Here is a 72,089-nt window from a genome sequence, read left to right as displayed (position 1 = left end):
ACAAACTTGTTGGGCTGTTTGGGAAATGGCCTAGCCGGTGTGGCCCTCCTCAAGTGACACCAGCCAGGCCATTTCCCGGCCAGTGGCTAGCCGTTCAATATGAAAAAAAAGGAAAATGGTTGGCTGCCCATTTTCGGCCATCCACTATCTGGGAAATGGCTTGCCATGGCTGTTTGTCAGAAAAGCTTAAAAAAAAAAAGGGGGGGGGGGGTCACTGGCTGGCCATTTCCTGGTCGGATGGTAGCTGGAAAATGGCTGGCAATCATGATTCTTTTCTTTTAAGACCAAAATCTGAGCATTTCTAGCCTGTAACCGGCCAGATGGTCGGAACAATGTCAATCGGTGAGGACGGTGCCAGTCCAACCATCTTCTGGCCAAACATAAGCAGGAAATGGCTGGATTCCAAAGGGTAAGGGAAAGTGCACGAAGAGAAGCGGGTGGTGGTTAGAGATGGCAGTTTGGACCGGGGATGGAGAACATAAAAACGGGGAATGGATCCGGGATGGAGGACATAAAACGGAGAATGTACTGGGGATGAAGGTGAAAATCAAAACTCTTACGGGAAAGAAGGTGGGGATGGACTTACTCTTGCTCCTGCCGTCCCAACGATTCACTTGAGTATCGGTATGATCAGGCCCGATACAGCTGAATCGGTGGCCCAACGATTCAAGGCCGATACCGATACTGGCAACATTGGATGTGGCGGTGGCAGTAGAGACCTGAGAGCTCTATAAATATAGCATCACAAGATTCATTCAAGTCACCCATATATATATATATATATATATATATATATATATATATATATATATATATATATAGATAGCTTAAACAAAGCTCATATTGTCTCATACAACGCTCTGAGAAAGAGATCTCTAATGAAGATGGCCAAAGGAGGAGAATTTCCCATGGCTGGTGACCAAGGCAATATCAGCTGCATGCACAATTCAAACTATCAAGTATATGTATTACCACTCCTGGCAAATGTACCAATCAACTGACATGGGAAACCCCGACCTTTAGACCGCTCATCTTGAGCTCTTATCCAGGTTTTGGGGACACGGTAGGAAACCCTTGCCAATCTACCATGGGCTCTAAACCTGAGCAGGTTTTTTTTTAATGGCAAGCTGGGGTTAGGCAGACTCCTACCAGAACAACAGCTTCCTCATGTGGCAGAAGGATTCGATCCTAAGCAGTTATTAGAATAGGCTTAGTCTGATGCAACTTAACCTACCTTGATTGGCTTAATCCCAGTGTGATTTTCATTTTGTTCAGCCAAAACTATGGTCTATTCTTGTTCCGGACCGCCATGTTTTTCAATTTTTCATCACTGACAATTCTAGTCCTTTTATTTTTTTCATTTTTACAGTCAATTTTTGCCGAGAGGCATATGAGTCCAACCAACTTTGGGCCATATCCAGTACAAAAATATAACACGAGAGCAGATAGATGACAGACCCCCAGCTTGAGCTCTTATCCAGGTTTTGGGCACATACACACCGACACTGATAACATTGGCCACACCAACGCGTCATGCTAACTCCTTTTTTTAGGTGACATGAAGCAGCATGTGGGCACGATGTGACATCCTACATTGTTTTAATTTTTTTAATAATATTTTCAATGAAATACGTTTTTATATAGTAAAATCTCAAAACCATATTTTTATCAATTAAGAAATAAAAAAAAAAATCATGTTTTCAAGTCCTCTTTCAAAAACTTGCACATCAGCAAATTAAGCACGTGCTAGCTCATGCATGATTCCTATTTTTACTACGAAAGATAGTAAATTTTACTTTATGGAGCCAGCTTGGGTTTGGCTCATCTGGCACAGGCTTGTACAGCCTCAAGCTTGGCTCGGCTTGCATGAGCCAAATGGGCCGAGCTTCAACATGGTGAAAATGTAAATGAGCTAAGCCCCCAACACCTCATTGTTCAGTTAGTTTGGCTAGTCTACCAGCCCTATTTCCAACTGCCTTATAAATTTGATTTACAAATCTATACTGCATATTATCAAACCTATGTACAATGTAGATCATGTTGTGCCATATGAGCCGAGCTTGAACGTAGTGTGCATGTAAGTAAGCCAAGCCAGACCACCTCAATGCTGTTTGGTTTATTTAGCCCGTTTACTAGGGGTGGGCATCGATCAGGCCAGCCCCGGCCTGGCCAAGTCGCTAATGGTCTGGGCCAATAGGGCCAGCCCAGTCAACAGCCCATTTACTAATGGGCCAGGTTTTGGCCTGGTTCTTAACGGGCTCAGGTTTGAAGAGAAGTGGCTCGGCCCATTGGACTGGCCCAATGTGAAGCAGGCCGGATCCAGCCTGGCCCAACCCTAAGATGCATAAATGCTTGACTGAAATTATAGGTTAATGAGAGAATAACAAGTTCCCATGCAACTAATTTCTAATTAGTGTAACTAATTAAGTAAACAGTAATAATTTACAAGTAGCAAGTTTCCATGGCTACTAATTATGTAAATAATAATAGTTATTCAAGTTACTATGTAATAGTTAATTCTTAAAAATTTTATATTATTAAAAAATTAATGAATAACTCAAGCCCATCGGGCCATCCCGGTAGCCTGCGGGCTGGCCCAAGCACGGCCCACGTATATAATTAGCACAGGCCTAAAATCATGGCCCAAACCTGACCCATGGCAGGCTGGGTCGGTTTGGCCCATCGGGCTGGTTGCCCACCCCTATATGTAACTGCCTTATAAATTTGATTTGAAAATCTACACTGCATATTGCACTCTTGTCCAGGGTTACCCCAAGCGTGCTTTCTTGAAATTCGAAATGTTTGGTAAAGCATATTTTTTAAAAGGGAAGATTGCTTCCCAATTTAAGGAAAGCGAGCTTTCCAATAATAAGAAGCACAATTTCTCGATAATGGGATGCACACTCCCTATTGGAATGGAAGCGCACTCCCTGATAATGGGTCAAGCTCTGAACCAAGCCCAATCTGGACAAGATGCAAAGTGTTACTTCTCCTTTTTCCAGCTCGGCTAACATAGTTGTTTCTGAATGAGCCGAGTTTGAACAGCCTAGGCTCGGCTCGAACTCTGATAGTGTGCATCCCTTATAAACTCGGGGATATCCCCCGATGATCATATTCAAACCTAAGAACCCTCGGTTATGATTGTCTGCCTAACCAATCTAGCTATACATACCCAATTTTGACCAATATGAGTTTTGACAACCAGATATATGGATCATTTCCTTAAATAAATATTCATGTCTCTCTGAGAAACCACATCTCTCAAATTAGGTGCACCCTTGACCACCGAAATAATGCTATCAAGAGTTGCACCTAAAAGAGTGCATCACTGCTAAATTGCTAATCAGAAGGATGTTCCTGCTTGTACCCTGGATCTAAACCTGAGACTCATAGAGTCACCTTAAAAAATATATAATAAGGGTCTCTCCCTTTGACCCACATCATCCAGACTATTGAAGGAATCATCTAGCAAGAGGAATCCATTTATGCATATGCTCTAGACTAAAACCCACGAGAGGGTGGTGTATGTTCTCTCCCGATGATTCACTGAATCCCACGTCTGTGTTCGGGGGGATGAATGAGTGCCACGTATTTACGCACATGGGGCTCGTATTCCCGTGTATGTTGACATAACTTTGCATCGGACTCTGGTGTTGTTGCAAAGACTTAAGTACCCTTTCTTGCTATTCTTGCCATAAAACGACGGTTTGAGAAAATGACAAAAATATCCATTCAAAAAAAGGAAAACAAACGGTTAAAAAAAAGAACAAACATGTCCTCCATCCAGAAAGTCCCTGCACTGCAGGATAATATGAGAAAGGAATCCCCCCTGGAGAGAGCCATAAACATCAACCCCCTCTCTCCCTTCTCTTTATGCTTCTGTGCACATCCAACAGACGATCCTACACTGCTCCAGCAAGCATCGACTGACCTGCACACTGACTGTAGCATGGTTCAACTTGATGAGTTGTGAAGCCTGATTTAAAGATTTTGCCCTTACAGGAGGGGGATTTGGGGGCTCCCACCGGTGTGGGTAGCATCATTCAACTTAATAAGTTGCGGAGCCAGATTCAAAGATTTTGCCCCTACAGGAGGGAGGTTTGGGGGCTTCCCCCGGTGCAATAAAGTGTTTTGTTTAATCGTGATGCTCATGTTTCCTTCGGTTGTTTCTTGCTAAAGGTTTTCGTAACACCCTTTCCTACGATTTTTCTGTTCTTTTTTTCTGGTTTGAAGATGGTGACTTCTGAAAGTTACTGTTCAAATTCAGAAAATGAACCTGTTATAGGGATCAGATTTCAAATCCGTAAAAAACGGTGTCTTTCTTATTGAATCTAGTTTATTTCTGACAATTTTCAATAATTTTTATGGTCATTTCATTCTCCATTTTGATTAAAAACCAGACCCTTATTATTCTGTATTATTTGAACTGCACAGGTTTTTAGTTCATTTTGCAAGAGTCATATCTCTCCAACGGGAGATCATTTTCCAAATCTGCAAATAAGATTTTCCTCTTTTATTTGTCTAGTTTATATCTAAAAAATTTTATAACTTTTTATACATATTTGATATTTTAAATTTGTTAAAATTTGGAACTGGTTACAAATTAATCTTATTTCACCATGATTAAACAAAACAGTTCCAGTTTTTTAAAAATTTGTAATATCAAATAAATATATAAAGTTATAAAAAATTTCAAATATAAACTAGACAAATAAAAAAAAACCCTTTTTACAGATTTGTAAAATGATCTCCCGTTGGGGAGATATGACTCTTGCAAAATGAACTAAAAACCTGAGTATCTAAAACGATATAGAGTATGATAGGGTCTTTGTTTTCAACCAAGAACAGGTATGAACTTACCATAAAAATTGCTGAAAATTGGCAGAAATAAACTAGACTCAATAACGAAGATGCCGCTTTTTACGGATCGAAAATCCGATCTCTAGTTAGGGAGATACGCTCCCCACAAGTTGGTCTTGATTCAAATAGCGATTTACGTGTGACGACTTACTGAATAACACTACAAATCGCTATAGCGATTTATAGTGTATTTCATGAGTCACTATAGCAATTTGTGATGTTGTTCAGTAAATCATTATGTGTAAACTGTTATTGTGACTTATAGTATTTTCAGTAAATCGCTGTGCGATTTACGGAGTAAATCGCTACCTAAATTCGGACCAATTTGTCGGGGGCATATCTCCCTAACCGGAGATCGGATTTCAAATCCGTAAAAAATGGTGTCTTTCTTATTGAGTCTAGTTTATTCTTGTCAATTTTCAGCAATTTTTACGTTCATTTGTTTTCCCATTTTGATTAAAAACCAGACCCCTATTATTTTGTATTATTTAAGTTGCACATATTTTTAGTTTATTTTGCGAGAGTCATATCTCCCCAATGAAATATCATTTTCTAAATCTGTAAAAAGGGTTTTCTTTTTTTATGTGTCTAGTTTATATCTGGAAAATTTTATAATTGTTTATACATATTTGATATTTTAAATTTGTTAAAATTCAAAACTAGTTACAGATTAATCTTATTTAACCATGATTAAACAAAATAGTTCTGGTTTTTTATATATTTGAAATATCAAATAAATATATAAAGTTATAAAAATTTTCAGATATAAAGTAGATAAATAAAGCAAAAAAACCTTTTTTACAGATTTGAAAAATGATCTCCCGTTGGGGAGATATGACTCTTGCAAAATGAACTAAAAACATGAGTAACTCAAACGATATAGAGTGTGACAGAGTCTTAGTTTTCGACTAAAAACATGTATAATATTACCATAAAAATTGCTAAAAATGAACAAAAATAAACTAGACTCAATAACGAAGATACCGCTTTTTACGAATTAGAAATCTGATCTCCGGTTAGGAAGATACGCCCCCGAAAAGTTGGTCTTGATTCAAATAGCGATTTACGCGTGACGGCTATAGCGATTTGTAGTGTTATTCAGTAAGCCGTCACGCGTAAATCACTATTTGAATCAAGACCAACTTGTCGGAGGTGTATCTCCGTAACCGGAGATCGGATTTCCGATTCGTAAAAAGCGGTATCTTTGTTATTGAGTCTAGTTTATTTTTGTTCATTTTCAGCAATTTTTATGGTAATTTCTTACCTGTTTTTGGTCGAAAACTAAGACTCTGTCACACTCTATATTGTTTGAGTTACTCATGTTTTTAGTTCATTTTGCAAGAGTCATATCTCCCCAACGGGAGATAATTTTTCAAATCTGTAAAAATGGTTTTTTTGCTTTATTTGTCTAGTTTATATATGAAATTTTTTATAACTGTTTATACATATTTGTTATTTTAAATTTGTTAAAATTCAGAACTGGTTACAGATTAATCTTATTTAACCATGATTAAACAAAATAGTTTTGGTTTTTTATATATTTGAAATATCAAATAAATATATAAAGTTATAAAAATTTCCAGATATATAGACAAATAAAGCAAAAAAACCATTTTTACAGATTTGAAAAATGATCTCCCATTGAAGAGACATGACTCTTGCAAAATGAAGTAAAAACATGAGTAACTCAAACGATATAGAGTGTGATAGGGTCTTGGTTTTCGACAAAAAATAGGTACAAAATTACCATAAAAATTGTTGGAAATTTACAGAAATAAACTAGACTCAATAACGAAGATGCCGCTTTTTACGGATCGGAAATCCGATCTCCGGTTAGGAAGATACGCTACCGACAAGTTGGTCTTGATTCAAATAGCGATTTACGCGTGACGGCTTACTGAATAATACTACAAATCGCTATAGCCATCACGCGTAAATCGCTATTTAAATCAAGACCAACTTGTCGGAGCCATATCTCCCTAACCGAAGATCGGATTTCCGATCCGTAAAAAGCGGCATCTTCTTTATTGAGTCTAGTTTATTTCTGTCAATTTTCAGTAATTTTTATTCTAATTTCATACCTGTTTTTGGTCGAAAACCAAGACCTTGTCACACTCTATATCGTTTGAGTTACTCATGTTTTTAGTTCATTTTGCGAGAGTCATATCTCTCCAATGAAATATCATTTTCTAAATCTGTAAAAAGGGTTTTCTTTTTTTATGTGTCTAGTTTATATCTGGAAATTTTTATAATTGTTTATACATATTTGATATTTTAAATTTGTTAAAATTCAGGATTGGTTACAGATTAATCTTATTTAACCATGATTAAACAAAATAGTTCTGGTTTTTTATATATTTGAAATATCAAATAAATATATAAAGTTATAAAAATTTCCATATATAAACTAAACAAATAAAGCAAAAAAAACCTTTTTACAGATTTGAAAAATAATCTTCCGTCGAGGAGATATGACTTTTGCAAAATGAACTAAAAACATGAGTAACTCAAACGATATAGAGTGTGACAGGGTCTTGGTTTTCGGCCAAAAATAGGTATGAAATTACCATAAAAATTGCTGAAAATGGACAGAAATAAACTAGACTCAATAACAAAGATGCCATTATTTACGGATCGAAAATCCAATCTTCGGTTAGGGAGATACGCGTCCGACAAGTTGGTCTTGATTCAAGTAGCGATTTATGCGTGACGGCTATACCGATTTGTAGTGTTATTCAGTAAGCCGTCATGCATAAATCGCTATTTGAATCAAGACCAACTTGTCGGACGCGTATCTCTCTAACCAGAGATCGGATTTCCGATCCGTAAAAAGTGGCATCTTCGTTATTGAGTCTAGTTTATTTCTGTCAATTTTCAACAATTTTTATGGTAATTTCATACCTATTTTTTGTCAAAAACCAAGACCCTGTCACACTCTATATCGTTTGAGTTACTCATATTTTTAGTTCATTTTGCAAGAGTCATGTCTCCTAAACGGGAGATCATTTTTCAAATTTGTAAAAAAGGTTTTTTCTTTATTTGTCTAGTTTATATCTGAAAATTTTTATAACTTTATATATTTATTTGATATTTCAAATATATAAAAAACCAGAACTATTTTGTTTAATCATGGTTAAATAAGATTGATTTGTAACCAGTCCTGAATTTTAACAAATTTAAAATATCAAATATGTATAAACAGTTATAAAAATTTTCAGATATAAACTAGACACATAAAAAAAGAAATTTTTTTTTACATATTTGGAAAATAATATTTCATTGAAGAGATATGACTCTCGCAAAATGAACTGAAAATATGTGGAACTTAAATAATGCAGAAAAATAGGGGTCTAGTTTTTAATTAAAATGGGAAAACAAATGACCATAAAAATTGCTGAAAATTGACAAAAATAAACTAGACTCAATAAGAAAGACACCGTTTTTTACGGATTTGAAATCCGATCTTCGGTTAGGGAGATATGCCCCTAACAAGTTGGTCTTAATTTAGGTAGCGATTTACGCCGTAAATCGCACGACTTACTGAAAATACTATAAGTCACAACAGCGATTTACACATAATGATTTACTGAACAACACAACAAATTGCTATAGTCATTCATGAAATACACTACAAATCGCTATAGCGATTTGTAGTGTTATTCAGTAAGCCGTCATGCGTAAATCGCTATTTGAATCAAGACCAACTTGTCGGGAGCGTATCTCCCTAACTAGAGATCAGATTTTCGATCCGTAAAAAGCGGCATCTTTGTTATTGAGTCTAGTTTATTTCTGCCATTTTCCAGTAATTTTTATATTCATTTTGTACCTGTTTTTGGTTAAAAACCAAGACCCTATCACACTTTATATCGTTTGAGTTACTGAGGTTTTTTGTTCATTTTGCAAGAGTCATATCTCCCCAACGGGAGATCATTTTTCAAATCTGTAAAAAGCGTTTTCTTTTTTTACTTGGCTAGTTTATATTTGGAAATTTTTATAACTTTATAAACTCATTTGATATTTCAAATTTGTTAAAAATTGGAACTGGTTACAGAATTTCAGGTTCTGTAACAGGTTCATTTCGTGAAATTGAACGGTAACTTTCAGAAGTCACTATCTTCAAACAAAAAAAAAAAACAGAAAAATCGTGAGAAAGGGTGTTACAAAAACCTTTTACACGAAACAACCGAAGGAAACATGAGCACCATGATTAAACAAAACACTTTATTACGTCGGGGGAAGCCCCCAAACCCCCCTCCTGTAAGGGCAAAATCTCTCAATCAGGCTCCAAAACTCATCAAGTTGAACCATGCTACAGTCAGTGTGCAGGTCAGTCGATGCTTGATGGAGCAGTGTAGAATTGTCTGCTGGATGTGCATAGAAGTAGAAAGAGAAGGGAGAGAGAGAGGGTTGATGTTCATGGCCTTCTCCCAGGGGGATTTCTTTCTCGGATAATCCTGCAGTGCATCAAGTTGAATGATGCTATACATGCTGGGAAGAGCCCCCAAACCCTCCTCCTGTAAGGGCAAAAACTATGATATTCACGCTGGGAGGAGCCCCCAAACTCCCCTTTTGTAAGGGAAAAAACTCTGAATCAGGCTCCATATCTCATCAAATTGAATGATGCTACCCACGCTAGGATGAGCCCCCAAACCCCCCTCCTGTAAGGGCAAAAACTATGCTACCCACGCTGGGAGGAGCCCCCAAACTCCCCTCCTGTAAGGGCAAAAACTCTGAATCAGGCTCCACAACTAATCAAGTTGAATGATGCTACTCACGCTAGGAGGAGCCCTCATACCCCTTTTCTGTAAGGGTAAAAACTCTGAATCAGGCTCCACAACTCTTCAAGTTGAATGATGCTACCCACGCTGGGAGGAGCCCCCAGACCACTCTCCTGTAAGAGTAAAAACTCTGAATCAGGATCCATAACTCATTTAGTTGAATGATGCTACCCACGCTGGGAGGAGCCCCCAAACCCTCCTCCTGTAAGGGTAAAAACTCTGAATCAGGCTCCACAACAGTCAATGTGCAGGTCAGTCGGTGCTTGATGGAGCAATGTAGGATCTTCTGCTGGATGTGCACAAAAGCAGAAAGAGAAGGGAGAGAGAGAGTGAGAGGGTTGATGTTCATGGCCTCCTACATGGGAGATTTCTTTCTCGGATAATCTTACAGTGCAGAGACTGGGTCTTAAATAATCATCTTCGGGGCACTTAAGTCTTTACAACCACTCCTTTTCTAGAATCATCATTTTTTTTTGCACCAATGGAGGAGAGGGTACTTAAGTCTTTGCAATTGCATCAAACTCCAACGCTAATTAATGCTGACAAACATGGGGATACGAGACACACATGCTTACATACGTGGTGCTCTTTGGGCCCCCCGAACATGAGATGTAGCTAACTGCCTTGTTCGGGAGGGGAACATATAACCTTCTTCGAAAACCCACTGTAAAGTTGGCTGAGCGAGCCAAGCAACCGAGGGGAGGAAATGATAGTGACTGATAGAGGTCCCCATGTGTCTCTCATTCAGGAAGGGGTACATGCGTCCATCCACATTGGAACCGACAAGTGAGATTTGAACCCATAAGCCCGAGGTGATTATTATTCTTCATTATTTCACACATTTTTCTTTGGTTCTAAATAGGGATGGCAGTGAACCAGGGGACAACGGGGCCCCACCCTACTTTGCCCCGTTTAGACCGGGGAAGAAGGGCATGAAACGAGGATGGAGACGGGGATGAAGGTTAAAATCTATCCCCATGCTCGATACGCTCGAGTTTATCCAAGATCATCCTGCGCCAAAATGGAAAACTCGATAAACTCGAGTTTATCACCCTAACAGCAGGTCACGATATTGATAAACTCGATAATCTCTAGTTTAACGTTTCAGCTCAAGAGGCCAACGTGATTGAGGATATCGTTCCAGATCAAGAGGCCAACCTGATTGAAGATAAGAATAAAGTTCAAGAGGATCAAGTTATTGAAGAAAATAACATCAAGGCAGCTAAAGAATCGGTTGATACTCTTATCATATGTAACCGAATGGATAATAACAATTAAAATAATGATAATCGGCTAAGGAAAGCCGATAGACAATGTAACTATTTTAATAGTGAAAAACTCCACACGTAAATTGTTGAGTGGAGTATCGTGGATATAGGTAACTGTTCACGGAACCGCGTTAATATCATAGGCTTTGTGTCTCGTGTTTTTGTTTACCTACATCATTGGACTTCCGTCTTAAAAAATCAAAATTCAGATTCAAGATACATTGACAAAAAACACGCAAGGATCCAAAACAAAGAAGTTGAAGTTCTTGTTGAGACCACTGCTCATTATTGAAGAAGGAATGAATATCCCAACGTGCCGAGAGCCCATACAACAACAACAACAACAACTACGCCTTCATCCCAAAACAATTGGGGTCAGCGATATGAACCAAAAAAGAAATTCATTTTGGGTCTTCCACATGAATCCTTTTCCTCCAATCATTTCTATCCAACGCCATGTCCTCGGTGAGGTTCAAAGCATTCATATCCTTTCCTATCATCTCCATCCAAGTCTTCCTAGGCCTACCCCGACCTCTTTTAACTAATATATTTTCCCATTTCTCCAACCTTCTAACTGGAGCATCATTAGGCCTTCGCCGAATATGTCCAAACCACCGTAAACGATTCTCTCGCATCTTATTTTCAATGGGTGCAACACCTACCTTCTTACGTATCTCTTCGTTCCGAATCTTATCTTTTATTGTATTTCCACACATCCATCTAAGCATCCGCATCTCAGCTACACTCATTTTTTGAATATGATGTCTCTTGGCAGCCCAACATTCCGTACCATATAGTAAAGCGGGTCTAATAGTCGTCCTATAAAACTTTCCCTTCAACCGCAATGGCATTCTACGATCGCACAGCACTCCAGTAGCACTTTTCCATTTCATCCACCCAACCTTTATCCTATGATTTACATCTCCATCAATTTCTCCATACTTTTGAATGATGGATCCCAAATGCCGAGAGCCCATATATTCTTAAAAAGAAATATTTTCTTATTTTCTAACGAGAAGTGCAAAAGAAATTTATGTATAACTATTCTTGATTATTCACTCTGCCCATCGTTCCCAAGATCCAATTGTCAGTATAATTGCAAATCGTCTTGAATCAACTAATTTGTATCATATCGGCCTAAAATCATTACCAAAAAAGCTGATTCAGCATATTTTTAAACACTATTTAAGAAGGGTTTAAGATATTTTCAATCTTTTTAATATTATTTTAATGTTTTTTTGGCATGTGTCATCTGCTGGTTAAAAAGTGGCAAATTCACCTTGATTCCATTCAGAATCTATAGGAATCATCCGATTCCTTAAATCATTTTGAAAATCGATACGGAGGGGTGCAATTCTCACAACATTGGTTTGGCTGTCAAATAGTATCATATTACAATATGGCAATATAAGCCTTCAACTTTCTTCAAAAATAATGGCAGTATAAGCGATAAGCTCGGTTCACATCTTTTACATGGTGATTCTCCAAATCTCTTACCACAGAGAACCCAATGTAGTTTTGTATAGGATTTGATGATGATGTTGATAAATGAACAATAAGTACCCTGAGATTAAACTCATTCAATGAGGAATCAAATGGTGGTCCAATCTACTTTTTTGACATTGACATTGAAATGGACGGGACAAACCGCAAACGTTTGGAGTATAGCGCAGAAAGTAGTCCAACTATTTTTCATAGCTTGCATCATTAGGTTTCCACACCTTTGCGGGCACTGGTCTTTTTCATTAGTGCATGTGGAACGCAGCCTTGGCGGGCCACTAAACAAACATTGCAGAGGTTTGCACAATTCAGTCTTTTTCATTAGTACGTCGAAACCGACCTTATCTCTCTCTCTCTCTCTCCTTAATTTATGAATTACTGTTTATTATTTCTTATTTTTACCCTCCCTTTGTCTAGCTTATGGGCGATATTTTCTCTAGGATAACTTTTATCAAGAAAAAGTTTCTGCACCACAAGCCAAAAAAGAACATTATTACCATCTCCTGTAGCCCATTGAGCCCTCTCTTCGAGAATACACATGTTTTTCATTATGATTTTTCACATCCAAGAGCACCCATCAGGATTCCAAGAGCTTTTTCTTTGATATTTAATCAACACAAGATGGGACCACGGATTAATACGATCTTTAGAAGCCAGTGTGCACGTCATTTTTAGACAGTAGCTCCATGTTCATCTCACTCATATGCTTTATGCCTAGCCCACTCTGACTGTGGTTTGCAAACCATATTCCATGCCAACAAATAAGAGTGACTTGAAGTAAGGGATCCATCCCAAAGAAAATTTTGTATCAACTTCTCCAACGAAACAATAATTTACTGTGGGAGTTTGAATACCGACATCCAATATATGGAAAAAGTAGCTAATATGGAATTAATCAATATGAGCTGACTGGCCATTGAAAGCAACCCCCCATTCATCTTCAACACCAGAGGCGCACAATGAGAAGTCGTTAGTCCCCTAGTGAAAACCAAAAAATCCTAAGCAACGAAAAGAGAGTTGATCAAGCTTCCACCCACTCCGAGCTCTCACATTCAAAATTCTGCTAAGTGTTAAATTGAACAGGATGAAGGTGGACTTATCTTTACTGATGAGAAGGCCTGATCAAACACGTTGAAAATTATCCAAAATAGTTAACAAGTTTTCAATCGACTGCTTCTTTATCTTTAAGAAAGAACAACACATCGTCAGCATAGAAACTGTGGCTCTAGTTGAATTTTCTGATGTCCATTGGGGTAATGTAGAGTTCTTTTTCAGCAGTTATCAATCTATCGGTGAGTTGTTCCATCATAATCAGGAAAAGGTAAGGAGATAAAGGGTCCCCTTGACGTGTGAACTCCAAAATTTTTCACTTGGTTCCCCATTAACCATGACTGCAAAGGTCGGTGTAAAGACACCGCATGATCCTCTCAATCCAAACTCGGTGAAAACCAAAGAATACCAGAGATTGACTCCAAGAAATCCCAATCAACCTGATCATATGCTTTTACTATATCGGATTTGAAAAGAATAGTCTTCTTCCTACTTCCTTCTAAAGTATGAACAATCTCATGAGCAATTGCAATACTTTCTTGGATGGATTTCCTTTTAAAAAATGCTCTCTGATTTTCTGAGATAACTCTTTATAAAACAAGACGCATTCTGTTAACCATCACTTTCGAGATGATTTTAAAAATCACATTGCAGAGGCTTATCGGCCAATAGTCCGTCATCTTTTTAGCACCTGTCACTTTTGAGATTAACACAATATGTGTAGCATTTATTCTCTTAAGCGGTTGTTCTGTGTCAAAAAAAGAATTTTATAGCAATAGTAACATCGTTACCAATAATATGCCAAAATTTCTGAAAATGTTAACCATGAGAGCCCGAGGCATTGTCCTTCTTTATTTCAAACACTGCTAATGTCACTTCTCCGTCTTTGATTTTCCATATTATCGACATGAGGCTCAGATGCACCATCGAAATCATCTTGATGAATGGATGTCTTCAAGTAAGAGGTAGGTGGGTTCCGCAACTACCAGTTTTTGGCAAGAATGGTTGCGATGGGTTCGAAACAACATGAAGTAGGGAGCATGATCCAAGCCCAAATCCGGATCGGTTCTAATTTCTAACTGGATCAGTGATTGGAGAGGAAATATTGAATAGGATTTGTCAGAATCGGTGCCGATCAGTAGGAAAACGATCCAGATCCGCAAGCTTTGGGTGGACCTCGGGTCGGTTTTTGGTAAGCCACAACTGAATGAAGCAAACCTGCCTTCTTCCAGACCCGGATATGAAAATGAAGGACAAGATGACCCTGAATAAAACATTGAGGGTCAAGATCGGTTTAGGGGGGACGACCAAAGAGAAAAATCATAAGAGAGATGAGATTACAAGGAAATAGAATATCGGTTTTGAAGTGCAATGGTCTCATGAAGAGTAGAATGGTTTTGGGGGTTGTTAATTTCTCAAGAATATGGAGAATAAAAGTTGTAATGTGGAATCTAAGAGGTTTGGACCGCACGACCAAACAAACTTTTATTGCAAATTTCATAAACAAAGCATCCCAACGTCTCCCTAGAGTTCATGAAAGAGATACGGATGAATTGCAAATTTGATTATTCTCCATTGAATGGATGTGCAGGGGGCTTACTGGGATGTGGTGCGGGGTGATAGTACTACACCAAGGTAACTCTTTCATTACTGTTAAATTCTCCCATTTAAATATGGGTCATTTCTTTCTTACTTCCATGTACGATCCCGCAACCCGTATGCTGAAAATTCATTTTTGGAATGAGCTTGAGGAATTGGAGCAAAAAAACTTTTCTCCTTGGTGTTTGGGAGGGGACTTTAATTGTATCTTACACTTGGGAGATTTCAATCGCCCTCAACGCCTCACAAAGAGCATGAGGGACTTTGCTAAGTTTTTCCAAGATTGGGATTTGGCAGTAGTTCACATGGAAGGGGGAACTACATGTGGTCTAACAAGAGAACGAGTCCTATTTTGCAAAAATTGGACAGGTTTCTTTGTGTCGGCAGATTTTTTACAAGTTTTTTATGACAGACAGAGATTGAACCATGGACGATTTCAAACCATGATGCAATAAATATTTCATGGGGAGAAGGGTGGCCGGGCAGCAGTTCCTTTAAGTTTGAGAATTGGTGGCTAAGGCAGAATAAAATGATAACCATGTTAAAAGAATGGCGGTCGACAGAAAAAGAAGCATGATGGGCAGCCCTAAGGGTCACTAGAAAATGGATCACATTAGAAGATAATTAATCTAATGGATCAGAGAGCGGGAAAAGGCAAAGTTTCATATGGTTAAAGGGTGGGAGGAAGAATTGAGATTGGTACAGGAGACTATGGCCACTGAGATGGAAGCAGATAGGATGAGTCAACTTCAAGCATAACAATCCTTTCTAATTAGCAACATTAAAGAATGGATCATCAGAGAGGAACAAAGATGAGGAACAAAGATGGAGACAAAGAACGAAAATACATTGGCTTAAGCATGGGGACACAAATAGCAAATACTTTCATCTGTATGCCTCATCCAGAAGAAGGGTAAACCATATGGGGACACTCACTATTGAGGGGCAAACATGTCAGGGGAGGAGATACTTGTGAAAGCAACATTATTCTTCCACTCAAAATTTACAATGGTGGATTCGATAGATTATGACATGACCGGGCAGAGGGCCTACCTCGCCTTGAAGGCATGGCCTCTTCCAAATTGGAGGTTTTTACTTTAGAGGATATTAAAAGGTGGTCGGGGAGCTGCCCTTGAGGAAATCACCGGAAATGGATGGCTTGCTCATTGAATTTTTCAAAGCCATTTGAGACTCATGTAGTAGTGATTTGTTAGAAGTGTTCCATAGTAATGGAAATTTGTCGCACAAATGGGGGGCAATCTATTCTCGTTCTCATACCCAAGGAACAGAGCACTTGTGAGATCACAAACTTTAGACCAATTTTATTGTAAAATACCACCTTGAAGTTGATCACCAAGGCCCTTAGTAATAGATTGAAGAGTGTTACTTTCTGTTGCCTCACCAGTGCAACTTACTTGGCTAAAAACTACATGATTGTGTAGTATTGGCAAATGAGGCTCTTCACTCTATTCATACATCAAAGGACTTTCCCCTTAAGATTGATTTGAGAAAAGCATTTGATACATTAAGATGGTCATACCTTTTCAAGTGTTTAGAAAAATCTAAGTTCGAAGTGAAGTGAAGATCATGGATTAGGGCAATACTCTCTTCTACTTCTATTGATGTGAACATAAATGGTAAAAAGAGAGATATTTTCTGGCCCACCAAGGGTCTCAATCAGGGGATATGTTCTCCCCTTTACTATTAATCATGGAAATGCAAGGTTTTACATGTCTTATGGATGAGAAATGTGAACAGCGATTGAAGGCCTCACACTACTTGGCTTTCCCAACTTTTCACACTTGCTCTTTTGCAGATGATATTATTATTGTTTTTGGTGAAGCTTCGGGGTCTTTCTGTCCCTCTGGTTGGTCTTGAGTTGCTTGTCAGAAATGGCAAGATTACAAATAAATGGGGACAAGAACCAGGTAATGGTCTTTAATGATGATAAACGACAGTCGAGAAGATTGACTACATACATTTTTTAGTGTGGGACGGGAGTTTTTCACTAAAATATCTGAGAACACCATTGCATTGGGGTTGTTAAAAGACAGTTATCGGCAGGGATGGAAGACAGGGTCAATAGGTGTTATGGACCACCCTGGTCCATCCAGGAGAACCTGATTTCCATGACCTAGACTCGAATCCGATCCGCACAAGAGTCTCAGCTAGAGACAGCCCTCCTTTTGGGATTCTCTTTCTCTCTTGACCTCTTTATTTACATAAACTTTTAATTATTTGGTTTCTTATTGCTTTTAAGACTCTTTGATAGACATTATAAATAAGTGTTATTATTCTTGGTTAATAATCAATGAAGTTTATTGAGTGAATCTCTATTCTTCATTTTTGTTTATGAATTTCAATTCTCGAGACCCTGCCTTCATCCCCGTGTAGGATGTCGGCTAGGAGGGTTCAATATTCTCCCTCCCCTCTGTTGATGCTTCTTACTATGACTCACACCCACCTCTCTCTTATGTATAAACTAGCTAGAACTACCCCTCTCTAAGGTCAGATTTTGAAATTTAGTATCAGAGCGATGCCTTCCGCGGGAACAAGATCGACCATATCAGGTTCTTTGCGCATCAACAAGGGATCACACCCTTCATGGATTCCAACCATATGTGATCCAACCATTTTCTTGCCATTCTTGTTGGGTTTAGACCTTAAGCATCACCTAAAATTCTTTTTTAGTTCTGAATAATCTTTTTCAGCAATCTGCTAGGCGTGAGGTTGAATTCTTTCATAGCTCGCACCAAGATCGGATTCTTGGAATGCCAGTAGATTTGGGAGATTCAGACCAACCTAGGCATGTGGTTGATTTCATATTGTGGCCTGAACAATCAATCTTGTGTGCATAAGCCATGTGCCTAGTGGGTCATATATGTGAGGTGTTCTTGTTTGGTTACAAGTTTTCGGTACCCATTTCTTGAATTTGTATCTTCCCTAGAAACTTTAAGCATGACACGAACTGAGGATTAGATTGACGAGCTATGCATGAAGATTCAAGCTCACGACAATCACTTTGAGCAAATGATCAATAGGATGAGCGAGCGTATAGACACCCTGAGCAGGAAGCTGGATGAGTGATTCTAGTAGGTCCTTACGATCCTTGACTCCATGCAAAATCGTGAAGCCCAGGGTACCCTCTCAGGACGTCTCGAAGGATCTGGCGCAAGCAAGTCAAAGACAGGATCCACCTAGGGAACCTACTTTGTCTGACAGCCCTAGTTGGACTTCTCGAAGTTCATCAATGATGGCCCCACTAGTTGGGTATTCCGCGTTGAACAATACTTCAAAATTGCCAAAACTCTTGAGGAAGATCGGGTCACCTTTGCCTCAATCCACTTGGAAGATGAGGTCATCTACTGGTACCAGTAGCTAGAAACCCAGATGGTCACACTTTCATGGGAGGCTTTCTTCTGTGCCTTAGTGATATGATTTGGCCCCTCTACCTATGTCAACCACTATGTTACGTTGTCCAAGATCCATCAACAGGGCAGCATAACTGAGTCTCAGGCTAAGTTTAAGCATTTAAGCAACCTAGCAACGTGGTGGCCACATAAATCTTTGATTGTGACGTTCATAGTAGGTCTCAAGGCAAACCTGCATGTTGAAGTATAGGGCTCAAAACCCATCACTCAGATCCAGTGTTTTGAATTGACACGTGTGGCCATGGAGAAAATATCTATGATAGGCTCATACTGGTCTCGTACAAGTGGGACAACCAGCTAGAGATTCACTGGACAAGCAAGATCTGTCTGACTCAAAGGGGATCAAACAACTTGAAGTAGTTGTTGAGGCACATACTACACGCCTATCATGAATAAATGTGGAAACATGAGTTCAACTAGTTGTTTTACCAAGGGTGGACATTGCACTCTACTTTCAAGTTCGCAAACCAAGGTAACAGACAAACCATGGAAATCTAGGATGTCTCAAAACAATAATTTGGTTGTTGCGTACAGGTGAAACCGGTTGCTGCCTCATTCTTGGAAAACCCATGCACTGCCCTAACTCGAACCAATACAACCCAAGCGCAACATGCCAAGAGTTGGTCGAATGCCAGAAGGTGACAAGAATTAGTTGTTGCAGTAGTTTTCATATCGTTCTCGGTTTGTGGACAAGGCAAATTTGAGAAGGGTGCATTATTACAGACCACCCTGTTTTATCCAGGAGGAGCTAATTCCTACAACTCGGACCTAAACCTGGATTTGATCTGCCCAAGAGTGCCAACCTGAGCAAGACTGGAGGATGCCCCTCCTTTTGGGATTCCCACTCCTTTTGATATTCTCTCTTTCTTAAACTCTTTATTTCCTTGGACTCATAATTCTTTGATCTCTTATTGCTTTTTGGACTCTTTGGTAGGCTCTATTAATCTTGAATGTGATGGTACTTAATAGGAGGCTAGCAAATTCATTGGATCGTTTAGAATTTACTCACTTGTTCATAGAAGGTCAGAAACTATTAAACGTGAAGCATAAGAGATGTACATCTATTAGTCTTGGAGATATGCATGTATTAGTGTGAGAGGTGATGTTATATATACACTAACCCTTAGACAAAGACATTCCTCATTTAAACTTTTATAGTTGCTTAGGGTTTTGTTGCGTAGTGGATTTGTGGTCAATCCCCAGTCTGATTACCAAGGTTGATTTCCCCAATCCCTATTGTTCCTCTTACTGGAGGTGCCGCTAGCATTCATGCATCATGTTTGTCCCTCTTTCAGCACTCTGGCAGTACATCGTCCATGAGTTTTTGGCTAGTAAATATATCATCAACATATTTTTTTGAACATATTTTGTTTTATTAGAATGTGAATCATTGTTTATTCCTCAATGATGCCTTTTGACACAAGTGCCTTAACCTTAGTTGGTTCTAAAATCATGAGGAAAAGGCTCAAATATCTTTTAGAAAAATGTCGACAGAAAGGAGTACAACAAAAAACCCATCTAATGCATCTAAAAGCCAAGTTATTATTTATATGTTATTTTGTTGTTTTCATAGTTAATGTTCCTCATGAGTGAACGTTCAAATGAATGAGCATTGCAAATACATTTTTCTTTTGCAAAAAATTGTTAATCCGCTAAAATCGCTAAATAATTGGTTGATCCATCATATGTTGATGTTCTTATGGAATTGATTGAATGGATTGAAAGGCCAACTATGTTATGGCCGCAAGCATGGGTGTTTGATCTACTGCACAATAAATGTAGCTACTTTAAACAAATGCCAAGAGTTTTAAGATCAACCAAGAAGAAATTGACTTTCATAAGGGTAGGTTCCATGGATGGAAGAGATAGTAGCTTACTTAGAACTTTCAAGGAAAATTTGAACATTGAGGCTTTAACGAATGTGAACCTTGAGGCTAGACTCTAGATGACAGCAAGTGGAGACACAAGTTGTGCTTCTAAGCAGTTGGGGAATGTGGTGCGGCCACATCAGAGCAGAAGAGTTGTCGAACAAGAACAAGTGTATGATGGTGCTCTTGATGAAGACATGGAAATCTATAGTGCTTTTGAGATTGAGAAAACATTGGTTGGTGTATGCATAACAGGTGGAAACTTCAATGCACACAAGTGCACTGAAGGTTAAAAGAATTGAAAAAAAAAACACCTCTAGTTCAAGGAAGATTGTTCATGAAAAAGAATCAGAAGCATTGATACATCGGTTTTACTGGACTAGTATCTAGGATTGGTACCAAAATCTAACTGAGAATCAAAAGGTTCAATTGGATGCCATGCACTTCGGACAATTTTTAAAAGTTAAGTCATGGAGGATCATTCATCCTTTTATAGATGTCATTGCACATTTCTGTAATCTAACCACCAACACCTTACAATTCCCTATATTTGAATTGACTCTTAGTTTGGAGGGTGTTGCATGCATAACAAGATTAAAGTATCACGAAAAGCCTATTGATGCATCGAGGTTTAGTAATTTCCAACACTTATGTTGAATTACCTTCAAAACAATTGATGGTACATTTGAGGGTGATAGGATCAAGTTGGTATGATGGTGGGAGAAATATGACATTTAGCTAGGTGCAGAAAAGAGTGCAACCGTAACGAGAAAACTAGCAATTAAAGGCAGTGTAAGTGAAAAAATGGAGTTGAGAGCATTTATGTCCTATTTCAAGGAAAATTGTATGTTCATCAACAACAGTGGTAAGATGATTAATGTGTCATACATCAAATTTTTAGTTAATCTAGACATGGACAACGACTATGCTTGGAGGCAGTTGAGCTTACATACTTGTATGCACGTTGCATTGCAACATCCCCAAGAGTTTCAGACCATAGATGACATGGCACAATTTGATTCATGATGTGTGTAAATTTGTATATAAACCTAAATATTTAAATGTTGGATATATAAATGATGATTTATAAGTTGAGTCCGCAAAATAGTACACATGTTTATTAGTTGCTAACCTCTTATGAACAAGTGAATACATTCAGACCTCCTATTAAACATTAACGCATAATATGAGACTAATATATTCTCCTATAAATGAGTGCATGAATTTAAAATGATCTAATGAATCTACTAACCTCCTACTAAATATCATATATATATATATAGTAAAAGGTCGATGCCTAACGCTTTTAGTGCCTACCCCCTGCCAGTGGATAGGAGTTTTCATGTTGTTTTTCAAAAATTTGACCCTAGAGATATGTTCTGCATGATCGATTAGATAAGAAATCACACTTTGATCATGTTTTTTGGGAAAAAAAGATGATTTTTAAGCATTGAATATTTTAAACTGTTGATTTTTGAATCTTATAAAAAACTAACTTGGTGTTGGAATCGAACAACAATTTTCATAAAATCAAGTATGTAGATCACATTTGGATGGTCAAATTTTAGAAAAAATAGAAACAATCTTTCCAAAGCTTGGTAGGCACAAAAAGCATGTGAGTGAGTGATAGCATTTGCTACCCTGGTGGGTAAGAAACCCCATGGATGTAAGGGAGAGGTTGTTTTTTACCAAATCCGACCTCATGGATGTGTTTTAGCATGGTCAAGATAGTAGAAATCGACCCTTTGATCATAGTTTGTTGACCTAAAATTATTTTTTCTTTTAGGTTTGAAATTTTGGCAACCCTCGTAAAACCTAACATATACATTGGAGAAACATTATCCAAAAGCTAGTTTTAATAAACTTAAAAAATAAAAACATTACAATTTTTTTCATTACGAGGTTTCTTACCCACGAGGGTAGCAAGCATGTTATCTACTAGGGTTTTGTCCTTTCTTCCAACTCCTTTTTTGTTGTCTTCTGAGCTCAGATCACCCTGAGTCGACCCAAACTCTTGCTTGAGACTGCTAATCTTTGGCCCACCACATATGAGAAGATCACAGGAATGGAAGAAAGTGTGGAAATTGTGGCTTTGCACCGCATGGTGGAAGGTCTGGGAAGAAAGAAACAATGGGATTTTCTGAGATGATGCTAAACCTCTGATCCTCATCAGGCAGGCTATTCAGAACGATCTTTATTGCACCGTCTCTGCTGCTTGGCCAAGAGTAGATTGGTCCTGGATTGACGTCCTTTAGCCTTCAATTGTTGGGGTTCTTACTGTAATTTTCTTCTTCTTGATTGATGAAGACCTCATCTTCATCATCCTTCTGTATTTCTGCCTCAATAAAAAATTTGGTTTCTTCAAAAATAATTGCTAAATAAGTTTTTCGGGAATTTTTTGTTTTATTTTTAAATTATGAGTACAGATGTGGTCTATGTAATTGATTTTATAGGGATCAGATCTTGGAGCATTCGATTCTACACTTTGAGTGGTTTCTACAAAGTTCCAAAAATCAACAGGGTTCCACTTGTCTGGTAAGAGCAGCTAGTGCACGTCACCTTGTGTTGGGACACTGCAGGTTCAAAACCCAATGTTATAGTTGTATAAATGGTAGGGGTCTGCTTAACCCCAGCTTGCTTTTCAAAAAAAAAAATCAACGGTCCAAAATCTTCATAAATTTTTGAGCTCCAATTTTTTTTCATTGAAAACACGTGATCCGGATGTTGATTCCTAGTAAATTGACCATGCAATCACATCTAAAAAAGCAAAACGAAAAACCTATATATATATATATATATATATATATATATATATATATATATATATATATATATATATATATATATATATGGATACTTGCTAAATGAAGTTTGCTTGATGAAACCTTCTAAATGGGTTTTTCTGTTCTTCCTGTGTTTTTTTTTGCAGTTCCAACCCCATAAATGTGTTGGGCATAGTCTATTTACAAGAAATTCACACCTGGATCATATGTATTCGATGAAAAAAATGATATTTGGAGCATAAAAAATTTACAAAGATTTGGACTGTTGATTTTTTGAACGTTATAAAAACCCACCGGAATCTAACACTTCAAGAGCTGATCCCTATAAAATCAAGTACATAGATCACATCTGTACTGTCAGAATTTAAAAATGAAATGAAAAAAACCTAAAAAAACTCATTTAGCGTATTTCATTTAGCATATATATATAATGCATGCATGTCCATCGACTATGCTACTGAATCACCATAACCTACGAGGATAAACTCAACTTACATGTATCTAATCTCCAAAAGCAAAATTAAACATGACCGTGATTAGCATGAACTATTTGTTATTTTCACATATCGAGGTCATCATGATATTCAACTTATGAACTATGATAAGCCTTGGTCTTTCGCAGCCTTGAAAGTTGAATTTCATGATACATTAGAAATGATTAAACCTATTAACATGGTAAATAAATCATGGTAAGGGCGCGTTTGACACCCCTTCTTTAAGGCCTGGAAGCCCTTACAGGGGTTGGCTTTTTGAATTCCAAATGGGAAGGCGTCTGGCGCCTCTTCTTAGAGCTCCTTTACGTCTTCAAACCAATGATCAAACTATCATATTTAAGGAGAAAAAAACTTCTTTCCATGGGAAGGAGCAGGAAGGAGAGAGCCTTTTGCAAACAGCCCTGCAATACCTACAAAATTATATTATGTCATCATTATAAAAATATGAGATTAGGTTGTTTCACTCTTTCTCGACTGCGATTCACAACCCCAAACACTAGGTATTATCTTTCGAACTTGATTCACCGTCGACTATTGCAGTGGCGTAGCTAGGATTCATGTGAAGGGGGGGGGAGGGGGGGGGGCAAACTGGGGTGTAGCAAAAAAAAAAAAATTGTGTGATAGTCGGGGGTTCGGTGGCAGCGCCCCCGGAAATTTTTTTTTTGAGATAAAATAAAAAATGGCTATAATTATTAATAAAAATCTATTTCATATGGATGAATCAAACTATTTGCTGCAGTCAGGGCTGGGCTACAAAAATGGATAAAAATCTATTTCATATGGAATCAGGGCTGGGCTTTAAAAAAAAAAAAATTAACTGTTTGGGAGGCAGTCCTGCCCCCCCTAGCTACGCCTTTGGACTATTGTGCAAGACGCGCAGGTACTCTCTCTCTCTCTCTCTCTCTCTTTTTACGGTTGTTGCGATTCACGATTTTGCTTGATGTTTTCTTTTTCAAAACCCTTTCTTTAGGTCTATGATCAATAAAAAGGATGTGAAGGTATCTTGATTGTGTGGATCTCTTGCATTTATTTTTGAAGAGATCATGTTGATGTGTGGAATAGTTACATTTATCTATTTTTGCTATGTATCTAAGACCGTGTGAATCTCTTTAAGCTCGATGTGGTCCACCTCCAGTGGGTGGATATGCATTTCATAGGGGATGAATCGGCTGCTTATCTTGAAAAGCTACATCGAGCTCAAAGATTTTTGTTCAGGAGAGCGTGGGTTTTTTCGGGGGGGGGGGGCAACACTTACATTCGTCCTGATGAATAAAGATTGAACTCTTGTTTTGATATTCCAGAAGTAAGCAGAGAGAGTGAAGGTTTCTGGATAAGATTATTGTTAAGGAGAGCATGGGTTTCTTTTGGGGCCCAAACAGATAATTGGTAAATCATTCGGAATCAGTGGTTGGCTGGGTTTGATGCTGACTTCTCTCCTTGTGGTAAGTTTCACGATGCTTGTTTTTTCTTTAATTTTTCTAGTTGTCAGGATGATCCTAAAAAAAATAGAAGGGAACTTAACAATATGCCTCAAGTTTTTAATTTCTAACCGGGTTTCCCTATTCTTGAAAAGAAAAAATTTCTCTGTCAACACGCAAAACCTTATGTGAAAGTTCTCAACACTTAACCAGTAGCAACATTTCATTATGCATGCATTCATTCAAAATTTTGTTGCTCCAACTCAAGTTACTGGTGCACAATATTTTTTGAATCGGGACACTTTTCACGTCTATCAGACACTTGAGGGAAGAATTGAAAAGGTCGATATTTAGGTGGTTGTGATTGATATACAACATTAGATTGCTCAAGAACATCATCATTGGTAGGTGGCAAAGTTGAATTCATGTACGTGGTTGTTGGGATGCATCATTTATCTTGAATAGCAGCTTTTCAAGTTTGGTTTGTCTTGGTTAAGGGTTTTTCTTAGTTTCTGCTTAACCAAAACAACTGCTTATCTTGAATAGCAACTTTTCAAGGTTGGAATGCATCGGCTGAAATCATGTATGTGGTTGTAGGGGCTTTTCAAAGTTGGCTTTTTTTCCTGTTAAAGGTGGGAATAACATGCTAGTGACATTTAGACTGGAGACTTGCTTTTCTTGATCTGAAATATGATGATCATGTATTATTGGCCTTTTCTACTGCAGAATTTAGCTTCTTAATTTTTATCTTGCCTATACTTATATAGGATTGATTCATGGGTTATGTAACAAGCTCTAACTGTAAAATTTTGATGTGGATCAATGCTAGAACTTTCTTTGTCTATATCATTTTAAATAGTCCTTTTTTTAATAGTAAACAGTCTGTATTTGCTTCTTGTACAATGCTTTTCAGTCGTGAATTTACTCTCTACTCATCTTGCAGCATTGAAACATTTGAACTTCTAGGATTGCATTTGTATTAGTTGATCACTTCTCATATCATATCTTATTACCAACTACTATAAAATTCAAAAAAAAAAAAGATTTTAACTCTGTCATTTGCATGTCGGCCAATGCCAGTCTCCGGCCAGGAAAAATGAGGAGAGAAAACTCTTGGTTATTGATTTATGTTTCATAGTTGCTGGGAATCCTTGCTTTTCTCATTTTGTTTTTCTTTTCCTCGTTTTTTCATGGAGGATCATTTCTGTATAATTAAACTTTTTTCAACCTGAGGACCATCTCGCAGAAGAATCAAAACTGAAAAGATCGCCAGAGTTTTCTGCAACAGGATGGCTTCGGATGAATTGCAAAGCACAAAGAGATAAACCCTTCCAAGATCATTGCACACACATACGTACACAAAATGTACTCTAAAATAGACAAGCATAGTGGCTATTGTATCTAGATTTCATATTTGCAGCAAACTATCTGGAGTTGATTAACGTCAACTGGAAGAGAAATCACTGCTTCTTGATATTTGTAGCAAATTATCTAGATTTCATAGGGCATACTTAATTAACATCAGCTGGAAGAGAAATCACAACAATTGACACCACATATGATTGTGCCATCACAAGTGTAGATCCTTTTGTAGTCAGAATTATTGTTGCTTGATTGTTTTCGCTCTTTGGCAGGCTCTCATGCTAAAAATCTTCTTTTTCATTGACGTTATTTTGCTTAGCACCCGTAAAAAGGGTTTTTTCTAGCGCACAAATAAAGTGTGCCAGTAAAAAGATGAATTAAAAAAAATTTGAGTTTCGCATGAACTCTCTGTGTTCACCGGTGACCACCACCACCTCTATGTCTCTCCCTCTCTCCTTAGCTCTCTGTGTTCACCGGCATGCATCAGTTCTTGTGGTCCATGCAGATCCGGTCAAGCGATGCAGATCTGGAAGAGACGTTGTCAGTGGGGTTTGTGGAACCGATGAGGAACCACAAGATGGCGATATTGTCCCACCCAAATTCTTTTAATAGTTCAAAATTATTGTTGCTTGATTGAAACAAATTCTGCATAGAATGATTGTTAAGCAAGTCTGTGACCTTGGGTTTGATAATTTGTTCTTCCTTTGAAGATAATTTATGTTTCCATTATGCTTTGATATTTAACACAACTTGGTCCTTAAGATCCCTTTCATGGTCGATCTCCTTGTTCTTCTGATCAATAACTTTCTGCAGAACTGAATAACTAGGTGTTTATGCAATTGCATTGCCATCACAAGTGAATTTCTTTTTGTGATTCTAAGAGTTCCTGCAATTGGATAACTAGTTCATCCTTTGAATATGTCTATTTGTGGACAGCGATTATCATTGTTCTGGATCTTGTTGTTATTCATGTTTATGTTATTAATATGTATATTTTTTAAATGTTTTCACTATATTCTTTTATTATTTTCAGTTCTCTTCTTATTTTGCTTAAGCCATAGCCCCAATAATGTTGCTTTTACCGGTGTACACGTTCTTTTTTTGTTAGAATAGCAATTTGTATAGTTTTTTATGGTGGAAGTTGATTTAGTCCCATTGTTTTTTAATGAAAAGTATTTTCTTTTTCATATAAATAGGTGGACCTCTTAATATAACAAACCTCTTTTTAGAAATCACAAAAAATAATTAGAAATAAAAAAATCTAGAAATCACAAAAAACTTGAAATTGTTCCACAGGTACTTGTATAGAAGCATTCAGGTTGCTCATCGAGAAAACAAAGATTTCACTTACCCTTGGACCGATCCATGACCAGACCCACGAGTTGGGTTCCCTACCTACTTTTGGGCGGGGTGAGTTACCCAACCCAAAATTGTGCCCATTTTAGAAAGCCAAGGGTAAGGTGATTCTTTATTACAAAAACAGGAGGCCCAAATGAACTTCTAAATTGTATCATCTCCATAACAGACTTCTGCGAAAGTTCATCCACAATATGGGGTGCCCTAAATACACCTATACAACTAGATCCAACATCTTGCAGTGAGATTCAAGTAAACAAAGTGTGTATCCCTGTAAAGCATTGTGGATCATAATTACAACAGGTTTTTCTCATTTAAGGAGTAGTTGAAACCAATTGACATTTTGAGTGGGCTCCATGGTACATTTCAAAAGCACAATAAAAAAAAGCCTCAGAGTATCGAACATTTTAGGGAGCAGCTATCCCTAAAAATGAGGGAGACCCAAGAATCGAACGAATAAAAATCCCTCTTACACATCAAAACAAAGCAAACCTGAACAATGTAGCTCATAATTTCTAGGATCTCATTTGTCCAATTATTTTATGAAATTAAATCACAATATTTTATCAAAAATTTCACTGAGGATTACTTCGAGAGGATCATACGCCATCCAAAGATGTTAGCTGTGTCTTCAACACAAGGGACATTCTTTTTCCTGAAACAGGCGGACGCCATTTCATACAAATGCATATTATCTCGAATCTCCAAGAAACCAAGACACTCAAAGAGGGGAAAACCTGCCTGACTTTTTCTCTGAAGGAAAGGAAAACCAGCTTTGAGGAAATATGATGCTGTTGGTTTCGACACGAACTTGTTTCAGACAGCAATCCATGCACCTTAACGCTCAGCTTGGTACTCCGGGTTCTCTTTTAGGATTACAAAGCCTTCAAGAACAGAAGAAAGTGGAATATACCTGCACAATATAACCACCAAAAGCTTACTGTTAAAAGCATTTTCTAGGAAGCTGAAGTTACCCACCACCAACTGTTAGATTTCATCTAAATATTGAATATTAAGTCTGCATACTCCCCTAAAAGAATCATATTAAGTCTGCAGAACCTGTAATCTGCAACACCAAGCGTAGGACAATAGGAAACATGAATTGCAGACATTTTTTAAAGCTTAGCCATAACTCAAAAGACGGTAACCTCATATTAGACTGACTCAAATAGGATTACTTGAATCATCAACTGGATGATTAACATAATAAACATGCAGCTAGATGTGATATATGGGGCCACCAATTGAAATGTACAAAAAAGGATTAATAACACAATATATTTCAGAATTATTACTTCTCTGTTGCCAATTCTGCCCTATCACCAGCAGCTAGCAGAACGGGAGTTGAATGTGTCTGGAATCCAGTAATTGTCTTTGGGCGGCCAGCCTGACCCACTACATCGACAGCCTGCCCAACCCGTACAGGCACCGGAAGAGGCTTCAGATTTTCATCAACTGTCAACAACATCCGTGGCTGCAATGAAGAGATAAACAGAGCACAAACCTTGGAGCTCAGTTACCAAGCAGCATCGCAACAGTTTAACTAAAGCATAATTAGAACAAGAAAGGAGTCCCGACCTGCATGGCCAAAACAAGATAATAGAGAACATAATGGTACTTCCCCAAAATGATAGATTTCATGTCAAGGCAGGCATGGAGAAGAATAACTATTCCAGCAATTGCAGAGCTGTGCAAGGAACCAATGTTAAAGTGAGAAAGGACCTATATATATATCACAAAGTAATAGCTCTAAAATATGACATCAAGGAATACTTTCTATAAGTTCAAAATTTTGATTCCTTCTTTGAAAAATATCCCCATTCTTCAAAGTTGAAAAAAGATAAAGGATTCAATCCTCCAAAGATTAAGGGAAAAAATGGAAAAAGAAACTAATTAAGCATATTTTAGTGTAAGGGTTTTTCTAACTACCAAAACATAAAGCTACTTATCAAGACGGATGCAGTATATTGAAAGATATTTTTAACCTTAGTAATTAAAACCATACCTAGGCCTCCGCTTAGGCTGCCTAGGAACAAGTTTACCACCTAGGAGCGCCTAGGCAACTAGGTGAGTACCTAGGTGGGGGTGAGGCACAAGGTTAGTATTTTATATGCTTTTTTATAATGTTTAAAACATTATAATCATGTTTTGGTTGTGTACTTTGAAATAGAAGTATTTCACTTTTTACATGATTTATTTTTATTTTTATTTGAAATAATTATATTTTCTTTTGAGTCTCTAGGCAATGCAACTACACAAATATTTGTTTCGAAGGATTGAATGTTAGAAATGCAATTATTTTTTAAGTGTTTAGCTTCGTTTATGAATTATGTGTTTTTCTAGTTTCAATTGTTTGGCTTCAAAAAATTGTGTTAAATATGTATTTTCCCTTATTTTTAAGAATTTATTGTAATTTTTAGTTTTTGATTTTTCCCTCTTTTTTGGTTTCCAACTAGGCTGATTAGTCCTGCCTAGGCACTGACTAGTGCCTTTTAACTATCTAATGTTTAACTCTAGCATTTTAGAAATATCACCTAAAATAGTTCAGGAAATTGAATTTGTTAGGTGTACTGCCATTGTAGAATAAGAATTCAGTAAAATGCAATACAAAATGCTTACTGTGAGAGTAAAAATCGATCAGAGTGGTAGGGGGAAAGCGTCAATAAACCCTTTCCCAGGTGTACAAGACCCTGAGCAATGCGCACCTACATATTGTAAAAAATATGCAATATCTTAAAAAATCTTTACAATAAGAATACTGCAAGAAAGCATAGAAAGGCAGTAACATAAGCAGCTTACACAGAAAAGGAGGCTGGCCTCTTTGTAGTAATAACTCGAAAGATTACGGAGCATTCCCGCAATGCGAGCATTGTTAGTTCCTGCACCTATTAAACCTAAAGATATGATAGCAGCCTGCAATAATGATAAAATGATAAAGATGTAACAAAGTTATAAACAGTTGAGAAACTTGGACCAATTACTAAAGGCATAAAATCAAGTTATTCTGCAAAATCATGAACAAACAGCCCATGAAATGGATGCTAACATTACATGCAGCACCTGAGAAAAAACAAATCCAAGTAAAATGACCCAAAAAAGAATGAGAATGAAGAATATGAATGTTAACTTAATGGGAGTCTCCAATGTCAGCAATATTTTAAGAATATCAAACATGATATTTTCAAAATATCATCATATTTAAAATACTATTATTTGATATTTCAAAGAAAAACTCTTATTTTTCTATGATTTAAATATATGGCTTTTCTTATTGTTTTCTTACATTCTAAAAACATCTTTTAACCATATATATATATATATATATATTGTAAAATCATAGTTTTTTTAAAGAAAAAAATCATATTGTCATTTGTTACTTACATTTATCAATTTTAAGTTTACCAAAGTTTTCCTGGGAAAACCCACTTTTTTAAAAAAAAATCCCAAAGAAAACCCTCGCCTAGAAATAGTTGAGACCAATATTACTTTTTGGTAATTGTGGTCGAACCAATAACTGATTCTGTAACCTATCTTACACGGAAATTAGTATAGTTACATACTAAGCCATCAGTATGGCTGGTTCAACATTCCTGAAAGAGAGGGATATTGTAACGAAAGAGAAAAAATACAAGCAGATGCCTCATTACAAGAACATAATGACCATTTATGGGTCAATAAAAGAGCACACACAAATATGCCACTTACGGGCTGAATCACAAGTAAAAAATAAAGAATATTATTGAGACAGTGGGTGCTTGAGAAAGCATAAACCAGCAAAGGGGAAGCACCCCTATATATACACAAGAGGAGCTCAAGAGAGCCGTTGGGAGCATCACAACAACTATAAATATAGCCATTGGGAGCTCCCAACTATATTTGGGCAAATACAATAAATAATGCCCATTACAAAAGATAATTTACAAAACAGAAAAAATAAAGAAAAGGAAAAAATGTACAAAGACACATGTGCCCCTAGTGAGTGAAGCCTATTACATATCAGTGAAAAGGACTAAAATACCCCTAATGGGTATTACCTATTACAACAGTATGTATATACATATTTATATGTATATATATGATCATACATACATATATGTTACAACTTAACAGATACAAGCCTGCCTGCACGCATGCACCCTGATTCATTGGAACTACAATCAGGTGTCAGAACTAGAGGATTTAAAAGAAAAAACAGAGTAATCTAAAGCAATGTCAGTTTGCTTGCATTTGATAACAGCATGCTGAATTATTCATACAAGAACAAAAGGAACCCACAATTGCTTAGTTTGCAAACAACTTTCAATTAGCCCACGTAAATCCAGAAATCGGTAACATAATAATCAACCATGACACAAGCCTCTGAAACTCTTTTTCACTTCTTTAAATCTGGAAGTTGCAGGGAATGTATGACTAGCAGATGTCAGATGGTAACCTTTTCCCCAGTACCACATGACTGAGGAACCGGCATTGCTAATGATGTGTTAAACACACATATAGGCTCAACCCTGATAAGTGAGCTTGATTTCCAGAAGTGGCTTGCAAAGCTTAGATGACTTACCATAGCTACTTCTGAATCTGTATCATGGCTGAGTCTGCTCAGTGTGTCCATAACATTAACCTAGCATCATCCAGCAAGAGAGTCATATTTAACAATTGTATTTGACAGGCATTAGAAACAATGAGATTTTCACAGGAATCACCTTAGGATTGGACATGCAGAGCAAACCAAGAGCCAAAGGCACTGCCCGTCGAATGTTATGTTCACCGTATTGTAACAGATGTTCCAATGAGCGAATAGCCATATCAAGTCCCAATTCCTCCGCCATGGCAACGAGAGCAATTCCAAGCACAGCAGGCCCCTGGTGGGCCTCACCCTTCTCAAGATGCTCCGCGCACAGTCCAAGAAGACTTTGCACCTGCATGAGGCAATAGTTATCTCTGCTGGAATAAGCAATTGTATAATTTACTGCAAAGAAGATCTAGCAAGAAGGAAGACCTTTAACACATTTCCGGTCCCAGCAAAAGCACAAGACAAGAGCGTCACTTGACAATATCTGGATATTTTTTCATTAAGAGTCTTTGCAACTTCCAGAGTAGCGTCGACTTTATCCTGTTCCAGTAGCAAATTTGCCAATGATCTCGGTAGAATGTCCAGATTATTAAAGAAACACAGTTGCCAATTAGTTTCAACTGAAAGGATACAAGGAGAAAAAGGATGCATAATTCAAATAGAAAGGTATGCAATACACTTAAATCTGATTGGTTGCTACACTACGTCTTGCCAGGAAAAGAAAAAGAAAAAGGCAGACAACTTGAAACTAAAAAGTGTTGAACGCAAAGCTTCAAACCACATGGTCATGCGCAGATCATTCAAAATTATTTGAATTAATTAGGTCAAATGTCCAGCATTTGTATACCATAGTTATCTTTTAGGGTTACTTTTATACCTGCTTCCTTAGGTAAAGAAGACCCAATCCTAGAGTCAAAAACCGAGCCAAGGGCTCACCAAGTTCAGACTCACGATCCATCAATGCAAGAATAATGGACTGCGCAACTTCGTCATTGCAGGAACCCACATAGATCAACCCAAGTGAAATTGCAGTAAATGCAATAACATCAAGTGGTACTTTGGAATCAATCAAAATTGGTGATAAAAGCTGAAGAACCTGCAGGTGTAAAGAAAACATCCTTAAGGTAAAAGAAATGCAAAACCGTGTGAAATATTTGACCAACACATTATGTTAGGAAGTTAGGAACCAAAAACAGGACATGGAGCACAATGCTTGTAACAGTATCATCACTTCACCTCTTCTCTTTGGGATCCTGCATAGGCAAGCCCAAGAGCCAGAATTGATCCAATACGGATGCTTGAGTCTTCTTTGGTTACATATTCTGCTAACAGTGAATATGCCTGCATAGAAAGTATCATCAAGGCAACCTTCAAAACCTCATTTATTAGTGCCAATAGAAGTCACGCATATCAAACTCACAGGGTCATATTCATTTTGAACACCACAGCTGACAATTCCAACTGCTAATAGAGCTCCCGCAATCACATGGTTGTCATTGCTGTGGAGATATTTATCGATTTGAACAAGACCAGCATCAAGATCCCACAAGAATATCAATCCCTAAAACAAATTCCAGTGTCAGTGTTCCAAGATGCTATCAACACCAGACACGAAAATGGAAAATTCATACCGAACTTGCTGCAGCACTGGCTTTTCCATGTTCCTTGTTTTTGAAAATCCAACTTCCTGAAGACCCACCACTTGAAGAATCAGATGGTACAGTTATCAACTTATCCTGCAGTGAGGAAAATTAATGAAGTTTGGTCAAACATAATCAATGAATAAGAATGATTCCAAAAGAGAGCTGCAATTGTACCTGACCAAATCCTGCATTCACGAATGCATTAACAAATGTAGCTGCTAAATTTTGCCTAGCAGAATCAACACTGGCTCCTGCACTAGCTCGGCCATCAATCAAGTGGGCCTGTAAAAGCATGTGTAACAAAGGGTTAGAATTAACAGTGAATCTAGCTGGAAATTCGATATGGAAAACAGAAAATAGGATGTTATTTCACCATATGCATACTGATTGACTTTAAATTGATTCAAATAGTATGTAAGATAGTTAAGCACAAAGCGATATAGATAGTCCATTCCAAGGTAGCCAGACTAGGAAGCGGAAGCGGGAAACGATACGGGAAGCAGAAGCGAAAAGCAATGCATTTTAAAATATATAGGAAGCGGGAAGCGAAAAAAAAAATATAAGAATTGAATGAGAATCAAAATAAAACACAAATAAAAACTAAAATAAAAGTGACCAATATTAAATTTCATGATTTTTTAGTGTAAGAATTAAATTTTTAAACAAAATCTAAAAATGATGACTACCAAGTACCAATTTAGCGAAAGCACATGGAAGTGAATGAGAAAAGTCAGAGAAAACACATAAAAAGCATAAAAAGTTGAGTAACAAAACAAATAATAAGAATAAATGAAGCGTGTGGAAAGCATAGGAGAAGCGTGGGGGAATCGAGGTTCTCATCAAGTTTCGGAAGTGAGGAGTATCGCGCTTCCGAAGCGAGCCTCCCACCTATCTAAGAAGCTTCCGGTAACTCTGGTCCATTCAACCTTTTACATTCATACCAGATGCCTGGCATGCCAACATCTTAACATCCTTCGTACATCAACTGTAACAGCCTCTTCTCGAAGGGTAGGTTTCAGCTATATTTTTTGTTCTTAAACATGCTTTTATGGTTCGCTTTGTTGTCTAAAACTACAAACATCTTTTTGCATTGGTCATCTTAGTCCATTCATATCAGACGCCTGGCAGCCCAACATCTTAACAATTATAGACACCTTAGTCCTTCATACATCAAGTGTAACAGCATCCTGAAGGGTAGCTTTCAGCTATCCTTTTTTGGTCTTAAACATGCTTTTTTATAGATAGCTTTATTGTCTAAAACTACAAGCATCTTTTTGCATTGGTCATCTCTTAATGGTCATATTTGAATCATCAAAAGATATAAATATTTGACAAATATTAGCATTACGTCAACTTTTAGTCTAGTACATTTTGTTACTATTTTAACACACTTCTCTTTGCAGTTAAAAACTCAGGCATGCTTTACCCTCTCTTTGTGTGTGTGTGTGTGTGGATAGTCATCTTCCATATCTGGGTTTTCAAGGCCTTTACATTTCCAGTACACATCTCCAAGATTAACATATAACAATCTAGGTACTTTTGCTGCTAGTATCTGGTTTCCAACAGAACAGGCGCTACCTGAACTGGACTTGTAGGCATATACAAATTATGAAAACCAAGACATTAAAAAGGAAAACATGACTCAGGAGATTATTTGAATATTGGTAATACACAACAAGAAGATATCACACATCTAATACCAATTGTCAGGTGTACCTGCTGGCCAGAAAGAAGGGTACAAAATCTGAACACTTGTAGAAGTATTTTTCCTAAGATGTTGTCAAGAAAGGCAGAGAGATAGAGAGTCTTCACAAGTAGTGCTACTAAAGCAAAAACCTTGTAATCACGTCAATGGCCAACTGGAGATCACCAGGCATGAATCTCATGGAACTGCATGTCCAATTGAATCACAACTAGTCCTCGCCATGTTTATCACAGGAGAGCACATCTCGTGAAACCACAAGCCTAATCGTAACATGCATCAGAGTGTGCGATGAATATATTCTGATCTTTAGCATTGAAAATAACCTGTATAACCTACATCTGAAACCAGGAAGAGGGAAAATCGGACAATAGGACAGTTATAGGAACAAAGCAACTAAGAAGAACTGCTCCTAGACTTCAAATTGAAAGAGTTAACCAGACATTAATCACTTGAGGACTTGGCAAGATCTCAACCAAATAAAATGAGGCAAAGTTGATGCACAACCCCAAAAAGAAAGGTATATAAAAAAGAACGATAATAATAATAAAGAGAAAGTGACTCCACTCAATGCAAAAACAGATGCTCAGGAAGAATCAAGCAGACACTAAATACCAAAAATCATAGATGGACCACTGCGAATGAAGAACTTGAGAGGAAAAGAACGTAATGGGAGGTAAATTTGAGGGAAGAAGAGATACAGGCATGAAGAATAACAACTTAGGAAGAAAAACAAAAAGAAAAGTGAATAGGAGAGGGAGAATAAAGGGCCATCAGAATACAAGGCACATGCTTCATGCTTTTTATGTGTAAATTACTAAATTATAATGTTTCATATGGCTCCATAATAAATAGAAATAACATGCAAGGATATGTCAAATTCACTCACAAGAAGGTTAAGTGTATTGCAAAGTCATGAGACATGGAATAGCACACAGGTTGCTAGGTTTTGGATCACTAGATATGTATAATGTTTCATATGGCTCCATAATAAATAGAAATAACATGCAAGGATATGTCAAATTCACTCACAAGAAGGTTAAGTGTATTGCAAAGTCATGAGACATGGAATAGCACACAGGTTGCTAGGTTTTGGATCACTAGATATGTAGATACACATGCTAGGCACATGCTGTTCAGTGCTGCTTCTCGATATATGAACTGTAATGTCCCATATAGTTCCATAACAAGTAAATATAATGCTCTCACTCACAATTAAAAGCATGCCAAAGGGTCACAGGATATCAGATACAGTATGCAGATTGCTAGTCCATGGATCATTACGTACCTAGAGAGAGAGAGAGAGAGGTGTTGTAAACTTCCATGAGTAAGGACGTTGGTTAAACAGACTCCAATTCAGATGGTGAAAGCTTATACCAAATCCAATTTTTTACATGCAACTGGATTTGGATATCCATCAAATTCAGATCATGAACTCGTTAGCAAACAATCAAAACTATATCTGCATCCGACTGCAATTGGATATGGTTTTGGCTTAACAAAACCCAACTAAATGGAATCAGATTCAGTTGGATATCAGATAAAATCTGATACATCGACATGCCTATTCATGAGCACTAACAAATTGACCACAAATTTATAACCCTACTATATTTAGATAGGACAAAATGACACGATGGATTCTTATTCTTGGATTAAACTGCCACCACCACGGAAATTTTAGCAATTCTATGGAATGAGTTTCTGTACTTTGTGGATAACAATGACTTTTGATGTATTTGCCTTATTAAATTATTGCCATGGTGATAGTCAATCTTTGAACCATTATTCATTCTAAACTTGTCAGACATCATAATTTTGTGATGAACTGCACTTGTTAACTTCCACAAAATGCCGTCAAAGTTAACAGGATATATATCAATATAAAAACATGCTAGTGCATGTGATTCATGGCTGATATAGGCTTTCTTATACAGAGAACTAATGTGCCAGAGACCCACAACTATAAAGAGGGTTTCCTTTATGGATCGTGACCCAATATGAAGAAACTGGTAACCAACGCACTAAAGCAAAATAATGTCTATCTGCATACTCTTGGGATACTGTTGCTTGATGCATTGAATAATATTTTGGGATGGTGAAACATGGCATAGAATCATAAATTAAAGCCCTACACAATATTGAATGATACACAGGACAACAGGAATTGGGAAAAACACCTTTCAGAAAACTAATGCTTGAAACAAATGATTATTGATATAGCGAATACTTTAATACGCTTCTCTTGAATGAAAATAACGTGTTGTCTATTGAACCTTACTCCTATCATGTTACTGGCATCATCTTCCTATCTTTCCTTTTTTATGAATTGCTTTGACGTAATAAATTCATTAAAATTGTAGTCAAAATGGCAATATACCTTGTAGATGTCCTCCGGAGATTTGGGCTCCATCACCTCAATATCTCGAGCGAGGGCAAGATATCCTTCACTTAATTTGGTGTTATTAATAATTTCCTGTAATAACCCCCGCTGGTCTTCATGTCCAGACAACATTTCATCATCGAGCTCCAGTGTCACACCCTGAAATATATAATTAAATAATTTATAGTAACCATCTTACTGGAAAAAGGAACAAAACCAGTAGAAAGAAAAGAGTAAAGGGTTACCATAACAGATGGCAGTGAGATAGGTTTTCTAAATGAAGGATAAAAAGGAAACTGGTCCAGTAATTAATGTGCAACCCAAGTAGTTACTAGTTACAGTAACAAATGGAAACAAGACAGGTATACTAGGTGAAGGGCAAAAAGGAAAATACATTGTGCTTGAACTGTAACATATGGGAAGGTCTCAGATCCCAGGTGCAGTTTTTCCGTGCAATGAAGGAAAAACAAAATATGGGTGGAAGCATGAAAGCTACCAAAAACCATATAATCCTTGAGAAAATATTTTAGGAATGATGGATGTTCACTATTTTCGTGTAGTCACCAGAATGAACCAGTAGTACTCGAGTAATTTAGAAATAAAATTGGCTTCTAATGAAACCTGCAATAGGACTATCTCCTTTGCTTAAAAAGGAAAAAAGAAAAGGAAAAGATCATGAGTGCAGTTGGCTGTAGAAAACTGTATCCTCTAAGCATGTTAGCCTTTTATGTTCCATAACTAGGGTGTAAAAGTACATTTATAAGTGCTAATAAGTACAAATGCGTTGGAATTTATTCACCAGATAATGACTAATAGAAGCATTGAACAATGCAATACTAGGCAAAAGGATCATTCAATAACTCCAGAGAACTGATGCAAAGGAAGGTCAGACCCAAGGATTTAAACGCATTGCAAATGTTATTTTTCAACACTATTAGAAAACATCTTTGTGGGATGGTCCTCCATATGATATAGTATAATTTATTGTTCATAGCATGTTAGTCTTAAGGAAAGCAAATAAGAGGAATGATAACTCCCATGTCTAGGCAAGTCACTTAGGTATTCATAAATTTAACCAACCAATGGCAATTCCATCAGTACATTATGAACATGTAAAACCTCCCCCTACAATACATAATTATCCAATTTTTTAGAACATTTTCATTACAGGTCAGGATGATCTGAAGAAAAGGTATTAATTGTTTACATGTCTAACGTGACATGCCCCTGTTGCACATCAAATATTAAGCATTCTTGATGGATCATGATTTCATAAAAGTGGGTTCTGAGAGGGAAAAAGTCAATTTTTTATATTTATACGGAGAAACCACCCCCAGGGTCAGAGACCTAGCCGTGCTGGATTTGCCTGCCGTGCTTACGGTCGCTGTCCTGGCAGCATAAAACTCTGTGGGCTTGCCCTTTGCCCCAGGGAGTCGCCACATTTCAAAAAATTCAATTTAATAATTGAAATGAAACATAGTAATTTAGGCTGACAATAGACCTTTCTCATTATTTCAGAAAGGATGCAATACTAACAGGAGGTTAAGAACATATTCAGCATGCAAAATATAAAACACCAGCCTACCTGGCGAGCTAAAATATAACAAAGTTGTTGCTTCTGTAGAAGATCCTCACAAGCAGTAACTGTTTGCTTCACATACTGGTCACAAAAAACTCCAGTAAAGGCTCAAATCATATTCCATTGAATACTAATAGCATACAGGCTTGAAGCACACCTGAGAATTATCCATGCAAAGCGCAACACGGAGTGCACTGGTATATTCCTCAAACTTCATATAAATAGAATATGCTACATCAAGCACTACAGTATCATCTGGTCCTGGCAAGTAACTGTAACAAAGTGGGTAACCACGTAAACTGAATATGAAATGTGTCTTCATCATTACATACATCAATAAAATATTCAAAAAAGTTACTAAAGCAGAATTTTAATGTCTTGAAAAAAAAATTAGCAACACCAAAACGAACAAAAAATACATGATTATGTAGTAGGTATGCCATTTACACAACACAAGACTGCATATCCAAAACATATACTGATATGAAAATATGCTAGGCAGAACTTGTCATATAGGCACCAGTAGTCACTTACACTAACAGATATGAGACATAAGGCCAACTGCTCATTCAAATTTTATCTGATGCAACATAAGGAGAAGAAGAAAACAATCACCTGCTGATAAATGGAGCACGTCGGCATTCGGTAATAAGCTGATCAGGTATAGTTTGCAACAATCAACACTAAAATCATGGCAAAAAGTACTCAGTGTTTAGGTCTGTGCACCTGTGTTATATTATTTACATTGTTGCCCGCACTAAGCTCTTCAATCTAATACCAGATGAAATTGGGGACTAAATATGCAATTACGCAAGGGTGTATTCTGTAGGAAGATTTTAGTGCAGCACGTTTGATACGTGGGACAAACATTGTGGCGGGGTGTGTTTTAAAGGGGGCTACGAAGGACGCATGGTATGCAACTCATGGGTCCTGGACCAATGCCACCTGGCACGTCCAAGCCGAACTTGTCCAGTGAATCAAATACCCCCCAAAAGAACACATACGCCCAGAAAGAAACATGTCCTTTTATGTTATGATAAGCAGTTTCCACATTCCATAGTTATTTGAAAACACTTAGTTCCGCTCACCTTTCACATTAGTATCACATGAAGCACTAACACTTTGGTATAATAGCACAAAAAGACGGGTGTAGTTAAGTATTTCCTAAAAGACTGCTGTGCAGCACTGGAAGCAAAGTCGCATAAACCCATCTAACATACTGACATGCTAAACTTGTGAGCGCATTTATTGGCAAAACTAGATTTAATACTCCTAAGATAGCACCTTCCTGGACCTTTTGTTGTCAAGCAAACGAGCTTGATCGATTAAGAAAGATGTTAGGACGATACATGGATAATTGAACAGGACCTGAGAATTTCAAAAAGTGCCCTTGATGGGAAAGTACACATATATAATACATATGAATGCAAAGTGGCTAACCTACCTTATTAGGACAATAAAATAAAAGAAAATAACTGAAAGTCCCACCATATGCACACAAGGAAAAGGACAATAATAATAGATATGTGATTTCAACCTGGAGATACAACATGGAGAACTACATACCTAGCAAAGCTAGTAAGATACAAGCACGTTCGTTTATAGTTTGTAGAATCAATATGTTCAACCAACAAATCTAAGTCTTCAACCTGAAGACATGAATGTGAACATCAGTAACATCATAAAACCACATTGAATAGGAAGATGAATAGGAAACATGTGATGTAGGATACCTCCATTAAAAGATCAACAGCCTCTGGTTCTGCATTGTGCTGCAATGTGTTTAAAAAAAGGAAAATACACATAAATTAATTAAAATTTCTAAATCTCAAGTACTGGTAATAACTACATGTAACTAATGTACTTTACCTAATAAAATTATATCTTTACAGGGAGGAAAAGAAACAAAGTTACATACAAAATCATGAAGCCACAAAAGCAAATAGCAAACCCCTTTAGCAATAAACAGCATAACCGGAAAGAGAATAATACCTTTACATGAAAAGCCACTACTTGTTGAACCAGATCCATGAGATCATCTATTGGAGCTTCATCTATCTGCTTAAGAAGGAAACCAGTGATAGATGAACCCCTTAATAATCACCATTTTGCATAGTCTTACCAAAGCATGATAACTTAGCTGAACAATGGGATATCAAGATTTACATCACTGACATGACCAGTAAATGTTACACCAATGCTTGTAGACATATTCCCTCACAAGGCAAGACTCCTTGATTAAATTAAAGCTTTAAAAAAAACAAAAATATACAAGAGTAAACTTCCACCAGTTAAGAGAACTTGTACTAAACTCAACATGTTCTCCAAGATTTCTGTCCTAACACAAACTTCACTTAACATGTGTATCTCATGTCGACACGACAAGGCACACCATGACACTGATGGAGACAACCAAACCTGTGCCAGACAGAGTCAATACCATGTCCTTAACTTTATTAGTTTTTTGCAATCTTATTGTTTATTCTATATTTAATTGTGTGTTCTTTTCTATTAAAATTTGTTATTTGAGTATATTTTCAACTTAGATTTACTATAACTTATGTAGTTAAAATCCCACCCAACACACCTAGGCCACCTAGGTGCAAGTCTACCGCCTAGGAGCAACTAGGTGCAAGTCTACCGCCTAGGAGCAACTAGGTGCCTAGGCAAGTACCTAGGTTGGGGAGGGGCATGAAGGTTGTAATTTTACATTTATTTTTATACTATTTAAAACATTATAATCATGCTTTTTTAGAATTTTGAAATATTTAAGTTTTCTAAGCTTTCAGTATTTTTTTCTTATTTTTATGTTTTTATATGCTTGTTTTAAATAATTTTATTCTTTTGTGTGCCCCTAAGTGATGCAGCTAAACAAATATTTGTTTAAATGAAATTGAATGTTAAATATGTATTTTATATTATCTTTAAGAATTTATTGCAATTGTAATTTTTTCTCTTTTTTTGGTCCCAACTCCCAACTAAGCCGACTAGTCCTGCCTAGGACTTTTAGGGGGCTGACACCTAGGCACCCACTAGCACTTTTGAGTTTTGACTACTTAGCTATTAACCTTATATAATCATAATGACTTAAGACTTGTTGGACAAGAGTTTGCACTTAAGATGATATTCATGTTTTTATTCTTTAGATTAAGAATATTGAACATGCATAAGTGCATCACACACACATGCACACACACACAAGCATACACATCTGCACCAGCAGCCGCACACACAAGCACATGCACACACGCAAGAACACACGAACACACATACACATGCACAGACACAAACACACAAGCATGCACATCTGCATCTGCACACATACATGAAAGCACACATACACACGCACACATGCAATGAAATCAAGCACATACACAAGAACAGACAAACACATACACATGCACAGACGCCCATGTGCATGAGAATGCATCCACATCCACACCCACACCCACACACACTATCAACCTCCTACAACATAGATTGCATCAAGACTCCAAGAAACACTAGGATCGCAAACTCGCCTATGTCTAATTGTCTCCAGCTGAATTTGCTGACCGGAAACAGGTTGTAACAGCCAAAACTGATTTTCCAGTAGAATAGGGAAATTTTCTGGCATGGATACCTTGCAGGAGGACACAGAAATGTAATGAAGGGAAAAAAAAGGTTATAACATTTTGTTTGGCATAGGTCTCTCTCTCTCTCTCTCTCTCTCTCTCTCTCTCTCTCTCTCTCTCTCTCTCTCTCTCTCACACACACACACACACACACACATATATATATATATATATTAAAGTGGCTGGCATACTTGATTGAAGATGGTCTCATATCAAAAGTACTCTCATTTACATTGTAGGATTCAATACGGTTGTGTTCCTCTCAAAGTTGCTAGTCGAGGAAGTGAGAGCGAGAAGCAATTCGGGAAGCAAAAGCGGGAAGCGAGACACTTCTAAAATTTTAGAAAACGAGAAGCGCAGAACGACTTAGAAGTGAAATCGTCTCGAAAGTGAGAAGAGAAGCGACCTAGGAATCGAACCAGAAGCGAATCAAGATTCAAAGGAGAAACGAAGAGGGAAGCGACCTAGGATTCGAGTGGTAAGTGAATAGGAATCGAAAAAGAAGCAAATATATAATTATAGTTTTTATAATTTACCAAAATATAAAATTTATATTATCATTGACAAAATAAAATAGCATTAAAGTTGATCTATTAATATCAAAACTAAATCATATATGCAAGTGCAACCATTTAACAAATGCATCCTATTGCAAGCATTTAATAAATAATATACAACAACAACAACAACAACAACTACGCCTTCATCCCAAAACAATTGGGGTCAGCGATATGAACCAAAAAAGAAATTCATCTTGGGTCTTCCACATGAATCCTTTTCCTCCAATCATTTCTATCCAATGCCATGTCCTCGGTGAGGTTCAAAGCATTCATATCCTTTCCTATTATCTCCATCCACGTCTTCCTAGGCCTACCCCGACCTCTTTTAACTAATATATTTTCCCATTTCTCCAACCTTCTAACTGGAGCATCATTAGGCCTTCACCGAATATGTCCAAACCACCGTAAATGATTCTCTCGCATCTTATTTTCAATGGGTGCAACACCTACCTTCTTACGTATCTCCTCGTTCCGAATCTTATCTTTTATTGTATTTCCACACATCCATCTAAGCATCCGCATCTCAGCTACACTCATTTTTTGAATATGATGTCTCTTGGCAGCCCAACATTCCGTACCATATAGTAAAGCGGGTCTAATAGTCGTCCTATAAAACTTTCCCTTCAACCGCAATGGCATTCTACGATCGCACAACACTCCAGTTGCACTTTTTCATTTCATCCACCCAACCTTTATCCTATGATTTACATCTCCATCAATTTCTCCATACGTTTGAATGATGGATCCCAAATATTTGAAATAATCATTCACCGGTATTTCTTGCTCACCAAGCTTCACTACACTCCCATCACTACTTCGTTGCTTACTAAACCGACATTCCATATATTCAGTCTTACTCTTACTCAACTTAAAACCTCTAGCTTCCAATGTCTGTCTCCATAATTCTAACTTAGCATTAACCCCAGCTCTAGACTCATCAATCAAAACAATATCATCAGCAAACAACATACACCATGGTACATTTTTTTGAATTGATCTCGTAAGCTCATCCATCACTATCGCAAATAGGAAAGGGCTTAAAGCAGAAAAATTCATGTTTCAAAATCCTGTAAAACATATAGCAATGAGTCGAACACATTTTACAGCCTATACAATTTGCACAAATAAATCCTGCAGACTTTTACAAATTGCACAAATAAATGTTTCTAAGAATGGATAACAACAAAACTCATGCTTCAAAAAAAATTCAGCGGCAACAAAATTCATGCTTTAGAAAAAATTCAGTGGCAACAAAATCTATGGTTGCCGGAGCCGGAGATTGTCGGAGTCGCCAAAGCAATGCCGAAGTTGCTGGAGAAAGAGAGAGAGACCGCTCACAAACTCTAAAACTCGGAAAAAACTGCCCCCTTTCCTTCACTTTGCCTTTTAACAAAAACTTTCACAAAGGACAATTTTTCCCTTTCAAAAGCATTAACTTCTATTTTTTGGTAAAAACCAATTCCGTAAGGGGAAAAATTGTTTGGGCCCTAAAATATAAGAAAACACGATTCTGAGTAGGGAATCAATTTCTATCAAAAGAGAAGCTTGCTTCCCAATTTGGGGAAGTGTGCTTCCCATTACCGGTGAAGATCGCTTCCCAATTTGGGGAAGTGTGCATCCCATTATTGAGAAGATCGCTTCCCATTTAAAAATGGTGCTTACCCTAACGTTTTGGTTTGTGCTTCCAAAATGCGTTTTGGGGAAGCGCACCTCCCCATGTCTATGGGCACTTCCGGTAACCCTGGTTCCTCTAGTAGGGTGAAATGCACAAGAGAATCCCTCATTTAGAATGGCTAATGTGATTTGGACTCATCTCCCATGAATTGCATCAAACAATTAAAAATGCAGCACCTTGCATATTTTTCACAAGCTTAGTGGAATGATTCATCAACAAATTGTCATGGCATGCATTAAAAACATAAACCATTCTCCTTTGTACATGAGAAGAGCACCACCCTGATACCTCACATATATCAAAAAATTAAGCGATCAAACAAACTTTGAAAAGTTTTCATCCAGCATATGGTCTGAATACTGAAAAAACATTCATCTATTGAAAAGACATTTATAAGAGGCAATCATACCTGACGCTTTGCAAACTCCTGTGAAATTTCTCCAGCTAAGTTCCTGATAGGATCACCAACATTCAGAAAATATCTAAGCATGTTGTAGAATTCCCTATCAATAACCAAAACTTAAAAAGTTTCTACTAACATATGAACAAGCTTTAAAAAAACAAGAGTAGCTACACATAGAAGTTCAACCTGCAGATACTAAGATAATATATAAAGTTGCACGATTTGGTTTAAGCATGGTTCAAAAGATATAACTCCAAACTATGATTACTATCACTTATCAGATGATCAGAATCAGTAGCCTCATCATTGCATGTTGAGAACACATACCTCACATATTCATGCCCCCATGAACCAATATCACCCTCTGATCCCAACAGCTTATATTTTAAGCTCTCCTGAAAAAGCACAAAGGAATCAATGGAACCAATACATAGAGAAAACAATTCGAAAAGGGAAATAAAAAGGACAATAATTCAGAAGGAAACAGTAGCCAGTAAGCTCAAAAGTTCATGCAGGTGTAATATTTGAAAATCACATCACATTATTAGGGTCCTATAGGTGTACATATGATGCATATGGGTGTCAACTCTGTCTTTCTTCTAATGAAATGAATGAAAGAGAGGATATATACATGCAAAAATAGAAAATAACAATATCACAATAAAGAGATTCATCATGATAAATCCATAAAAAGGTTCCACATGATATATATTACTGTCCACAATTCGATCTAATAATAGAAAATTACAAAATTCAGCAATGACTGTACATACCCGTTGTCCTTCAGCAGACATGGTCAAGGCCAAAACAGAAAGTATGTCTGCAAGATATTTCTGCAAGCAAAGATAAGAAAGTGAATATTTCATTTATTCTACCACAACGCAAGGATCAAATAAGGGAATGTCCACCTTGAGATCTGTATCTGCCATTGTCTCATAGTAGGCTTTTAGTGTCTCGTAATGAGGACGGAGGAATTTTAAAGGCTTAGGAACTGATGTCATAGAACTTGTAGATGTACGGATTTCTCGTCTGCAAGCAACAAAAATAATGGGCAACTGAGTGAGAAGGCCAAAAACTGTCCATTTGAGCAACAGGTAAGGCACACTGAGTAATACACGCATATCCTCAGCAAAACAGCATGGAAAGAAAGAAAGAAAACCAAATCATCAAATGCACAACCCACCAAAGAAGGCACCACACAAGCAAATTCAAATATTCTATTAACCATACGAGAAAGAATCGTCAACAAATTCCCATTTCTCAATGAACAGCAACCAATATCACGAAAAAATCACGCTTTACCGGAAAAACAACCAAAACAAGCAACACCAAGGTCTAAATATTAAAAAAAAAAAACACATCTCCAATCTCAAAACCAAACATCAGACGCTCAAAAACCAGAAACAAGACGCAGAAAATCCACAGAATCACTCCCGAGAAAGCATCCCCATACCTCATACCCTCTAGGGCAAGATTCTGGACGCCGGGGTCTGTGTCCTGAACCCTCTCCACATAGAGCTCGAGCTGCTGCTTCAGCGCCAAATCCTCATCCGACTACCGATGGAAAACGGAAAATCCAACAACAACCAACAATCAATCGAGTCGCAAGTGATCAAATCGTAGACAAAGTCAAAACAAATAAGAGGAAACCTAGCAATAGAATTAGGGTTTCTTCTTTTATGTTACCAAATCCTCCTCCTTCTCGTCCTTCTTCTTCTTGGGGTCCTTGGACGGGACCCTGACGGATGCCTGATCAGAGTTCGCGTTCTGTTTCGGATCGACCGCCATTGAACTCCTTGGAGAGAGAGAGAGAGAGAGAGAGAGAGAGATAACTAAGCACCGGAGAGGAAAAGCGAAAAACTTGCAGAGAACGAAAGGGAGTTGGGGGGAGAGCATTAATAAGGGTAGTAAGCAGGTCGGATTCGGGTCCGATATAGGCAAATACCGAATTTTACATGACAGGATTTGGAGTCAGATTTAGATAGAGATGGAAAAGGTTGTTTATCCAATTTGGATTCAGTGTTGCAGTTAGCTGCTCCAGAAACAGTTTGCTTGACCGGCACTCCGTTTAGGATAGGGATGGCAGTGGACAAGGGTCGGGGCGGGTCTAACCCCTGCTCTATCTCAAAATCCTACCCTCCATTTCTCTAAGGGTTTTGATTTTAACCTCCATACCCGTTTCATGTCCTCCCTCCCCAGTTCAAACGGGGCGAGGCAGGGCGGGGTACCATTTCCCCTCGGTCCACTCTCATCTCTAAAAAAGAATGGGGACGGGACGGGACGGGACGGGGCGGGGGCGGGACAGGAGAAAGCGTAAGTTCATTCCTGCCTCGATTCCCGTACGGGTTTTGATTTTAACCTCCATACCCCATCTCCACCCCTGTTTCATGTCCTTCATCCCAGGTTCAAATGGGGCGAGGCGGAGTGGGTCCCCATTTCACCTCGGTCTACTGTCATCCCTACTTTAGGATGTCAATTGGATATAGATTTGGATGTAAAACTTCAAATTTAATCTGATCCGTTTAGTTAATGGGATCATCATGAAGCACTCAAAGGGGTTGTAAACGGATCTGGTTGGCTTGTAGGCAATACTGAATTTAACATGATCGGACTTCCAAATCAGATTTAGTTTGGTTTGCTGGGCCACGCCTACATGTGATCCTAAATAAAGTCAGATTTGTGTCATTTCCATATTTTTTTTTTTTGATATTTACACCAAGAAACCATCCCTAGGATCAGAGACTTAGCCGTGCTCAATTTGCCAAATATATTTATTGTTGCTGTTGAAACTTACCCGTTGCCCTCAGAAAGTCATCATGCTTAGGCTTATGCAAGAGATGACGCTCATGAGATTTGAACCTAGATCACTTGCCTAGCTCAACCTGGGTTTCATTCCACCATGCCAAACCCCTTTGAGGTTGCAACATTGCAGGCGTTCACAAGTAGCCCCTCTTAGATTTGCAAAGCCGTCTTGAGCTGCTATAGCAACCAAACCTCAGTAGATAGTGTCCCTAAAGGGGCGTTTGCATGATCACTCACTCTCTTCCGCCCTTTCCTTTCCGCGAAAATGGAATTGGGCCACCCCCGACGGGAACCCTTTTCGCTGAAAGTGGAGGGTTCTCGTGGATTTTGGGCTCCTTTCCCACGAGGAAAATGAGTGCCCAGTTTTTTTGGTCAAGGTGGGGCTCATGAAAATGCATGCCTGTGGAAGCATTTTTGCGGAAAAGCCCCAGTTTCCGTGACATGCAAACACCCCCTAAATGTGGCCAAAACTTTATTTTGGTGCCAAAACGAGTTTGTTGCCTATCTAATTTTTGCATATTTGGTTCTCACAAGACTAAATTAGGGCAAATTCTGATTGGTTAGTAAAGGTGCTCCTAGATCCATATTCAAATAGCTTCTCTGGTTTTGATCTCATTTATTGAGCTCAGGATTTTTGAGATTGGATTTTAAATAGCCTTGCATTTGTTTCAGAAAAAAAAAAAAAAACAACCTTGGATTTTCAGCTTCCAAACGTCACTAAACTCTTGCAACGTAAGAATATGGAGGGAAATTTCAAAAAATCAATAGGCATGCACATTACAAACAAAGAACACTTACTGGAATCGACCCAAATGACAAGCACTCAGGGTTTGGAGCTGAACTAATAGAACCCCAAACCCGACCCACATAATTTAGATGGTATTTATAACATATTTTTTTTACATAAAAACATAGGAAAGCACTCAAGTTAGTGCGTCGGGTCGAATATTTGGCAAAATTCATTGCCCAAACCTGACTCACATGCTATTTCAGTAAGGTTCAGAGGTACCTCTCAAATACCTGAAAATTCACTTCATTGTCTGCCAATGAATTTTACCAAGATATGGCATGTATCTACTCGCAGCACTAACAGCATGTGGAATATCATGATGTGTGCATACTGTTGCATACAGAATGCTGTCAACTGTATTAGAATATGGCATATGAGACGTATATTCAATTTCCTCATCTGTGCCAGGTGAAGAAAGAGCAAAGAGCTTGAAATGAGCAGCAGTAAGAGTAGCTACAGATTTGGCATCTGCCATGCTAAAACGTTCAAGAACTTTCTTAATATATTTCTTTTGGAACAAATACAACTTACCTGCCTTTTGGTCTCTCTGAATCTCTATGCCAAGAATCTTCTTAGCTTAACCCCAAATTTTTATTTCAAACTTATTAGCCAATTGTGTCTTTAACTTGTTGATGTCAACCATATCCTTTATTGTAATCAACATATCATAGACATTAAGTAGCAAATAGATAAAAAAGCCATGAGAAAGCTTTTTGTAGACATAATTATCATACATACTTCTGCAATAGCCAAAACTCAATGTAGAAGAATCATATACCACTGCCTGTAAGATTGGTTTAAGCCAGACAAACATGGTCTTCTTTACCTTAATCAAAAAATGTTTTTAAATTTATTCTTTCAACTCACCATGTAAGAAACCATTCTAGACAAAAATGAGATTTTGATTTTCAAAGTTAGCTTCAATGCCCAACAAAAAATGCAGTGAGCCTAGATCTTTCAAAATAAACTCCCTCTCCTAGCTTTTTGATAACTTTGAAATAATTTTTGGAGAACTTTTTGTGATTATAATGTCATCTACATAAATCAGGATAAAATTCTCATAGTAACTATTCTTAAGAATGAATAATGAAGTATTAGTTCGTACCCCGAAAAAAACCAAGACTTATAAGAAAAGAACTTAATCGAGAAAACCAGGCTCATGAGGTTTGCTTTAACCTATATTGGGCATTTTTTGGATCTTGAAAACTAGGTGGTTGATCCATATATATCATCTATGAGATTTCTATATAAGAATGCATTCTAAACATCAAGTTTCAGTATAACCCATTTTTTACTAATAGCAATAAATAACACAAGTTGGCAACCAACCAGGCTTTGTATTGCTCTAAGGTTGCATCATGCTTTCTTTTTATCTTGAATATCCACTTACATCCTACAACTACAACATGTTTGGCTTCATGCAGAGGAACCAATATCCATGTTTTGTTTTTATGGAGAGCATCAATTTCACTCTACATGGCATTCTTCCACTTGGGATCCAGTGTGGCTGAAAGGTAACAATCTTTTTGACCTGTACCAAGGTAAAAATAAGAGCTTCAAAAATTGGGTATTTTAAGGTAGAAAATATCTTGGGTTTAAGAGTTTCATCTTGGAATCGAGTGACTATCAAATAGATTCTAGTTGGAGGAGGAAGACTAGGTTGTTGCATAATGGATTCATTATTTGGGCTTTGTTGGATGGTCTTGATTTCATAATCTAAAGATTTTGAGGTAATGGGACTGACAGGATTGCTAGAGTCCAAGTATGAGTCATTTTAGTTATTGGGATCACTACTTAGAGATGGGCTCAACACTTGGCATTGAGTGTGGAAGGGAATCCCCAATGGTCCCAAGCAAAGGCGTAGCTAGGGGGGGGGGGGGGCAGGACTGGGCTGTAGCCCAGTCCTGCATCCCGAAACAGTTAAATTTTTTTTTTTTTTAAAAAGCCCAGTCCTAGCCCAGCCCTGATTCCATATGAAATAGATTTTTATCTATTTTTGTTGCCCAGCCCAGTCCTAGCTCAGCCCTGACTGCAGCAAATAGTTTGATTTGTCCATATGAAATAGATTTTTATTAATAATTGTAGCCATTTTTTATTTTATCTCAAAAAAAAAAATTTCGGGGGCGCTGCCCCCAAACCCATGACTATCACACAAATACATTTTTTTTGCTACACCCCTGTTTGCCCCCCCCCCTCACATGAATCCTAGCTACGCCCCTGGTCCCAAGGGGGGTTGGTGTAGTGGGGTGGGACCTTAGCTGCAAGACGGGCAGTCAAGGTTTGATTCCCATGGGCATTGCCCCTCTGCGCAAGCCAATGCATAGCAGAGGCATCGAAGGCATGGGTTATAAACTCAGAGTTTTATGTTTCCATCATGACAATCGCAGGCTGAGTCAACTCGACCGGGTCTTTGTGTCAAGTGCGGTTTCTTAGGGTTATAAATTAAAAAAAAAAACTTCAAATAACCTAACACATTTTCTAAAGGAAACCAGTTATCATCAAATACAATGTGGCTTGAGGTAATAATCTTTCTATCTTTATAACCCAGGGTGTTAAGGAGTGTAGCCCATAAATGCACATCTCTCAAACTTGCATTGGAGCTTATGATGCCTATAAGGTAGCAAATATGGTTAGTAGGCACAACTAAAAACCTTTAAAAACTTGAAATTTGGCACAACTTGAAACAAGATTTCCAAAGGAAATTTTCCTTTTAAAACTCTTAAAGGAGTTATATTTATCAAATATGTAGCCATGTTGATCGCAATACGTCTAGTATTCAAAAAGAACTGAATCTTGAGTATCGACAATATGTTGGTGTTTGTGCTCAACAACACTATTATGTTCATGCTTGTGGGCAAGAGATTTTGTGCCCAATGCCACACTCAACAATATACATGGAAATAACCTAGTACTCAACTCCCCAATTTGAATGGAGGTATTTTATCATTTTCCCAGTATATGAAATTTTCATCAGGTTTTTGTTTTAAAAAAATCCACATGTATTTGGAATAAGCATCAATGAACGAGACATAATATCAGAAATCATTTGCGATAATGACTGGAGTCAGGCCTTAAACGTCTGAATGAATGATATTGAATGGCCTATTGACCTTTCTATATCACTTGTCGAAGGGTAAGTGTTGACACCCAAAAATTTTAGGTTTCTCTTACCAACTTTGATAGTTGGTCTCCAACTTGACAGACATGTGTTTTGGGCATTCTGTAAAAGTTGGATGTCTACACTAACACACCAAACTATTTATCAAAATGACTTATAAATCTAAAGATGTAGGCATCTTTCGTGGATGAGTTAGAGCGGGTCCAGATTATGACACAGATTGGATCAGTGCCAGTGTGGCCCCACTGGCACCAACCTTTTGGATTAGCTCCAGTGGGCCTTACTAGCATTGACCCAGTTTAGCACGAGTGGGCACCACTAGTGTTGATCCTTTTGGGTTTAGACCTAGGGCAGAACCAGTCTGAACCAGATCCAGGGATCAGAACCAGTGGGCCTCACTCGAGTCAAGTCCTTTTAGGTCTGGACCAGAATCAAAATTGACCCCATCCAACCCGATTCAGATGGATAGGATCAACGCCAATGAACCCCACTAGCATCGACCTCCTTGGATCAAATTGGATCTAGATTCAACTCATTTCCCACGGTCAACGTCAGTGTATCCAATTGGTGCCAACCTAGGTCAGCGCTAATGCTCCCAACTAGCGCTGACCCAAGTCAGTGCCAATTGGTTATACACTAGGGCCGATGCTTGAGGCATTTTTGCCTTGCAAAAAATGTATAAATACCCCAAAGGGGTTCTATGTTTTAAATATCTTGAGCTTATGTAAGATTATACACTTGAGTGCCTCAATTCAGGTAGAGAATTGGGAGCGTTCACCTTCCTCCTTCCTTTACTTCTGCGTTAAGGAGCAACCCCACCTAAGTAATTTTCTATTCCTTCCTCCTTAGGATATATAATTTTCTCTAGGTAGCTTAGTTCTCCTAGGTAGTTTTCCTAGGCTATCTTTCTCATCTTGTTGGCCACCAAGTTTGGGAAATATGAGAGAGTGCCAAGCACTCCTCCTACCTAGGATAGTTTGTTTTTGCCGCTTCTTGCTTAGGGTTTTCTCATATTTTACTTGAAAATTTTAAAGTTTTACTGCTATAGCTTAGGGATTTCTTTTCCTAGCATAGTATAATAGTTTGTCTTATGGAGTGTGCCCTTCCCGCATAGGGTTTCTAGTTAAAGTAATATTACTCTATTGGATTTTTGGCTTGCAATAAAATGTGGTGGTTTTGTTGTTCCAACAAGCGAGGGCTAAGTATTTTCTTTTCTTCTTTCTATTTTTGTATATTTCTCTATGAATTCTTTTTCTCACTAAGTTTTACTTACACACACTTGTTTTTGTTTATTTGAGCCTTGGGTAGGTTCACCGCTCTCGGCTTACTGCATAGGTGCTCAATGAGGCTTTGAAAACTCAACTTTCTCAAGAAATCTTAGCCTTGGTTGGATTATCCTATGCCAATTGGGGAGGAACGGTTCAATCTCATACCAACTAGTGCCTACATCATTTTGAAAAGAAGTTGATCTCAAAAAATATTTTCAAATAAAAATCCTGGTTTTCAAAGGTTGGATTTCGTTCCTATAATTCTTTTTTGGCATGCCTAGATAGACTCGCTATTTATTTGTTGAGATTTTATTAGGAATTGACTTTTCTAGGGTTTTTTTTTTGCATTCATGCATTGTTAGGGCTTCACATGCCACATAGAGGGTAGAAAAATATCTTCCAACCCCCCACAAGTTTTAAATATCTTCTTGTGTGAAAACAATGCATGCATGCTCTTTTCTCTTTATCCTCATTCTCTCTAGATCTAGCTAGAGTCACTCATGGTTTTGTGTATTCTTATTTTTCAAATTATATGTCCTACTTTTTGGATCTTTGATCCCCTTGCTCGTACCAGAAGCATTAGCTCAATTATACTGGCAGGTGAACAAGGAGCCAATAATTGTTTCACATGTACCAGAAGCATTAGCTTGGGTATACATTGGACATCCAAAGGGGAACCCTCACCTATTAAGACCCTGAAGTGAACTTGCTTGAGAACCTAATTTTCAGACTCTCTTGCAAGGTAAATTGTAACCTTGATTGTTGTGCTAAGTTGATGGGTAGATCTAGGAAGGGGGTTATCACAGAGTTGACTAGTGATGTCAATGTCTTGTCTGAGGACCATAGGGTTGAGGAGGATGCCTTATATCTAGGGGTGTCAATAGGCTTGGTTTATCCAGACCTGACCCGAACCAAACCAAACCCTATAGGGTCCGAGTATGGTGATAAATAAGAAGACCCGGGTTCATACCCGAAGGTTCGATTAATACATGAACCCGAATATAGTTTATGAAATTTTATACCCAACCCGAATTTTGATTAAGACCTATAATTTTTCAATGTAAAAATAATAATAAATATGTTTTTACCGATTATTGAATGGGTTTGGTTCATGTAGTTCTTATTTGGTTCGGGTATGGTTTTTCTTATAGTGGACCCGATTATACCCAAGTTTGAACCCGAAACCATACCCAAAAAATATGGTCCAAGTCTGGTTCCACCTGGGTCTAAACCAAACCTGATTCGTTGACACCGCAACTTATATCTAGATCCTTCAAAGGTGATCACAAAGGCACAAAGGACAATGATCCTAAGATTTGAAGTCTAAGAAGGAGCTCAAAGAGAGAATGAGGATCCAAATAATCAAGATCATGGGAAGGAAAAAACCCAAGAAGAAGAGTGAAGAAAGCGAGGAAGAAGAGATTTCTAGGGAAAGAAAATCCCAAGAAACCCAAAAGGAAAGAAGCCTAAAAGGGAAAATAATTGAAAAAAAAGAGTTTACCCTGTGGAGAAGAAAATGTTCAAGTGAGAAAGAGGGATTTGCTTGTGGGAAAATAAAATCCTATAAGAAAAATAAGTTAAGCATTGTTGAAAAGATTTACAAAGCATTGGGAGATTCAAGTGAAGATGAATCTAGTGAGGATGATGAGGAAAGCATCTTGAAAGAAATAAAAGCTCTAGAAAAAATCAAATGTCTCAAAAAGGCTAAGAAAAAGAAAATGAGAGAAAGAGAGGCTAAGAAAATCTATGATTCCAACAATGTGAAAATTGAATACATTCCAAGAAAGGTAAAAAGGAAGAATGAACCTGAAAGGGAAGAGAAAATAAGAAGAAAAATAAGGGAGGCCAGAAAGGTTGATGACTTTGACCGTGAGGAAAATATCGCTAGGAAAATAAGTTCCTACCTGAAATCACGTAAAAAAAAAGAGAAAAAACCTAAAAGAAAGAAAAAAGATAATCCAAGTACATGACAAATCATCTTTAGATGAGGAATATGTCCCTATGAAAGTATGAGAAAAAGTATGTTAGGGATGAGAAAAAAAAAGATAATGAAATAAGGAAAGTATGAAGAATCCGCACTTGAAGAGGAAGAAAAGATTCAAATTCCCAAGAAAGGTAAGTCTCATGTCGTAGGATCTCTTAGAATCAAAGAGAATGTTGAGAAAATTTTAAAGAAAATCTAAAAAGATTCAAATAGAGACATGAGAAAAGAAAATCCAAGGGAAAACATGTATTTAAAAAATGAGAGTTCATACTCAAAGTTAGGGTCGAAAGAAGTCATTCTCAGGAAAGAGGTCCATCAAGAGTCAAGGACTGAGCCAGAGGTAAAGAAGAAAGGTCAAGAAAAAGGAGAGTCATTTCAAACAAAAAAATAAGATCTCAAAATGGAAGAAATGAGATATTCTTTAAAACAACTAAAATTACAAATGAACAGGTCCCAAAAAAGGAATACAGTACGAGTGACTTCTTGCTTGAGGGGAAGTGCTTAATGGGTTGACAATACATTGAGGAAATTTATCTCACGTGATAATGTTTGTCAATGATTGTCAGAAATGCCATGAGAATGGTAAAAGCAATGATCAACTGGTTCCCAAAAAGTTTAGAGGGCTACGCCCTGATGTGATTGATCTCTAACATAGATCTCCAAAAAGTCAAGAAATGGGGGGATCTAATCAAGATGTTTATGGAAAGATTTCAATATAATGTTGAGGCACTTCCCATGATCAATAATCTCTCTACGAGACCAAGCAGAAAAAACTGGACATACCCTTATGGTTTTTGAAAAGTAAATTTCTCTTCTATAAATCCCCCCTTAGGTTTTAGCAAATACTGGGCATACCCTTGTGGTTTCAATATGCATTCCTTATAAACCCTCTGTTTATGATTAAAATGAGGCCTTCCATTGATCTCTGTTTATGATTAAAATGAGTAACAAATTTTGCTGACTATTTTAGGTTACTCCCTATGCAAACCACAAGATAGAGGAGAAGACACGAGATTTATGTGGTTGGGTACTCAAGCATACGTCCGAAAGAAAGAGCAAAATCCACTAAAAGGACATGAGAAAGATAGGTGGAATAATGCTGTTGGCAGCTCTTTAGGGAATCATTCAGAATGTCATTAACATAGAACATTTTAACTTCTGCTTAGCTCTGACTATAGGATTTATGACTGGGGTTTCGAATCTGCTGCTGTTTCTTAGATGGTGGAGGCTGGACTTCAGCCAAATTTTTAATAGAAAAGTTGTTGCAGACATTACAGTATATGGTTTAGCCAATTTCTGGTTTCCCCAGTCCACTGTTTATTTTTGCTTCATTTCCCCCAGTCTCAATAAAAAAGGAGAGAAGAACGCAAACAATCTTGTGAAATTTATGTTTTAACATGCATCGCTTATTTCTATGAGTTTCATAATTATAGTGATTTTTTTTGGAAATGAAAAAAGATCGAAATTGAATTTCTGATCAAAATTTTCTGAATATCTTTTACAAAAAGCTAAGAGTACATAAATACAAATGTTTACTTATGTTAGTCAACCTTTTTTCCTAAAATGTAGTAACAAAACAGTAAATCGTTATCAGCAGATAACGATTTATCTTGCTCCAGCAGATAACAAATGTTCCTAAAATGTAGGTCATACTGTTAACAGCAGATAACAGATCATTAACAGTAGATAACGATGGATCTTTAGTAGATAACGATGGGGGTAAGTCAATACGGTTAACTCACATGTTTTATAGCAGCTAATAGGAAGGAATTAAAATTTATTAATAGATGGGCAGTATTAGATCAAGAATACAGTGGCTAATCGATGAGGGATCACCTACAAACATAAACATAGAAAATACACGAGGGAAAACCAAGGAAGGGAAGAGATGCACTCCATCTAGGAGGACGAATCAGATGGAATGAAGAAACACGAACCCCATGTTTAGGTGTCAATCTTCCTATTACCGATCCAGCTCATATTTGTGCCATGCCACTTCAGCGAAGCTCTAGCTTTAATTTTTAATAAAATGACCTCTATATCATTTCGTTCATCTATGAATATTTTGCTGTTTCTTTCCAACCAGATATATCTCCATGATATTAACATACAAATATCCATTTCACATCATCAAATTTCAAACATGAGAATACTAGAAGGTCCCTCTGAGAATAATCATGACGCCAAAGCAAATTCTGGCCTTCCCCACCAATCAAAGAACAAATGGCACATGAAGCTACATTCCTAAAGAAGGTGCTGAGAAAATTCTCTCTTGGGAGCCACAAAGGATCCAACGACTAGCCAAAACAAGGCCTTTTTCTTTAAGAAATAATTCAGTTTTCACCTTTCCCAACAAAGCAATGCTCCACCCCAAAGCGTGCCTAATAGCAGCCTCGAGTGACTTCACCATAAACAGTAGACTGCTTCACTCAAATGGATGCTGGAAATCCAATTCGAGAGCAGAAGCCACTCATCTGCAACTTGAGGCGGGGATTTTTCACCGTAACCATCTTGGCTTGATCGCATTTCAAAAATGAATAGTGATTTGAGCTATGAGGATCTGAGATGGCTACACAGATGATGTGATTCAAATTATGGTTATTATATCAGGGATGATAGATGTTAGATATAAATAGAGTGGGGGATAAATCATATAAAAAAGATTGCTATATCCAGTTACACCGTATTATTTTATTTTCCAATGATGTGTCATCTGATGGTGAAAAGTTGACTGATTCAGCTCGATTCAGTTTAGAGCCAGAATCGACTGATGTGGCCAAAAAATGGCTGAGCAAAGGTAGTAGGTAATGGAAATTATGTGGTGGGAAGAAAGGAATGGATGGGGTAGAAGGTGAAAGAGCACTCGATATCCTAGGGTTTTCAAGCGAAAAACCTAAGCCCCTAGCTCTTTATAAACTAGGTTTTGTATGGATAAAACCAGATTTATCAAAACCAGGTTTCGTGTTCTTCAAACAAACATAAAAGCCAGTTTGTTATCTAAAACCTGGTTTCCACAAAAAACCAGGTTATCCAAATAGAGACTTAATGTGAAAAAAAGAGAAATTTCAAGAACATGAAAAACTAGAAGACTAAATTGTCAGTCTGTTCAATAGGATCAGCTTTTGCATGCAAGAAAAAGTTTTCTAGATATGCCTTGATCTTTGTTTGCACCAAGCTCCTACTGTTCTCTTTTACCTCCAGGTTCGGGCTGGATCCCCAAAGAAGCTTTATGGGCGAAGGGACCACCTCCGAGGACCAAGGTATTGGCTTGGTTGATTCTTCATGACCGAATACAAACTCATAACAATATCAAGAGGATAGGTTTTCAGTTCTCAGTTGGTATGTGCTTTGTCGACAGGCTGAAGAAACCACACATCTTTTTTAGTCGTGTGAAGTGTTTTGGGAATTATTTTCTAAAACTTGGAGGGCTCTATCAGTTGTTGTACGACAGAGCTGCTTTGCGTTAGATCTTATCCTCGGTCCTGCTATAACTAGACACGAAAAGAAGTGGAGGACTATTTGGAGAGTTTGGTTATTTACAGTGTGGTGGTTCATATGGATGGCCAGAAATGATGTTACTTTTCAGGATGTCCCGTTCAACCTTAACCGTTTGACTCATAAGGTCTTGGCTGATGTGTATGCTATCTTACACATATATCTCAAAGACTTGCCCCTGCCTCCAACCGATCATCATCTAGATGTTTGTGGTCCTTGATGAGTTTTCTGTTTTGTGTTCGGGTTTTTTTGTTTTTTGTGTAATTGGTGTTTTTATGTTGTGTTGTTGTGTTGTTGTGTTTGTGGGACTCAATGCATTGTTGAGTTTCACTTTTAAGTAATGTTGATCGCTTTTCGGCTCTCTCTCTCTCTCTCTCTCCTCTGTCAACCTCTCTATTTCATATTTTGGTTTCAGTCAAAATTTTTTGTGATGCCCTAGAATATCCACAATTGCCCACAGCTATATATATAACATAATCCGATGGAAAACCAAAGATCATACTGCTTTGATTCTGATTTTCTCAATCCAATGAAAGAATGAATGAAAGAACTTTACTTTACCTTATTTTATTTACTTTGCCTTTTTACTTATCAAGTCTTGGCCTTTTTAAGGGTATCTAGTTTTATATTCATAGCTTCAACCTATTGTGAAGGTTTTTGGCTTTATTATAATGTGTCATAATAAGAGTGTAAAACTATTAAACATGCTCTATAGTTTTGTGTCAAAGTCTCCTAAGACACAAACCTACTTGGCGGGATAGAGATACAATTGGATCTTTTAAGTGGGGATTCTTCTATATAAAAATTATGTGAATATTTTCTAAAGCACTTAGAGGGTTTCTTTGCTCACACCGAGTATATACTTGTATGAGTCTATCAAAAATATCATCATTACTTAATGGTGATTCGACATTCTCATCATTAAGATGCCCCTTATTATCACCATCTTTATTATCATTCAAAAAAATAAGAATGAATCGATAGGATCTTTTTAGGTCCCTTTCTAGAAATATACCATCCCTTTGTGCTTGAATGAATTTATTGTTATTATTATTTATTCATTTTATTGTTTGTTGAATAAAAAAAAGAATAATATGAATCAATCCAGATTATTGTGTACAGTAGAGTGAAATAAATGGTATTATTATTCTTGATTGAGAAGATTCATATCCATGGGAACAAAAAGAAAAAAAAGAGAAAAATTTATTTGTATGATAAAGAATTCATCCATATCAGTTATTCAAGAAAAAAAAAAGGTTGTGTTGAATTTTAAGTATTTAGTTTTACCAATAAGCTAAAGAGACTTACTTCACATTTGAAAGATATTATATATAACTTTATGGAAGCTCGGAGAAGGGTTTCTTTACAAACGATGACATGCAAACAATGCTAAAGGTCGCTAATTAACGCACCTTCCAACCCTAGCACAAAGTCAAACAAGAAAAGATGTAAGCATAACTTTGTATTCACGGTATCCGAAATTGGGCCAAGCTGACACTTCAAAAATAAAATTTAATGGTATGTGACCAAAAAGTAGGAAAAGTAATCTTGTACCAGCTGACTATTTTTTTCCTTAAAAAAAGTATCAGCTGACTGTTTTCAATAAGGTTACCATCGTTGGTTCTTATTTATATTTGTTTAAAATTATTAAATTATATGGAGTTAACTTATAAGAAGGAAAGCATCCGTTTAAGATATTAAGTATATGCTGTTGACGTAGTAGAAGGAAAGCATTTGGTTAAAATATTGAAGTATATGGATTTGACTTAGTAGAGGCATGCCATTGTGGTCCTGGCTTCCTATCAGGTTCTTTTTATACGCAAGCTTGGGGAGCTCTCTCTCTCTCTCTCTCTCTCTCTCTCTCTCTCTAGCAGAAGGTTGGAGTTCTTTGTGGTCTCTCCAAAATGAAAATCTCAGTCATCACCATCCTTATCATTGCTTTTGCTTTCATCAGTGGTTCTTCAGTGACTGCATTACCATTCGTAGGTACTCTTCTTAAGCACTTGGTTAGATTGGATAATAAGGTTAGAGATCGTGAGATATTTAGTTTCAATTTCCCATACTTGCAAATTGTGAGGGTTGCGACAATGAATTTTTTTAGTCACCTTGCATCATTTGGCTTGATGTTACATATTCTTCTGAGTTCATTAGTTGATGAGCTCCGTGATTGTGAACTTTGTCAAGTGCTTTAAGGCCTCCAGGATTCGTTGGAAAAAAAAGTCAGGAAAGTTTTCTTCCCAAACATTATTAAACCAAATTTCAACCACTCAAAGTTCTGCAGAGCAGATCAGGTCAAAGGGGCCTTGGACGAAAAAACCGTCCAAGGCACCTGGATGTCGTTCATCACACTACAAGAAAAACGTGGATTAGCGATGGACACTATCCATCTCTAATCCATGGCTAAACAGTTTAGCAATAGATTGGTGACAGATTAATGATAAATAGCGTCTGTCGCATAATCCTAGTCGCTAATTAGCGATAGAATTTATCTGTCGCTAATTGGCGATAGATTAGCAACAGACATGATCCGTCGTGAGTACGTCGTTATCTTAAATTAGCGACGGATATTATCCGTCGTGAGTCTGTCACTATTTTAAATTAGTGACGAATAATATCCGTCGCTAATTTTTTTTTTTTTTTTTTAAAATTTGCTCCCTGCCGGGCGGTATTTCGACAACAATAGGTCAGACTTGTACCGCACCACACATGCATTGCAACCGAGAGGCCCGACCCGCCACTGCGAGGTCTTTTGCACAAAACCGATATGCTCTTCGGTGCGCTCTTCAGCGGAGGCGGCGATCAACGAGGTGATCGTCCAGACGACGCGCAGCTTCAGTCCGTCGTTCATGTAAAATGACTCTGAGATGCCTCCTTGGTCCTCAGGGCTGCAATTGGGGTCCCTCTCGGCTTCAATGGCGGGATCGATGGGAAGATCGTAGCCAGTAGCGGGCCACCAACGGAAAGATGGGGCGACGAGGATGGCGCAACTCTCAAGTGAGCTCCCAAACTCGGCCTTCCACGTGAAGAGGGTGCCGCCATCAACACCGAGCTTGTCGTCGGGGAGCTCGATGCAGAGCCGACGGAGCTCCTTGAAGGAGTAGAGGATCTCGCATGGGGAAGTGGTGGGAGACCTCCGCGAGGATGACGCGCTTGGGTCCGATCATCTGCTGGATGGCCTGGATCGACCGGAGGATGTTGCCAAGGAGCAGCTTGGCGAGGAGAGAGGGAAAATTTCGAACGAGAAGTCGTCATCGTTCGAGAAGTCATCGGTTTAAATTTCAAACAAGGAGAGAGGAAAATTTTTGCGCCTCAAATGGGACGGTTTAAATAAAAAATTAGCGAGGGATTAGCGAGGAAATTATTTTGTCGCTAATCCATCGCTAATTAGTGACAAATTAGCTACAGAAAAATTTCCCTGGCTAATTAGCGACATATTATCTACGGAATAATTCCCTAGCTAATTAACATTTTTTCTTGTAGTGTTTGGCGATGGAAAAATTCTGTCGCTAATTCATCGCTCATTAGCGACATAATTACGAGAGAAATATTTTCGTCGCTAATTTTGCAAATATTTTGAATGTTAGCGACAGTTAGTTTTCTCTCGCTAATCTGTCGCACATTTGCGACAGAAAAAATCCGTCGCTAATCCACATTTTTCTTGTAGTGTCATGCAGATAAATGACCCAAAATCCATCAAAAAGACTGATTTAGTTTTTAACCTAGATAGGCCTCAAAAAATTCTAATGTCGTTCACTTTCTAGATAAAGAACATTGACGACAGATAGATGGACGGTTGAGAATCATCCAAAATAGGGTGCTTTGGGTAGGTATTGAGTGTTGATTTTCATAACGAATGGCGTTAATTCAGGTGTCTTGGAAGGTTTTTCTTTTGTCCAAGGCTCCTTGGACCTGATCCTCTCTCAAAGTTTTGTATCTATTTTTGACACTATTTTGCAAGGATGACATTTCTGTTGGATTTTAGATTGGATCGGATCCAACTTGGATGTGACCCATATTGACATGGGCACATCAAGGGACATATATGAAATAAGCTCTTGGGTTTTGAAGGATTATAAGCCATTCATGCCCATTAGGGACCTCTGAACACATTATGGACCTCCCCAAGATCTTCTTATAAATAAGAGACCCATAATGGTGTGATGAGTGCCATATAGGTATGTGATTTCTGGGTTCAAGGGTCCTGCTCACCTTTCGACATTCTGGCCTAGGCTCATTGTGGGTGTCGATAAACTGAGAAAAATGTTGACCACCCGCATTCACCAAAACATTGTTTGGATCATCCATAGCGGCTCTTTCGCGATCCATTTTATGCTAACAATTTCACCATAGGTCATTCATGAGTCATGACCAAGCTAAACCTTTCCAATACATGAAAATCAAATTGAAACTAGAATAAAAAACTTGAGGCAACACCTACCATAACTATTTGAATAAATCATAATGTTTTGGGTCATTTTTAATCATACTTATTATCTTCATGAATTGTAAGTCATTTATTTTTCGTATCTAGAAAATGGAATCTTGTTTCACTCAAATTTGTGAAAACATGGCACATTTTCATTTGAAAATTCCCACAATGGGTGCATCAGCCACCTTACCGCCCGCCCATGCACGTTTTCACACAACAATGTAGTTTTCATGTGAAAGTCCTTACATTTCTCAAGGGGTGTGCCTTTCATACAAAAGGCACTTCCTTTCTCCCCAATATTGAAGCAGAAGCGCCCTTTACATATGGAAATTCTTAACATGGACCTTTATTTCCTAAACTGATGTTAGTTCAGAACATAGAGAGGCACACAAATTCAGTCCTATAGCCAATTGCCTGATTCCTTGAACTGTCTAGAATTTAAAATAGTTTTTAAAGGAAAAGCAAGATTATTTTTCCAAACTGAATTAGCAAGGAAATTGGGCTTACTTGTCCGTGGCAATAATCGAGAGATCTGATCATGATCAGGTAAAACGGGGTTTTGCAAATGCCAAAATAAGACGTGACACCTGTTTCTTTGAGTGTGAAGCTGCAACTGACCACCCTCCATCTTTGGGACGCAGCCTATCAGCTGTGGATCCCAACAGTAGATGAAGGGCACAGTCAGGTGCAGCGGCACATTTAAAGTGTGCAATGCAATTGCACCCGTTCCACCCTTCTGTTGAGGGGAGGCAAAGGTGCAATGTGATTGCACAAAAAAAAATTGCTTCCCAATCTCATGCAATGAGTGTTACTTTCCATGTTAATTTACATCTTAGATAAAACGTTTTATCTGATCTGCTCCCAGAATAGAATATGGAAATTGCATCCCAAGCATCCATTCCTTTTGTTTCAAACACCATGGAAATTGGAATGAAAATGAATAAAGCTCCATGGCTGTTGAGCTCTTGTATATTTGGTTGAATTGTTCTTATTGGTAAGGCGATACCGATGACTAACTCAGTTTGGTATTTTGATAGCTGTCTCAGGGAGAAAGCCTATGATTAAGCCCATGGCTCCTATACCAAACCTACATTTAGTGGGTGGACGGCAACCTCAGCCTCCGGTGACGATCAATCAGCCTCCTCCTGCACTGCCACCTCCCGTAAAATGACCAAATACTTGGTCATGAATTCATTCTCTATGGAGGTCTTCATGTAGTGTTGTACAATAAGCATTTCAGGAATGCACCATTATTTATACACCCATGATGTTTTATATGTTTCAATGCTGTTTTTGATCTGATGACTTCCCAAGCCTGTGTTCTGCATCATGTTGTTTGGATTAACTAAACGACTCTATGCTACTAAAAATAAATAAATAAATATGAACATTTTAATGAGTAGTTTGAGAAATGAATTTGAATGCGAGAGTTCAGGTTGCCCAATTTTATGAGCTCCACTGCTCATGCAAATAAGAACATCTTACACTGATTTGATGACCTATCTAATGAATGATATTCTTCAACAAAATAATGAATAAATGAATCCGGTTTCAACCTGAGGTTACTCGAGCTTATCTGAACCTGGCATGCTTAGCTCGTTCAGTAATAAGAATCTCGAAAAAAAAAAACCTGCTTCGTCTTGGTAAGTTGTTATCCAAAAAATAAAAATTATTATTTTTTATTATTATCAAGCTGGGGAAGAAATGTCCCCTCCAAAAGGCCTACAGAAATTTAATGCTAAGTGCCTAAAAGTACAACCCAATCTAGCTATACTCAAAATTACACATGCCTGTATCAGGCTCACGCTTATTAAACGACATCCTGTGGACGTGAAATCGAATCATATTGAAAATGGGCGAACGTAATCGACGACCGTCAGCAGCACTCTTCATCCAAGAAATCCAATTTGCAGTGCAAGCAAACACATCAATATGCTGAAATCGTAAGTCTTCTGCTTCGAGTAAAAAGTTCAGCACAGAAGTTTCAGGGAACAACTCGTGAAACTTCATCACAACCCCAGCCCTCTGAAAAACACCATTTTTATCTCTGCACGTAGAGGCCACTAAGACAAAGTCAGAACGAACAATTGAAACCAATTGAACAACAAGATGGCCTGAAACCATTTTTTTTATATCCAAAAAAATAAAATGGTTATTCGTTCAAATACTGAACTAAGTGAACCAAGCTAATCAGCATAGAAAATGCTACTCTGGTCGTTAGCATCAGTGCCCTGGTTTAATAATCTGGTTTACAAGAAACTTCAGATTGCTGCTAGTGAATTGATTGGGAAACTGGTTCATACGTGGCAGATACAATGAGAGAGAGAGGGGGGGAGAGAGAGCCGAAACAGGATTTCAACATAGCCACAGAAAGGGTCAATAGAGTTGAACCCAAAGAGAACAAGAGCAGAAAAACAAAACAAAACAAAACGGAAACAAGGAGCAAAACAAACGAAAACACGCGACTCACACAAGAGCCGCAAAACCAACAAGGTCCGGAGCGACAACAAGACGAAACGTTAGATCAGGAAGATGAATACGCAGGATCGCGTAAACGTCCACTAAGTTTTTTTGCACAAGATGATTAATGTCAACCGAAGATTCCCAAAAAAGAGCATTAGTGCACACCATCAAAACGAACCACCAAGTGGTAAACAACCACGACCTCCAGATTAACCGCTACCGCTTACTGCGCCAAAGGCAGACCAAACTCAAAATGAGGTCGAGCGCAAAGGACTCCTCCATAACCAGGACCTCCAAGTGCCTCCAAGTCCTACGAAAGATCTCCACAAAGGTAGGGCAAGACCAGAAGAGGTAGAACGAGGATTCTTTAACAGCATGACAAAGCACACACCAGCTCGGAAACTGGAAGCCCCACCTCTTTAAGGTAGAGTGAGTTTAAACCTTATCATGCAAGATTAACCAAGCCAGGACCCAAGAACGAGGTGAAGGGCCCTTCGCCCAGAGCACAGATTCGAGCAACCAAGACACCCCCGGGGGAAGCAACGATCTATAGACTTTGCTAGTCAGGAACTTCTCGGTAGGAGGAATAGCCCAATGCACTCAGTTACCAATATCGACGGGATCATCAAAATTATCGCTGAAGAAAGCTAAAGCCGACAACCATGACTTACACAGATGAAAAAATGCTCCATGCCATGAACAAAGGAAAACCGGAAGGAGAGAAAAATGCCCATACTTAGAGAGAAGAAAACTAGTGCAATGATTATCCGGTTGATGAGCAAGCCAACATTGCTTAGAGACCAAGGCTATCTTGAGTCTGGGTGCAGGAACACCTAAACTAGTCATAGAACGCGGCAAGACCACTGAACGCCAGCCAACCATGCGGCACTTACCCTTGAGATGACACCCAGACCAAAGAAAGCCTGCTAGCAGACATGTCATCAACATAAATAAGAGCATGAGCATGAAAGTCCTGGACCGGTAAGGGATCAATGAAATTGTAGGCAGCGGCCCCCTTAAGCAGCACAAAAAGACCCTCGACGACCGCATTGAACAATAAAGGAGAAAGAGGGCAATCTTGACACAAGCCTCACTCCAGCTTGAACCATTCCCTGAAAGTGCCATTGTTATTCAACATAGTCTGGGCATTCGAGACTAGTTCCCTAAACCAACCAGAGAACCGACGACCAAACCCGAAGTTCGATAACATTTAAAATAAGAAGGGCCATTGCACAAAATCAAAGGCCTTATGAAAACCTAATTTAAAAACTTACACAAAATCAAACGCCTTATGAAAATCTAATTTAAGAACGAAAGAAGGCTGACCGCAAAGATACAAAGAGTGCACAACCTCGGTTTCCATGATAAAAGAATAATGAACCCTCTTATTATGGATGAAGGCAAACTGAGAGTCTAAAAAGATCTGTTGAGCCACCGATTTCAGCCTATTTGCCAAAACTTTGGCAATCATACAGTAAATAACACTAGTCACCAAGATCGGGCAAAACTGAGGGATATCTGAAGCATCGACATCTTTAGGAATAAGCAAAATAATAGCTAAATAAAAAGGGTAGAGCATCCTGGAATTGCAATAAAACTCATCGAAGAATCTAACCACGTCCGGTTTGACAAAATCCTAGAAAATCTTGAAAAAGTCAACATGAAACCCATCAAAGTCAGGCACTTTCCAACCAAACAGATCCTTGATAGCACAAATGATCTCAACATCCGAGAATCTTCTTTGTAAAGCACATGCTTGGTCATGAGAGATCGCCCATAGCATGACAGACCCATTTTTTTCCTCCGCAACCACCGAAGAGGCATAAATAGACTTGAAATAGCATGTGACGGTCGAGTTGACAAGTTGATCAGATAAAGAGACACTCTCAATGGAGATAGAAGGGATGACCTTCTTTTGATGACGATGGGACGCATAGGAGTAAAAAGATTTAGTATTGTCATCACCGGCTTTGAGCTAATTCACCCTGGATCGCTGCTTCTAAGGGATTTTATCCCTGACTCTCAAATTATTCAAAAGCATAGATAACTCAAGGGACCTGGCCTGAAAACTCAAAAGTTGAGGTTCAAAAAAAGCATCAGGGGAAGACATAGACTGGTACATTTCAGAAAGCTCATGCTCCCAGGCATCCAAATGCTAAAATTTCATAATGTTGCAATTATGGATCCATGCCCTGATATCCTTAGCAAGACGCAAAAGCTTGTTGATAAGCCAAAGAGCAGTCCCGTGCTCGACAAAAGGTTTATATAAAGAGGCAGAAATAACCGAATTGAAATCCGACTCCTGAAGTCACCATTGCTAAAAAAAAAGTGTCTGGTGAAGGAGAAGCCATCCCCTCAAAGAGTGATGAGCTAATCATGGTCAGAGATAAAGGGCGCAAGCAAGATACATTTAACATCAGGGATGAGGCCCAACAAAGAAGGGTGACAAATACTCTGGCAAGAACCCAACAACAGAGAAGCGCTCGCCGGTAAGAGGAAGTGGATAAAGGAGATGCCGGTGAACAAAGTCTTGGAAGCCTCGAATAGAGAGATTAGAAAGGATGAGAGAATTGGAATCATGAGGAGAAAATATACAATTGAAATCACCCATGATAAGGTGGCATTGATCATTAGAAGTAATCACCCTATGAAGGTCATCCCAAAATGCGAGCCTTCTGGCAACGAGGTTGGGTCCATAAACCACGGACACCACTGCTCTCCGACCAACCGACTGTAAGTTGAGGGCAATAGACAAAGAGTAGAGACCCACGTGTAGCTGCGATAAATTTAAAGACTTCTTACCGAAGAGGAGAATACCACCGGTATGTTTGACTGCGAGCTTAAAGAAAAAATCCGCACCCCATCAAATGAAAGAAGCGACCGCAAACGAGATGTCATCCATTTTAGTTTCACAAATGGCAAACAGGTCAGGATTAGCCTGTCTAATCCAACTCGCCAAAAACAAGCGCTTGGGGGCAGAATTGAGGCTCCAAATATTCCAACAAACAAGCTTTATGGCAAAAAATCTGAAAAGACTCATGACTGTCACGACCTTGGTGATCTACTAAGAGACCAACTAAGAGAAACTGAGGCATGAAAGGCAACCCTCCTCTATCTACGGTTATCAATGGGGGAACGTCAAACATTCTCAGCGGGAGAGTCATCCTGCGAAGAACCGAACAAAACAGAAGGAGGGGGGGGTCAAAGGATATCCCCGAAAACATAATGGAGACCAATTAAAAATAGTTGAATCCATGACAGTCGATAGAGCTAGCAGTTGAGATGCAGAGAGAAAGATATCCAGCAGTCGAGCAATGTCGTCGATCTCAATACCCAGAAGGTACAGACTGTGATGTAGATGGAGATGTGAGAAAGGCAAGTGGGTCAACACACACACCTGACAAACCGTCGCCAAGGGCAATGATAGGAGAAAAAATCGGACATGAGGAATATGAGATAACCTCCAGGGCACAAGGGAAAAAGGGGCGAGGATGAAAAACCGAGAAGCCAATCACCATGTAGTTATTGGCCTGGTTGGAGATAGCATGAATCGCCATAATATGAATAACAAGGTAAGCAAAACTCTGGGATGGAAAGAGAATGAAGGAAGAGATTGAACTAAGGCCACCATGAGCAAGACTGTCCACCCGTGCCACCGAGTAGCAATTAGAAAGGGAGAAGGTCGAAGGAAACGCCAGGTCCCAAGAAAGCAAAGAAATGACTGACTAAACTAGAGAATGAAAATGAGAGCAAGCCTTGGCATGGGACTGCAAGCCCAAACTTGGCGACACGAGTTGTGAAGGAGAAGGCAGAAGTACCTCAAGCCCACCTCGAGCAAGCAAACCTGAAAGCATCACCAATGAGACTTGGGAATGTGCGCAAGCATAAGCAGGGCTCGGTCCGGGAGGAGAAAAAAGTGCTAGGTCCCGAAAAGAGATATCATTGAAAGGGGCAGATTGCATGGGGCCTTCCCCATGCAGAACGGCTGACATCTTGGAGAGTGACGAAAAAGGTGTCAGGTGGTCATCCTTGTGCCACCAGCCATCTAGGGTAGCAACGGACGATGTTAGTGATGGTATCGTCTTTCAAGTTGCAAAGCATTTAACTATTGAGCCCAAACATGAAAGGGAATATGTGTGTGAGAGAGAGAGAGAGAGATGCTAGCAAAGATTATGAGGTTGAGATAGATGCTAGCAAAGTCCCTTTTGTTTGGAAGAGTCGAAAATGGATTTTCCATTTTGCATCACTTTTTTCACATCTTTCTCACTTTCAAACGTGCCCTAAATGTTGATAAAACTTTCCTTGTCAATAAAGAAATCATGAGGTATTGTCGAGAAATACCAGCTGGGCTTTCATAAATTTTGAGGGAAATGGAGAAGAACGTTAAAGAAGGAGGAGGCTTGGTGGGAGCGAACATATTATATCTGAAGGATCTTCAAAACTTCATGTTGACTTCTTCCCCCATCTATATGATGTGCTTCATGAGTGTTTGAATAGTGGAGGCCTAAATTACTATGAAATTGAGGACTTCATTCGATCAATCAAGAAAACTATTTTCACTGCTCATCAGGTGAAGGTGAGTCTATGACTTCCTTTCTTTGATAAGGAGGATCCAACTAAGACAACTCTTAGGGTGAAGGGTGGGACATGGGCCAGTGTTGCATCAAAGAAGTTTCTCAAAAACAAATGGCTCCTAGATAGTATAAGCCCCAACCAAGTTATATCTGTTGGACATTATGGGTTACGGGTCCAACCCGCAGTCTGACCCGGTTTGACACCATGTTAGTGGGTCACGTAAGTGACTGGATGATGGAGGTAGTGGGTGGGAGTTACGTGAATGTGGAGAGACCACATTCACGTAACTGCCCAATTCTCCATTATATAAAGTGGTTTTGGGGTTACAAAAATGATGAGATTTCGCAACTTTTCCATACCAAAATATAGTTCTGCATTCAGGCTCAGTGGAACAGGTCCTGCTCACCGTCGACATTAGGCCTGGGCTCATTGTGGGCGTCGACCGACTGAGGAGAACGCCGAACTGCCTACACTGACAATGGCGAATCCAGGTACGCTCCCTGTCTATTTGTTTTTACACAGGGTGATCGCCAACATTGGGTTATGGGCCCACTGCCACGCATTTTCCGCTGCGCGTGTGGCCGTGTAGGTTGTTTCGGTGTTTTTGGCGTCGGTGGAATCGTCGTGGAGCGACAACCACCGATTAGCCGAAGACTGTCGCTGTGGGGCGACAGTCATCACCGACAAATGTTACCGTAAAGGGTGACATCTATTCCCAGTTCAGGCAAAACCTGTGGCCGTTGGGCTGCAGGGAAGTTTTTGCCATCGTCGGGAACAACGCCGGAGCCGTCGCCTGATTTTGTAACCGGCAGATGTAGAAAAGGGGTTTAAAAACCCCCTTTTCTCTCTATTTTCCTTTTTCGTCATAGGACGAGAGGCTTTTGCCGGAAAACAGCAGAGCTGTCATCGACGGTCTTGCCGGCACCCTGGATACCCCACCTCATCGCTGGAGCATCCTGCGAAACCGGCGACAATAAAAAAAAAAATTTATAAAATTTTATTTAAACCCTTACCTGTCGCCGGGAAGGGGGTGGGTTTTCGCCGGGGCTGTCTCCGGATTGGACCATCACCGTGGGGCGATATGTCGGCTGAATCATCCGCCGGTCACCAGCGATCTTGCCGGCACTGCTGTTCCGGCCGTGCCCTTCTTCCATCGGACGGCAACGCCGTGGATCGTCGCCGTGGGGCGACGTTGTCTGACAGGGAGGTTGACGTCGGACCGGCGTCACCGTGGGGTGACACAGGTCGCCGGCCATCAGGCGCCGGTCG

General features: G+C 38.4%; 1 protein-coding gene across 3 annotated transcripts; it reads right to left on the bottom strand.

Moving 5' to 3' along the window:
- Positions 1-28,051: 28,051 nt before the first annotated feature.
- Positions 28,052-47,762, bottom strand: LOC149834042 (26S proteasome non-ATPase regulatory subunit 2 homolog A-like). 3 transcript variants are annotated; one of them, XR_016432740.1, is made up of 26 exons: positions 47,583-47,762; positions 47,350-47,450; positions 46,805-46,925; positions 46,670-46,729; positions 46,224-46,291; positions 45,903-45,945; positions 41,637-41,702; positions 41,378-41,416; positions 41,211-41,293; positions 39,802-39,916; positions 39,651-39,725; positions 38,063-38,224; positions 34,155-34,262; positions 33,969-34,073; positions 33,758-33,898; positions 33,574-33,678; positions 33,215-33,433; positions 32,764-32,877; positions 32,468-32,683; positions 32,326-32,385; positions 30,567-30,680; positions 30,387-30,472; positions 29,346-29,454; positions 29,063-29,241; positions 28,509-28,680; positions 28,052-28,422 (listed from the first exon to the last, which is right to left on the bottom strand). XR_016432740.1 is itself a non-coding variant. In XM_090011188.1 (25 exons), the coding sequence occupies exons 1-25, from the start codon at positions 47,682-47,684 to the stop codon at positions 28,605-28,607; spliced, it is 2,667 nt and encodes an 888-aa protein (XP_089867314.1). In that variant the 5' UTR covers positions 47,685-47,762; the 3' UTR covers positions 28,508-28,604. The 3 variants fall into 3 exon arrangements, 1 of the variants encoding a protein (XP_089867314.1); XR_016432741.1 differs by having other exon boundaries at positions 30,567-30,652; XM_090011188.1 differs by lacking the exon at positions 28,052-28,422 and having other exon boundaries at positions 28,508-28,680.
- Between the last annotated feature and the right edge of the window lie 24,327 nt (positions 47,763-72,089).

The sequence above is a fragment of the Nuphar pumila genome, chromosome 6, assembly GCF_984573655.1.
Source record: "Nuphar pumila chromosome 6, dmNupPumi1.hap1.1, whole genome shotgun sequence".
In the NCBI taxonomy this organism is placed as follows: Eukaryota; Viridiplantae; Streptophyta; class Magnoliopsida; order Nymphaeales; family Nymphaeaceae; genus Nuphar; species Nuphar pumila.
This window is presented reverse-complemented; position numbering and strand designations above follow the sequence as displayed.

What these genes read in the sequence shown, in the direction of transcription:
- LOC149834042 (XM_090011188.1), bottom strand. Translation starts at nt 47,684, where the DNA reads ATGGCGGTCGATCCGAAACAGAACGCGAACTCTGATCAGGCATCCGTC. An exon ending in TTCAAAATGAATATGACCCT is followed by an intron (nt 33,679 to 33,757) that starts GTGAGTTTGATA and finishes CTTTCTATGCAG; the next exon opens with GCATATTCACTGTTAGCAGA. An exon ending in GATCGATTTTTACTCTCACA is followed by an intron (nt 29,455 to 30,386) that starts GTAAGCATTTTG and finishes TTCCTTGCACAG; the next exon opens with CTCTGCAATTGCTGGAATAG.